At 32.4% G+C, this 72,089-nt stretch overlaps 1 long non-coding RNA gene across 1 annotated transcript; it reads left to right on the plus strand.

Moving 5' to 3' along the window:
- Positions 1-37,140: 37,140 nt before the first annotated feature.
- On the plus strand, positions 37,141-56,505 carry LOC140440935 (uncharacterized). The gene is made up of 2 exons (XR_011950955.1): positions 37,141-37,272; positions 56,220-56,505. It is a non-coding gene; the product is annotated as an uncharacterized lncRNA (long non-coding RNA).
- The last annotated feature ends 15,584 nt before the right edge of the window (positions 56,506-72,089 follow it).

Genomic DNA, 72,089 nt, shown 5'->3' on the forward strand with positions numbered 1-72,089 from the left:
GCAGATCTACAAGAGTTTTCCATTCGAGTTGGAGACTTCTTAATCGTATCCGACTACTTGGACAGCCGTCCAGGAAAATTCGATAGATTTGTAAGAGGTAGTTACGGTTGGGTGCAAGTAATGGCAATGGGTAAAAGAAGTTTATAGCAATGGCCCGAAGTCGCCGTAAGAAAATCCTACCACTCGGGTACTATTGATTTCACAGAGCCATTGGAACTTAAAGATAACTAATATTTCTTTCCAGATTAAAAAAAAGCTTGTTAATCGTTTTATTGTTTATTTTTTGTTTGGAACTTGGGGCTCTATGTTAAGTTTCTTGTAAGTTTTAGTTTTTTTTTTGTTTGAAATATAAATAAATATTTTTTATACCTAACAAAATGTTTGTTTCTGACTCAATCTTGTAGGGTGACTTTAGCCCAAACAATAATAATCACAGAGAATAAATGTAAAATGTAGCTTGATACAAAGTTACCCGACACTAGCAGGTTATAATAAAGTAAGCACTTCTTTGTGTTTTAGTGTAATTTTTGTAAAAAAGTAGTCAAAAACTCAAATACTTTATTTGTATTCTTTATTTATATAGAGAAATCTACTTTTATGTATTCAGAATACTGAAATCTTCATTTAAACCTCGAAAGTGAGTCAAAGTCAGCCGAAATTACGGTATGTAAAGAGAAGCTTCGCTCCACCTCTACTGAGGTAATAGGGTAATGTCAAAATGGCCTCAAAAAATGTATGACACATTCTGAATAATTTTGAAGACTTAATTATTTTCTAATACCTGCTTCGGCTTCCCCAAAACTTTTGTACCAATGTCACTTTTACTTTTTGGCATTCTTTTCAAAAATTTTAAATTAGCTCCACAGAATCAACTAGTTGCGATTTATTTTCTAGTAACGTAATTGATTCCAGGATAAAAATATAATTTGTTTTAATAAATATCAGACTTTTATGCACCTTCTTATTATCAAAAACTGCTTTTAATGATATAATAGCCTGTGAAGAGTCAGATATGTCGTTTATTACATCCTTTATTCTATCATAATTTTTAGTGTAAAAAATAGCTGCACTTAGCCAAGTCCCCATCGAGTTATTACAGATTGGGGAGATAGCGGTACGTCGCGAAGTCTCTCTTTGTATAATTAAACTCGCAAAGGAGCCTTAAGGAACACCTTCTTTAACACTTTTGGCTCTGATAATCTCTGCAACTCTGTTAACTCCATGAGCTAAACAATTAATGTGAAAAAGATTTTGATAAAATATTTTTAAATTTTGCCCCAACTTAACCATATATGGTGCAGCATCCGATAAGAAAATGACAAATTTATTTATAACAAGAAGTTTGTCAAAGTGTCTTGAATGCATCATGTAACGGTCAAATTATTGGCTTATTCAAGTTGTTTAGAAGATACTAGAAATGAGTTTTCTGGACCAGGTTCCTCTAGTGCGACAATTATCAAATGAACAATATATCTTTATGAATGAACAGGCGACTGTAGGTTCGTCCACAATAACATAAAAGTAATTGATTTACAACACTTGATTTAATCGACGTGGATTCATCCGGGATAATAAACTTGCAATATTTTTCCAAAAACGATCTTAGATTAACGTTATTAACGTTTAATGTTTAATTAACGTTTAATGGAATGTTAGAAGCAACCATTGCCTTGCACAGATCTTCATTAAATTTTGTTTTATCGTTGCTTAATGAGCCTGAATTAAAACAGTTTTTCTATGATTGTTGGCTTTTTTCTCCATTTCTAATTTTTTTCTATATTTGCAGTATGTTTGGCTGTTTTGACATGCTGATGCACGTGAAATTTTGTATCGACGTTAATCTGAAGCAAGGAGAAATTAAATAAATATTTAGAGTGATGTATGTTTTATAAATACGCGAATTAGGAATAAATGAAATGCAAACTTTTGTTTCAATAAAAGTTACTTACAATTTTTAAACATGCCGTGCCGAACACATTTTCACCTTCCATTTGAAGTTCTGCATACGGTTTAATCCATAGCACAATAAATTTCACTTTGAGCATTTTCTTAACAATTTATTAAACACATTTACACTCAACTAAAAGTAACCCGAACATGTTAAGTTTTGGTGGGTGTACGATCGATGACAACGATTGTCATCGGCCACAATTCGTTCCGGAAGCTATAAGTCTATTCAAATTATAAATTAAAAAGTAAATAATAGTTCATTTTTTGATTATTTCTGGTTAATGCCAGGCCCCACATCCAAGTCGGTCAACTCAATTTGCGAAGATTAAGAATTATTAAGAGCTCAGGTAAATAGTATGTAGAAATAAATGGGCAGGTCCTGAGTAAAGTGACGAAAATATGTAAATATATGTATTTATCACTTAAATACGCAATTTTTTAAAAAAATCTATAAATATGTAATATAATATATGTAAAAATATGTAACTTAAATATAATCCGCTGCCTAGTTATACTATACTGATCTATATTATATACCATCAGACATTAACTTTTATTAGTTGTATATAATATGAAGTGTTTTAAAACAGAGTTTCCCAAACTTAACTAAACCGCGACCCCTTTTTGCTAACAAAATTGTTCGCGACCCCCAATTTCCCCCCACTCATTTATTCAATATTCTTTGACAGAAATAGCGTGCCTAATTTACAATTATCTGATGGTTTCTCAAATTTAATTTTAGTTTACTGTTTAAGTTTAAATCAAAAACAATTATTTTATTTTAATACAATTATTATAATGATTGCGATATGTCCCACTAGTAATTAGTAGTAGGTACTTCTGCCAGAGTAGCATTTACAATAAAAATAAATAATAAAAAGTCGACTGCACATTGTACACCGCGACATATTAGCTTGTGTCTACATCGCAAAACTCTTCCATGGTAATCGCGAAAGCGCTCGCTACTAGATGGCACTCTGGAACGTTCTCGTAGCCTCGTTTTGGCTTTATATAAGCGGCGATGCGCAACGAAACCTCAGTTCGAATCCAAACAGCCTATGGTGACGAACGCGGTGTTGAGTAATAAGTAAATATTTTACGACTTACGTATTTACGTCTACGATAAATTATAAATTATGGATAAGTTTTTAAAAATAAGTGCAGAACCATCTACGTCTGAAAGTGGCAGTAGCAGCAATAAAAAGAAAAACAGATTCTACATTGATGAATATCTTTAATATGGTTTTACCGTTATTTCCAATAAACCACAATGTGTTATTTGTGGACAAGTCTTGTCAAAAGAAAGCATGAAGCCATCAAAGTTACTTCGACATTTAAATAGCAAACATCCAGATAAAAAAGACAAGCCCGTAGAATTCTTTGAAATAAAGCTGAACGTCCTTCACAAACAGCAAGACAGTTTTCCCTTGGCAACCACTACTAATGAAAAAGCATTATTAGCAAGTTATAAAGTTGCTTATTGTGTTGCCAAAACTAGTAATCCGCACACAATTGCTGAAAATCTGATTTTTCCAGCAGCTGTTGAAATGGTACATATAATGTGTGGGGAAAGAGAGGCGAATCCACAGATATATCTAACTGTGTCCAATTCATTACGTTTGTAAGATATGATACAAATAATGGCATTCAAGAAGATATTTTATTTTGTTCCCCATTGGAGACCAATACCACTGGAAAATGTTTACTCGACACTTGTGAAACGTACAAGTAAATATGATATTGACTGGGGTAAATATATTGCTATATGCACAGATGGCGCTAAAGCTATGACAGGACATAAATTTGGTCTTGTCGTCAAATTACAAGAAATAATGCTTAATGCCAAATGGAGACATTGTTTTTTACATCGAGAAGCTCTTGCGTCCAAAGCTTTACCTCCCGAAATGGACTGTGTTATGAAAACCATCATTAAAGTTGTAAATTCCATTAAAGGAAAAGCTTTGCAGACCCGTATTTTTAGAAAAATTTGCGAAGACATGGGTGCTTTATTTGAAAATCTTCTCTATCACACTGAAGTAAGGTGGCGTTCAAGGGGCAACGTCTTAAAAAGAGAATTTCACTTAAGAGCAGAGCTTTTCCTGTATTTGAAAGATGAGAAGTCCCCATATGAAAATCAATTTTCCGATCCTATTTGGCTTCTAAAACTAGGTTTACTTGTTGATATTTTCGAGCAATTAAATATTTTGAACAGTAATTTACAAGGTCGCGACATTAATATAATTACAGCCACATATAAAATTAAGGCGTTTCTAAGAAAAATAGATTTATGGTCGACCTCACTTAGCAAAAAACAACTCGATTTATTCCAGTGCCTTCAGGAAATTATGGAAAATGTATCCAATTACAGTGCTACAAATTTTGAACAAGTTTTTGCTGACATGCATGTTACTTTGCTCAATTTAAAACAACAGCTCTGTGATTATTTCCCCGAAGAAATTTAAAACAGTTACGACAGTTGCAGATGGATACTAAATCCGTTTTTAGCCGATTCCTTTCAGCATGTTGAAATACCAATAAACATGAAAGAAAAACTTATTGAAATATCAAGTGATGGAATGTTGAAGCTCCAATTTTTTTTCCAGAACTCGGACCAATTTTGGACCGAAAAGATGCAGGAATACCCCCAGTTGGCGAGTGAAGCTGTAAAATGTTTGGTTTCATTTGTAACATCATATTTGTGTGAGGTAAGTTTCTCGTCTATGACTGCCATTAAAACAAGAGTTAGAAATCGACTCGTACTTGAAAATGATACAATCGTGTGTGTCTCAAATACACAGCCTAGATTTGAAAGATTAGTCTCACAGAAACAGGCGCATAGCTCTCATTAAGATTATAATATTTGACTTTGTTTTACTCTTTTATTTTTACGGACTTTAATATTTAGTTTTATATTTCGTCTGATAATTAGTTGTTAATTTCTATTTACGGCGTTGTTAATATAAAAATACATGATCTAACAAAGTGGTGCTTTTGTCTTATTTTGGAAATGTTCGGCAACCCCCTAGTACCTCATGGCGACCCCCCAGGGTGTCGCGACCCCCACTTTGGGAAACACTGTTTTAAAAGATGTGATTTTTACTCGAGAGCAAAATATTTTTATTTTTGACAGAATTATAATAGGTATCATTAGAATTAAAAATAATTTAAAATGTTCAACATTGTTTATTTACAATAAAAAACGATTTTTCAACATTTTCTCTGCAATAAAGTTAAAAGTATAAGTCTGTGCATTAGTTCAATACAATTTAATAATTATAAATTTAATGAAAGCATTCTAGGTAAACTTAAGTTTTAAAATCTACTGAGAATGTTAAACAATGTTAAAATTTAATTTAGTATACTGAGTATACGAAATTCATAAAATTTTCTATATTAATTTTTATCTTAATTTTAATATATTTTAATAGTAATTTATAATAATATACAGCCGTCGAGTTAAGCCAAATGTACACAAGTTACAGTTGTTGATTCATAAAATTGTTAGATGGTGGGCGAACAGCACATACATTAGTACTCAAGTTGCCATTAGACGTTCATAACAAACCAAACGCAATATGTAACATTAAAAAAGAAGTGTAATGATTGCAGTGATGCAAACGAGTTCAGTTATTATCTAGGATAAATATACCATGGCTCATAAAGATTCACTCAAGGCATTACATGGCGATGCTGTATTACTACCATCTGGTGACTTTCGCCAGATATTACCGGATATTTCCCTCTTTTTATATGTGGATGAGATTAATGCATGTTTAACACAAATGTTTTTATGGCGCAATGTCGAAACAGCTCGATTGAACATTAAGATAAGAGTAAAAGTGCAAACTGATTTATCCGCGCAAATATTTTCCAAGCATTTGCTAAATATTGGAAACGGTAAAATAAAACTGCATCCAAATACATAAGTCATCAAACTTCTAGATAATTTCTGCACTTTTGTTGAGACCAAACATGAATTAATAGTAAGTGTCTTTCCAGCTATACTTACTGAGTAATTACTTGAATCATATTTGGCTTATTGAGCACGCAATTTTGGTGGCAAAAAATGATTATATTGACGAAATTAAGTTTCAGATTCAACAGTTGTTTCGAGGTGATCTAAAATCTTTTAAATCAGCCGACAGTATTGTTAATAAAGACGAAGCCGTAAATTATCCAAAAGAGATTTTAATATCTCTGGATATACCGGAGATGCCATTACGGATTTCATGATATTTACACATTTACTTAACTCATTTAGTTAAATAAATTAGTCATATAATAACCAAGCCACAGCAAAGCGTGATCAGGTCAGCCAGTATGTATATATTTTTTAAACTCCGTCACTTGTTCTATTATTTGACCATTCAGCTCCAATTTACATCTTAGTAAATTTGCTGGTGTAATCATGCATTTTGTCTTTTTTGGGGAAATTAATATATTAAATTTTCTGGCGGTTACATTAAATTGGTGCAGCATACAGTGTAAATCATCTTCACTTTGAGAGAGTAGTATTGCGTCGTCTGCACAGCAGATTATTTTAAGTTGGTTTTTTTCCTTATGGTATCCTGTTTTAGTTCTTACTTTTTTTATTATTTCATCCATAATCACGTTGAACAATAGCGGACTCAGGGAATCTCCTTGTCTTATCCCATTGCCAGCTTCAATAGGGTTGGTTAGTTCTTCTTCTACTTTCACTTTTATTGTGTTGTTTTGTAGATATTTTCAATCGTTTTGATTATTCTTTGCGTACAGTAAGTGGATAACGTCTTTTAATTTGACCCGGTCAAATGTCTTCTTACGGTCCACGAAACATAGACAAGCCGGTTTGTTGTATTCTAATGATTTCTCTTGCACTTGCCCCATTGTAAATATAACGTCGGTGCATGATCTTCCCGACCTAAAACCTTGTTGTTCTTCTGCTACTGTTATATTTTTATTCAGTTTATTGTTATCACTTTGGTTGTTAATTTTAGTGTTGTGTATAATAAATTAATTTCTCTGTTTTTTCCGGGTCCGATTATATATAAATATAAATAATAAAAAATGCAAATGCTTGGCGGAATACAAAAAGCAAGTCTGTACTAGTCTAACCGTCCTGCTGCGGCATGCATATTATCTATACACAGGCGTTAGTGTTACATATTTTTATCAGGCGCCGCGTGTATAGATTACATTCACACGTTGAATTGTCCTAATCGTAATGAATATTGATTTTTTTACTATTAACATGTTCCACAAATATATTCTTAATACATTTTTACGGCGTCATGGACCCAATCGCAAAATATCGTTCTGCGCTTAATGTGTTAATACCCACCAAATTTATTACAGCTATACCTTTTGCTTATAACAATGTAAAGTTAAAAAAATTTATTTTTAGAATGGTGTGTAGGTAAAAATAATTATTTTTTTATTAAGTTGGATTTTAATTTCTTGATAGTGTGGGCACGGGAATAATAATTGTTTTTGTAATACATAAAAGCAGCCTGACTGATTTATATATTTGTACTATGTGTTACAAAAGTTATTAACGTCAGCAGTATGAAATCAATCGTAATATTTCCTTTTCTAATTTTCGTCACTGTACAGATCCAGTGTGCACCGGATTTACCTAATTATTTTCCTGGTAAGTAACCTCTGTATATTTGGTTTTTGTTATTTCTGTATTGTGTAATCATAACACATTGTTACTATTTTTATTGGGAATAAATAGGAAATTTGGTATCATTTACAAACAAGAAATCTGTTGTCGTTTAAAATTAAAGAATATTTAAGAATGGACCGAATGGAACAGAACAACATAGAATAAGATCCTATAACATTCTTAAGAAATAATACGAGGAAAACAAAAGTACCATACATAAACCCAGACCAATCAAGATAAATAAACAATAGAAAATTTTAAATATAGTCCTGAAAGAAACAAATGGTAAAAAGAGAAAATGGAAAAAAAGCCAAATAAGCGGCGTTAATTATATTAAATAAAACTACTTGAGTCCCAAATTCATCGAAGTCAATAACATATCAAGGATACATAAGTTATGTTTTAGTATCATGGGATTTTTTCCTGGTATTTTCTTCATAATTTACTATCGGATCACGAACAGGAGAATTTTACTATCATCATGGCATGTGGTTGTCTTTTTAAAGGCAAATCATATGCTGTGATTTTTCTGACGGGACAAATAGTTTTTCCGCAGGCAAAACTATTTTTAAAATATAATTGCTTTATTATACAATTACAAAAAATCGAAAAAGATCAGACAATTTTCATATAAAGCTATAATGCTCCTTCCTTTAAGTTTACGAACAGACTGAAAAATATCTAGTTAAAAATGCAATGGTAATAAATAAAAATAATTTCTCCTTCCTCTCCCACCTGAATGGAATACATCCCAGCATTCAATTCACGATGGAAGTTGATTCTGAAGCGTCTTTGCCATTCCTTGATGTTCTTATTCAGAAAAATCCACCTCACAGTTTTTCCTATTCCGTGTACCGGAAACCCACTCATACAAACCGCTATCTCAATACGCAGTCACATCATCACCCCGCCCAACTTAATTCAGTCATCAACACTCTTATTTCCCGTTCCATAAGACTTAGCGACAATAATCACAGGTCATCCGAAATCAATTCAATAAGACAAACACTCCTACAAAACGGCTACCACAAAACCCAAATCAATAGAAGCATTCAAAAACTTCTAAACCCCATTCCATCCAAAAAAGAAACCTTGCCGCCGGATCAACCCAAAATCTTTCTACCTTTCATTAAAGGTGTCACTGACAAGATCAGTAGAACTCTTATCCCTCTTAATATCAAAACCATCCTCACCACTCACTCCAAATTATCCAATCTCGTCAGATCCGTAAAAGACCAAATCCCCAATGAAGACCATGGTGTCTACGAGATACCTTGTTCCAGTTGCCCACGTACATACGTAGGACAGACAAACCGACGAATCCATAACCGTATTAACGAACATTCTCTATCAGTCACACATTCCGATACCACTTCAGCCCTGGCCCAACATCATATTCAGACAGGCCACAAAATGGATTTCGAAAAAGCAAAAACCATCGCTCCCATCCGCTCATTAAAAGCGAGAATCATTCGTGAAGCTATCGAAATCGAAAAACGGCCTAACAGCTTGAACACGCGCGATGACGCGAAACGATTGCCGGCAACATGGCGACTCCTGCTTCATCGACCTCCCGCCCACACCGCTCAGGCCACGTCAGTTCAGACCACGTCAGCGCATACCGTTCCCGCGCATACAGCGAGTATAAAAGCAGCCACACAGGGTAAGACCGGTTGTCACTCGACACTGAGGAGTAGGCAGATTGAGACCTCAGTGCCGAGAGACAGTTCTTGCAATATAGAACACGATACTGGTACGTCTCGAGTGAGGGGAGTAGGCAGATTGAGACCCCGAACTCGAACCAAACCGTATCACTCTTGATAATGGCTCCAAAATGGGTGCCGAAACGTCGAGTTTTAAATTCTCAACGCGGTTCTCCCCGAGAACTCAGTAATTTTCATTTATCTGACCGCGGAAACTTATCCGAACATATATATATATATATATATATATATATATATATATATATATATATATATATATATATATATATATATATATATATATATTATGATAAAATGTAAAATAAGAATCTGTCTGTCTTAAGGCAATAAATTATATTTAATAGTCTCTTGACGTATGAGAGGCCGAATATAAACACGTGCGTTTGTTGACAGTTGGAAATTTACTGAACGAATGTACTTTAGCTATATTTTTTATAATACTTCGGCTAGATTTCTCCAGATATCATTAGGATTTAATTTCATATACTAGATAATTTTTATTTCAAAGTACCTTAATTTTTTATTCGAGTATAAGAGAACATAAATTTTAAAATATAATTACCCAGTTTAAATTGAAAGGGTTCAAATTAAAATAATATTTACGCTTAGCTAACTAGCCTACTAGGTACATACCACGATGAAGATAATAAGAGTATAACTTGTTTTAGGTATAGGAAATTGTGGTGAACACACAGAATTGCGTGAATGTGAACGGTGTTGTGATGAACCAACGTGCGAAATAAGGGAACCACCTTCATGTGGTTGTCCTAAAATATGTTTCAGGCGTTGTTTTTGTGAAGAAGGATATATAAGAGAGTCAAAAAATGGGAGCTGTATACCGACAGAAAGTTGTTGAAAACTATATATTAAATATTTACTGCAATTAAACTTTAAAACACATGTTAATTTGTTTCAATGATACCAGTTGGTTAAAATAAATTTTTATTTTTATCTTAAATCACCGATCAGAAAGTATGTTGTTGAATGACTAGTGACTTTGTCTTTGCAACACTACAAATACCAAGTATACGTTTGTTAAATTAAAACTCTTTTGTCAAGTTAGCCTTGGAAAGACTGAAATCACTCAACTGGCATTCTGCAATGTTAGTTATGTTTGTAGACGTCACAGTGATCAGTTCCTATTATTTGTGTTTGATTGCGATTTTATATATATAGTGACTTAAAAATACTAGAGAGGGATACTAGAGATTAGAAGATGGCAACACGTTGCCAGAAACCGAACAGAATGGTGACTAATCTTAGAGCCTTAGATCCACAAACGATTGCTGAGCCATAAATGATGATGATGATGACGTTAACAAGCACTGTGGGCGTTTGTTGTTAACAAGCAATCCAAATAAATTTCATGGTGTGGAAAAACAAACAGGAAGTTTTTCTTAACCACTAAGGATACTTGATAATAGTTATACAAATATTATACTGACGTCTTTTAGTAACTTTAAATACCTAAATGATAGCAGCCTACTAGATTCATATGAATTGTTTATTTGGCTTTTTGACTAATATTTTATTATCTTTAAAGGTTTTTCCCTAATGTTTAGCAGAACAGATTCGAAAATACCTGATTATTATAAAAAGTATATTTTAATAGACCCGACAATATTGCTGATTTAAAAGTTAGGATAATGATAGAAACTAACAAAATAACCTTCGAGGTCATACAAAATTTTGTACGAGAATTCCAAAATCGCCTCGGTGAAGAAGTGAATAATGGTGGTCAAGTTAAACATTTAATTTAATTGTAAAAATCAATTTTCTTAGTTATGATTGCACAAACTCAAAAAAGTTTATATTGCTAAACAGAGAACTAAAATCCCTTTTTAACAAGGTGCCACACGACCCCCTTTGTTATTTAAAATTTTTGAGGGGGTGCTTATAATTTAAAGGGGGTGCTAGAAGGAGATATTTTTATACGGTAAATTGTTAATTTAAAAATAAAAATCGACCTCTTTAAGGTTTCTTTCAGATAGTACATAATAACGCTAAAACTTAATTTATTCCATACATATGGACCGCATGGTATAAACTTTTCACGTCAAAGCGATATATATATATATATATATATATATATATATATATATATATATATATATATATATATATATATATATATATATATATATTGATATTGAATAGACGTGTTTATCGATAAAATCATTTTTTGCGACAATTAGAATATTTTAATTTCGTCTTGTTTAACAATATTTACATATTGTAGTTGAATGTAGTTAAGTTCTATAAGAGAAGCACTCACTCATAATTGTTTATTTAGGTGCTGGCTTAATTTTAATATGAAAATAAGTTATAGGTAAATTTATTAATTAATATAAATACTATGTGTGTATGCAATCAAATTACGGTACCTGTGATGTTGATGTATACTTCTTCTTCTTCCTCAGTGCACTGGGCTGGTTCGGGAACAAGATCTTCTCACAAGGTCACGTGTCAGGTTACACAAAATACTGGAGTGTTTAGCGCGCCGATTTATACAGGACTATCTCTAAACTAAGATTGCAATGCGTGTCGTCCAGTAGCTTGCTCCCTTAAGACTAGGGGGGGGGGACTGTACAGGTCCGTATTAATTTACGATGACAAGACATACACACACGTTAAGTAAAGAATTAAATATAAAAAATAAAATAATAAAAATTCTTAATAAAAACTGAGAATATATGTGGAGGGACGTAACATTCCCACCCACCAAAATGCATATTTGCATTTTTAGTCAATATAAGGCAAAGGGCATAGGTTAACCAAAGGTCGCCTAAGTTCACCTTTCGCGGTTTGTACGATAGCTACGCGAGCAATATCATCTTGACCAAAAATTAAAGTTTTAATTCGACCTTTTTGCCATTGTAAGGGAGGCTTGGTCTCATTACGTATTAGTACGAGTGTACCTATATTAGGATTACCCTCATTTTTATGCCACTTCGAGCGTTGATGAAGAGTATGTAAATATTATCTGCTCCATCTTTGCCAAAAGTCTGCATGTAATCGTTGCAGCAATTGCCAACGACTTAGTCTATTTAAATGAACATCACTGTAATCCCGATCGGGAATTATCTTTAAAGGCTCTAGTGTAAGAAAATGACCAGGTGTTAACACTGAAAAATCATTTGGATCATTACTGACAGGACATAAGGGACGACTATTTAAGATAGCCTCTATTTGTATGAGTAATGTATTGAATTCTTCATAGGTTAAAACCTGTTCGCCTATGACTCTAGACACATGTGTTTTCACGCTTTTTATACCCGCTTCAAACAATCCACCCAAATGGGAAGCTGCCGGAGGATTTAAATGCCATGTAATGACGTCGTTTTTATCAAAATGTGACTTAATGTCTTCTAAATAGGATTTTGCTCCTACAAAATTTGTTCCGCAATCAGAATAGACAACAGAGCAACGTCCTCGGCGTGCTATAAAACGTCTGAATGAGGCTAAAAATGCCTCGGTACTAAGTTCAGATACCAATTCTAAGTGCAAAGCCTTAGTGGCAAAGCATACAAATAGGCAAATATAGGCTTTCGTTCGTTTAGCATTTTTAAGCTTATTGGCTTGTATCAGAAAAGGACCGCCAAAGTCGACGCCAACGCAAGAAAATGGTTTGGCCTTGGATATCCGTAGGTCGGGAAGAGCCCCCATAGGTGGCTGATAATTTTGAGGTTTCAGTCTCCAACAGGAAAGACACTTTGAAAGAACACTACGAATAACACGTTTGGATGAAATTATCCAAAAGTTTTGTGACAAGGCGAAGTGCGTACCTTGAATGCCTGCATGTAGATGTACAATATGAATTTCCGAAATAAGTAATTTGATAAAATTACCTTTAGAAGGTAAAAGAAGAGGAAAGCGCTTGTCATACGCTAATTCTGACTGGCTAAGTCTTCCGCCCACTCTTAGGAGATCATGTGAATCAAAGAAGGGATTTAATTTTTTCAAATATTTGAATTTTATAGAATTACCTTTAACCTGTTCTATTTCCTCCTTCAAATATCTTTGTTGCACTAATCTAATTAGTTGATTAGTGGCGTTACTTTGTTCCTGAATAGAAAGCTTTCCAACTGTTCGTTGATTGGCTGATTTTAGGTTACCAACAAATCTAAGAACATAGGAAAAGATACGTTTTAATTTTGAAAAGGAAGAGAATCGATTACAGAGATTATCGACAAATTCATCAGATGGAAAAGACAAAAGACAACTTTTCTGTTTCAATTCTAAGTTATGTTCGATAGAATCGGTCAAAGAGAATGACCAGTTATCTTCAGTAGTGCGAAGAAACTCCGGACCCACCCACCAAGCAGGAGTATTTAAGAAATCCTCAGGGAAAAGTCCACGAGATCCGTGATCCGCACTATTTAATGAAGAAGGAATATATCGCCAGTGTTTTGAAGCTATCCTGTCTTGAATATAAGAAATTCTGTTACTGACGAAGGTTTTCCATTTATATGGCTGTGAACTAATCCAATGAAGAACAACAGTCGAATCTGACCATGCATAAATTCTACTAAACTGTATAGTGAGAGTCTGCAGTATATAAGATAATAATTTACTAAGAATTACTGCTGCATTGAGCTCGAGATGAGGAATAGTTAACTTAGATAGTATAGGCAGTTCAATTTTAAATTGTTCCCACCTTGAAGTAATTTCCAAAGGTGGAGTTGCATCCCAATCTAAATTAAGTAGCCAAAGACGTTGAATAATAGTCTTCACTATCAAAGTGACAGGATTAAGAATACCGTAAGGATCGAATATGCGAGCTATTTGGGATAAGAGATTTCGCTTTGTGCAGGAAGCTTGAAGAGGTAAAATTTTGTAAAAGAAATCATCAGATGATGGATTCCATCCAAGTCCTAATACCTTTAACGAAGATTGATCTAAGTCAAATGGAAAAGACTGTTGCAGAATATGATCCAAAGGAATATTAGCGAGAGAGAATAACTGAGGGGCATTACTTGCCCATTTTCGTAACTCAAATCCACCACGTTTCAATAAAGATATTAATTCTTTTATAGCAAGAACACTATTTTCTAAAGAATCCTTTCCTGTCACCACATCGTCTACGTAAGTATCTTTTAGGAGTATAGATGAGGCTACAGGTAAGTCCGGTTTGTCGAGTGCTAGCTGCTGTAGAGTAAGAATTGCAAGATATGGTGAGCTAGACACACCGAAAGTAACCCGAGTAAGTTCGTATTCAGCAATAGATTCCTGTTCCGAAAAACGCCAAAGCACTCTTTGAAATCTTTGTTGCTCAGGAGCGATAAGAATCTGAGTAAACATGGATTTAATATCTGCAGTAAAGACATATTTATGAAACCTGAATTTAAGCAATAAATTTACAAGATCATTTTGTAATTTTGGACCTGAATATAACGTATCGTTTAAAGACGGAAAGTTAGGGGCGTGTGCAGAAGCATCAAACACAACGCGCAATGGAGTAGTACTGGACTCCTTGTAAATACAATGGTGTGGTAGATAATAAGCATTATTTATTGCCGTACTTGGCTGAATAGGATTTAAATAATGATTATCTATGAAACTTTTGATAAAGCTTGAATATTGAATCTTAAGTGATTCAATTTTGGCAAATCTGCGCTCTAAAGAACTAAATCTTTGTAAGGCTAAACGTTTTGTGTCGCCAAAGGAAGGTATTTCGTTTTTGAAAGGCAGCTTTACTACAAATCTGCCCTCGGAATTTCTATAAGTGGTATGAGTATACAGCTTCTCACAGAATGAGTCTTCCGGAGAATAAGATTTAACTTCTGGTACTTCCTCAATGGCCCAGAATTGTTTTAATGTCGCATCTAATTGCTCAGAATCATTAGCAGAAAATGACGTGAAAAAGGAATGAATATTTGTTATATTTGTAGGTGGAATATTTCCCATCAAAACATAACCGAAACTTGTTTCAAGAGCTGAAAGCTGATCATTACGGGTTTTAATAATTCCTCCTGTTAAGATGTAAGGAAAGATATTTGCTCCTAATAGAACATCAACTTTACCTGGAATATTTGCCATTTTATCAGCCAACCGTAAATGTTGAAGATACGGCAAGTTGTCTAAAGAAATTGGAACAGTTGGCATGTTTTGACAGATTTGAGGAAGAATTATTGCATCTATCTCGCAATGAAAGTTTATGTCATAAGACGAAGAAATGTTCAATTTTACGCCTGATTTGGCTGGGGTGCACATTCTATCAAGACCTTGTATCGATAAAGCCGCATTGAATTTAGGGAGACTTAATTTGTCTGCACATTTTTTACTAATGAAGTTAGCTTGAGACGCACTGTCTAATAAGGCTCTAACTTCCAAGGCTTTACCAAAACGATCGAGAACATAGATTGTAGCTGTAGCTAGCAAGACATTATTTGTCAAAGTATTTGATAAGGCGGATACAGAAGGCATAGGATCGTTAGATGAACTAGCAACCTCGTTGTGAGAAGAAGAAGAAGAATGATCATTCGCATTAAGATTATCAAAATGAAGAGCAGTATGATGTTTTTTATTACAATGTGTACATCTTTTGGATGAAAGGCATTTGATCGTAAGATGAGTTTTAGACAAGCAGTTTATACAACATTTATTCTGTTTAGCAAAGTCAAAACGTTTTTGAGGTGATTCAGCAAGAAATTGATTGCATTTAAATAAAGCATGATCCGAACCACAAAATAGACACTTATTTTTGACAGAACTGGTCAAAAATGTAGAAGTTTGACGAGATGAATACCTTACGTTATTAGAAGTATCGGAATTAGTAGATTTAACATTTTTGCTGACTTGTCTTTTATATGACTCCAATGAAGTGCAACGCTGTAATGCGAACTTATAAACTTCCTCATAGGAAGGTACATTTTTTGAAGCAAAGTATAATTCGAAAGCTCTAACTGTTTCTACATTAAATTTGTCCATCAGTAAATTCATTAGAATAAAGTCCCATTGAGAGGGAGAAAAAAGTAATTTTTCTAAAGAGGCTAAATTTTCATTGAAAATATCTAATAATTTTCCAAGTGAAACAGGATCATCAGTTTTAACCACACTGGCATTTTGAATATTTTTCCATAATGCTCTAGATAAGTCTCGTTTACCTTCATAGCGATCAATTAAGGTGTTGTAAGCAATTATATAATTAGAATCTTGCAGCTTAATGCTTTTAACTAAATTGTAAGGTACTCCCTTAAGTGATTGCAGAAGATAACTAAACTTTTCTATATTAGAAAGATCAGAATTATTATGTACAAGAGCATTATATAAATCTATAAATGTGGGGAAATCTGTAATCTCGCCCGCAAATATACTTAAATTTAGTTTAGGAAGATTTACGTTAGGTTTTGATTTGATTTGTGGATCAGAGGACACATTTTGAGTTCCACTAGTAGTATTATTTAATAAAGAATTATGTTTAAAATAAAGAGAAGCTATTTTATTAATACTATTGGCAAATTCAAACCTAATTATTTCTTCCGTATCCAAATTTGCGTCTTCCTCGACAGCAATTAAATTAATTAATTCAGTATGCTGATTATTGAAGCTAGTATTGATAGTTTCATAATCTTTTGCAGCAAAGAGAAACCCTGAAATTAATGAAGCATCAACCAACACTTCATCTGCCAGCTTTTCCATTTGTTTAATCTTACAAATGTCAACGTTTCTCAATGCACGCAAACGAACAATTTTATTTGAATTTCTGCAAGACATTATTGTATATATAGAAAAAGAAATTTATGTAACACAAATAACCTTTAAAGAATGATCTCAATAAATTCAGTATGTGCTCGTATATGTAATATATGTAATACTTTTAAAGTTATGAAACTCAATAAGTATCAGTAAGAATAAATATTTATTATATGTGAGTATGTATAATCGAGCAAACAAAAAAAACACTCCAAGTATTATTTAAACAAAATCCAAATATATTTATTTAATTGTAACTAGAAATATACGCATAAAATATTTTTAAAAAACCAGTGTTCAATTAATATTGCGTTTTTTACAATTTCCTAAGTTATTTAAAATAAAATATATAATCATATAAACCCCTTGTATTTAAAGAATTCTAAATTGTAGATTGTAACAGAAATTGTACGTGATTTTTGAGAGTTTTGAAGGCTGTACCTAGATTTAACAATAGTTCAGGTAGAGACCTCGCTTGGGATTATCGCATCCGTTGCCAGATGTGTACCGATAGTGGAATTTTTTCAATGATTTTAAACGAATTTTGAGAAAAGCTATGCAGTATATATTTAAAATTTTATATAATTTGATCACGTTTTTAATTGAATAAATTACTTTAAACTCATTTTAATGCGGATCTGAAGGACCAAATGAATGAAGTTAAGTTCTATAAGAGAAGCACTCACTCATAATTGTTTATTTAGGTGCTGGCTTAATTTTAATATGAAAATAAGTTATAGGTAAATTTATCAATTAATATAAATACTATGTGTGTATGCAATCAAATTACGGTACCTGTGATGTTGATGTATACTTCTTCTTCTTCCTCAGTGCACTGGGCTGGTTCGGGAACAAGATCTTCTCACAAGGTCACGTGTCAGGTTACACAAAATACTGGAGTGTTTAGCGCGCCGATTTATACAGGACTATCTCTAAACTAAGATTGCAATGCGTGTCGTCCCGTAGCTTGCTCCCTTAAGACTAGGGGGGCGACTGTACAGGTCCATATTAATTTACGATGACAAGACATACACACACGTTAAGTAAAGAATTAAATATAAAAAATAAAATAATAAAAATTAATAATAAAAACTGAGAATATATGTGGAGGGACGTAACAGTAGTAAAATAGTGATAAAAAAGTGAAATATTCTCCCCTGATGGGGGAAAATATCAATAAGACGCCAATGCGCAGACTAAATACTTCTGAAGTTGTTAGTGTTAGTAAACAAGATATGGATACAGGAATTAACACCACCTTTTCTCCTTCTACAAGGAAAGTAAAACTTTTTAATATTAATTCTAGTAATTATGACTTTCAAAATTGTGGTTTATATGTTAAAAAGACCAATGTCAGAATATAGGCTAATTGAACCCGATGGTTGTGGGGGATATTTTACATCAAAAATTTAAGATCAACAATATTAGGGAAATTAAAAGTATAGGAGAAAAACAGTGTTAAAGTAATCCTCCAATCTATTTTGGATGCAAATAAATTAGTCAGTAATAGTCATTTAAAAGACGATAATTTAAAGGCGTACATTCCCAATCATCTCTAAGAAATCAAAGGGCTGATACGTGATGTCGATACCAAATATAAAATTGAATATTTTAAAAAATATATCACCTCTATTCACAAATTATTGATATTAAAAGAATGCACATAAAAATAGAAACGGATTGAAATGCAGAATATGTACCTGGAGGTAATGTTATAATTACATTTGAAGGCAATTTTTTGCCAAATTTTGTTGTAATTAATTATGTATATTTTCAAGTTACACAATGTTATAAATTCCTCAAAATTGGACACATTTCTAGACAATGTAAAGGTACACAGAAATACTGCATACGATGTGGAGAAATTAAAACTGATACACATACATGTGATGAAAAAAAAAATTATTGCATACACTGTAAAAGTGATAAGCATATATCGATCTCTAAAAACTGTCCTTTTTTCGAACTAAAAAAAAAAAAAATATCATGATTGAACATAAAATTTCATATGTGGAGGCCAAAAATTTGAGCGATTCTTCTTTTTCTGGTCTTATTTGTAATAATACATTTGAAATATTGTCAAATTCAAATAAAGAATTTCCAAAATTAACTAACACATCTGAAGTTAATATACCTGCTTATTCCAACCTATTGAGGCTTCATTTACAGAAAACCAAAAATATTAGTCAACCAAGTTGTAGTAAATCAAGCACTGATTATAAGGTAAATTAAAAAAGAAAAATATTATCTCCAACTTACGAATATCCTACATCTTCCCACACCCCTTTTAGATTTGGACCAACTCAACCTTTACCACCCTTAAACAAGGAAAGTTTTTCAAATGTAGACAATGATAAAAATAAATTAGTAGATTCTTCAGTAATTATTTTCTCAGATTTTATTTAAAATATTAATTGTTTAGAAGAGGCAAAATCACTTGATATCAATATTTTAGTCAAAGGTATTAATAATGTTTTAGATAATATTTAAAAAAAATAACTAATCTAATTACTTTCAAAGCTAAACTCAAAATAATACAATGGAATGCTCGATCAGCTGTTGCTAACAAAAACGGCATTCTTAACTTTTTAATAACCGAAGATATTGATATTACTTTAATAAGTGAAACCTGGTTTAAACGGGATGCAGTTTATAGTTATAGAGGTTATAATCGAAGTGATATCGAAGTGATAGTGATATTCGAAGATCGGGATGACGGCTATTAAGATTAAAAAAAATTATATTAAAGAATTGCTTGCTTGTGGTATTAAAATCAACTATAACAAAAGTCATTTAATTTTACTCTCTTATTGGAGGAGATATGAACACACATAATTCTCTGTGGGGCTCATCTAAAAATGATAAAAGAGGCCATTAAATTCTGGAGATAATTCAGAATATAGATTATGTGGTAATGAATAATGGACAACCAACTTCATAAACGAAACCAGGAAACACAGATTCCATCATTGATGTCACATTTTGCTCACCTTCTCTCTTTGATAAAATTGAAAATCTTGAACCAATGTGAATATCATTTATCTTTGTAGTAAGCGGAACAATAAAAAACCAATTGGTCATTATACTCTCAGTTTACTGATACCTTATTAACTAACTACCCTTACGCGTCCTCAGACGCCCAAGAAAAATATAATTTTGTTATTGACTGTATTAATAAGGCTTCTGAATTCTATTCTAGCTTCTATTTTCCAATATAAATATCATTTAAATGTAAACGTACTACCCCTCCGTGGTGGGATTCGGAATGTGATCCATCCGTTGCGGAAAGAAAGAAAGCATCAGTAAACTACAAAAAAATCCTTCTCCTGAAAATTTTTGTAAATGCAAAGAAGTGAATGCTCGTGTCAAAAAATTCCTGAAATTAAAGGCCAAACAAAGTTGGATTAAATTGTGTTCAAAATTAAATAAATAAACTCCATCTAATCTTATTTGGAACCAAGTAAGGAAAATGAATAGGAAAAAAGTTAACTATCTACTGCCTCTAAGTAACTCGTGGGTAGACGACTTTTTTGATAAAATAGCTCCACCTTACGTAAATAACCAGGTAGATGTAATGATATCTGAAACGCTCCCATCTTATCAGAATAATTTTCTCTTAACCCCTATTTCAAGAGCTGAATTGGAGTTTGCCCTTGATAATCGCGTTAATACCTCACCAGATGCAGTCGAATATCCTATGATACAAAATTTGCCAAATAACGCAAAAGAATTACTTTCAAATATATTTAACCAGATAATTCTTGAGGGTAACGGCATAATAACGGCGAATGCAGCATACAAAATAATGTCCAATGTCATTTATGAAAGACTTAGACCACACGCTGAAAAAATAGTTGGCAAATACCAAAGTGGCTTCTGTAGACAGAAGTCAACAATAGACCAGATATTTGTTCTGCGACAGATCCTCGAAAAAACAAGTGAATATAACATCGACACCCATCATCTCTTCATAGACTTTGAAAGCGCATATGACAACATAAACCGAGAATTCTTAATAAAAGCAATGAAAGAATTTAATATACCAACACAACTAATAGAACTGATAAAAGAATCTCTAAAAGTAGAAAGTAGAATCCGGATACAAAATGAATTAACGGAAACAATAGATGTGAAAAAGGGACTACGCCAGGGAGACGCTCTATCATGCATCTTGTTCAACATCGTGCTCGAGAAAATACTGAGGGACACAACAGTCAATACACGAGGAACAATTATTAATAAAAGCGTGCAAATACTAGCATTTGCAGATGATGTTGACATAATCGCAAGATCAAGAAGAGAAATGATAGAGGCATACAACCAAATAGAACGAGCTGCACAAAATAGTGGTCTTAAAATCAATCAGACCAAAACAAAATATATGCAGGTAAGAAAAAACGCAGAAATAAGGCAGCCACAAAATATAACAATAGGAGAATACAACATAAAGGAGGTAAAAAACTTTATATACTTGGGATCCCTAGTCACGTCTGATAATAACGTTACGGAGGAAGTAAAGAGGCGAATATTTATTGCAAATAAATGTTACCATGGCTTAATTAGACACCTAAGATCAGATAACGTCGCAAGAAAGACAAAATGCCAAATATATAAAACCCTAATAAGACCGGTACTCACATATGGCTCAGAAACCTGGACACTTACTAAAAGAGAGGAAACGTTGTTAGCCACCTTCGAAAGAAAAATCTTGCGACACATATATAAGGGCACAAAAGAAAACGGAATATGGCGAAGACGATACAACTCTGAACTATACAAAATATACCAGGATCCGGATATTATAACATTCATCAAAATAGGACGGCTGCGTTGGATAGGACATGTAGAAAGAATGGAAGAAGGCGAAATACCAAACAAAATATTCAAACAGATGCCAGTAGGAAAAAGAACAAGAGGAAGACCGAAACTGAGATACTTAGAACAAATAGAAAATGATATAACAACCTTAAAAATAAAAAACTGGAGAAAAAAAGCACGAAACAGATCGGAATGGAGAAGAATCCTAGAACAGGCCAAGACCCAAAAAGGGTTGTCGAGCCAGTGATGATGATGAACGGCATAATCGATTTTAAGCGTAGTATAGTCGTCCCTATTTCCAAACCGGGAAAAAACCCTAAATAAGCTGAAGCCTACCGACCTTTATCATTATTATCATGTATATGGGACTCTCGAACGGATGATTAAAATTAGGTTAGATTGGTGGCTAAGAAATCAAAGTACCTTACCCGCTAACCAACATCAAGAATTTTTCCAGGAATAGTTATGTACCTGCTTTATTTTTAGACATCGAAGGTGCTTACGACTCGGTATCTCTTACAATTCTCCAAGAAAAAATGATTAAATTTTTTTATATTTTAGCACAGTTTGCTTCTAACGTTGTGAACCTGTACACAAATAGGATAATTTATTTAAAAGACAATCATACTGTTATAGGACCTAGACTTAATAAGAAGGGATTACCTCAGGGCTCTGTTTTGAGTCCTATTTTGTTTAACATTTACACAGCAGATCTACACAACATCACTATTGCTAATATTGCATTTAATATTGTACAATATGCTGACGATTTCTGTTTATATACAGAACACAAAACATATCAGCAATCCATTGAAAACCTGAATAAAATGTATGGATTCCATCAAAAATGGTTTATAGCAAATGGTTTTAAATTATCTTGCAGTAAATCACAAGTTTGTTTATTTACCAGACATAACTTTCCTAATGCCAGTACAATCAATTTAGGTGGGCACCAATTTTTCTGTAAAAACACACTTAAATATCTGGGAATGATTCTCGACCAGAAATTGACCTGGAAGGTACATATTGATCACATGTTGAACAGATGCAATAAGGGATTAAACTTTCTTAAATCAATTAATAAAACTTGGTGGGAATCGGATGTTAAAGTAAGTTTATTATTTCACAAAGCTTACATACAATCTATTTTGGATTACCGAAGTGTTTTGTATGGATCAGCAAGTAATGTACTACTAAACAAAATCAACGTTTTACAGAACTCAGCCTTACGAATATGTTTAGGAGCCATGAGATCCACTCTAGTACAAGCTTTATATTTGGAAGCCTTGGGACCTTTAATGAAAACTCAGAAAAATCAGTATACTCACTGAACTCATCTCTATACGAAAAGATAGTGACTTTGAATTGCCATGACCTGACAAATAAATATTGGCAAAAAAAGAAATCTCCCTTACTTTGAGAAGCGTATAATCAAAATATAGCAGTTTTAAAAAATATAGATAGAACGAACTACATATTCAAAAACTACTCTTCTTTTTTTTACATACAGATATTATTGTACCAAATTATAGTGAAAACATATATTTAAATAAAAATACTGTTCTTTCTATAACGAGCAATTACAAAGAGGCAATAGATCTATATACAGATGCATCTAAATCTCCAGATGGAACCGGATGCGCTTTTTTTATACCATCGGAACATATAGAAAAGAAATTGAAACTGAACCCGGAGACTTCGATTTATACAGCAGAGGTTATTGCAATATATAAACATATTATTATTATTTAGCTGAAGTTGACTTTGCCCATATTATATTTTGTCTGACTCCTTAGCAGTGTTAAAATCTATTGGTAAATATGGACCACCAAACTTCCAAGACTACCCACACATTTATAGAATTAAACATATTAATCAAACTCTTTTAACCAAAGGAATCAATGTACATTTTCTTTGGATTAAAGTACATGAATGATTTGAACATAATGAATATGTCGACTTATTAGCCAAAGAAAGTATTTCAACCGATACTGGTATTCTACATAAACTAACGCTTTCTAATAGTATTATTTTTTGAAAGTCAACATTGCTTCTAGAGTGGAGCTACCAGTGGAAGGAATACTCTTTTGTGAATCAAAATAGATACTCGTTAATTCAGCCAGATATTCCCAAATTTCCTTGATACAAGTCTTGTAGAGCTTCCAGAAGGCACATAACTTCCATTATTAGAAAACGATTCGGGTATGCATGTTATCCAAAACATTTATTTAAAATACAGGTTTTGGACAATGACAAAATATGAGTATTGTGGAGAGGAAAGTGATTTAAAACATATATTTTATAAAAAAAAAAAAAAAAACCCTTAAAAGGGCAACATTAAAAGCACGAACGTTTTCGGAACAACTTCAGCTGAAGTCCGTTTGAAGAGGTTTACTCTCCGGACACTGGAACTCACTTAAGCATGGGTGTATGTTACCTGAAGTAAAATTTAATGTAATAATATCAACATCATGTACAATCTTTGGTAACACATTACATTTTAAAGGGTTTTTACCCAAATATTTTGGTGGCTCAGGCATGGTAACCTGTATTTTAACCTGATGATGGAACAGTTGTTCCGAAAACGTTCGTGCTTTTAATGTTGCCCTTTTAAGGGTTTTTATAAAATAAAATATACCCACATACAAAGACTAACCTCTTTTTGTTATACGTGGTATACAGCCAGCTACAGGAATTATTTTCCTTGTGGATTTTATATATTTTATGGTTGTTCTAAAAATGCATCCAAACTTATAAATGATTTATTAAAATATAAAATAGCAGCTCCTTGGAACATACTATATTTATTATCACTTAGCTCTGTAGATTTTTACAACTATTTAATTAAATTTTTAAAAGACAGCAAATTATCATTATAATTCTCTAAAAATTATTTAGTTAATCTTATTACCTTTGTTTTAAACCATCTGTATAACTTCCTCCTCTTCGTGACCTAGTGTTGTTGTGTCTTATATAAATCAATGCCTTGATACGTCTCTAGGCGAGAAGAGTGTGTCTCATTCTCCTAATATCGATGTAATCTTTTATTTTGATTGGTCATTTAGGTAAATTACAATGATGGATACTGTCTTATTCCTTTTGTGTCTGGCTGTATGAAGATTAGTCTAAACCAAAAAAAAATTAACTTTTCACAAAAATTATCAAAAAAGACTGGACGCTAAATTAGACTTCTATCTTGTCGACTACCAGAAATCATTCGATACCATAAGTCATTAGAAAATGTTAAAATCATTGACAGAATGCCGACTAGACCATCGCTACACTAACATCAAATAACTTTTGCCAAAATGCTACAGCTAGCATAACACTTTCTCAACAAGAAACAAATGAATTCTGTATACAGCCAGGAGTACGACAAGGCGACACCGTCTCTTCAAAGCTATTCACCACGCTTTTAGAACATACTTGTAAGAAGGCGTATTACGCTTTCTTGACTAAAGATTAATTTGAAAAAGATACAAATAATGACTAATCTGGTGCTAAATCGAAATACTGCTGTCGATGGAAGGTATATTGTGCAGACCAGTGAATAAGATTTGCGTGACTCGGAGGGCTATGGAGAGCCAGATGTTGGGTGTCTCTCTGAGATACCGAATCAGAAATATTCATAGAAAAACTAAAATTATTATATATAAAACACTGCTGACGCCGGTTCTCCGCCGGATGAAAGATTTTTGGGAATTCGTGCGTAAGATACTCAGCAGGTATTTGGAGCTATAAACTAAGGGCAGTGGGGCAAAAGATATACTTTTGAATTTCTCCTGTTTTTAGATTGACATTTATCACTTGTTTAGGCTAGCTTTTTCGATTTTTTCTAATTGTTCCTACTAAATGCGTATTGAAATCTAGCATTTTTTCCGCCAACTTGTATATCAATTGTCGGTGTAAGCGTCCTTCCTTGATGTAGCAAGTCTTCAAGAAGATAAAGTACAATACGTTCTGAAGTGACCCTCTGATTATTTATTATGTTTGAAGTGATCTTCCGAGAAACCGGCGTACGAAATACTGTTTGTTGTACTAACCCGAAGAGATCGTTTCCTTCAAAGACAGTAAACTGTTATTTCTTTCTGAGAGGTTTATACAGAGCTGGAGAGTCTTGTAGATTCCGCCATCCTGGGCCTTTATATAAAGTTGCTGATGGGACGTTTAAATCTAAGAGGGGAGCGGTGTAACGAAATAGTTCACCTCCGATGCGTGGTATTGTCACAATTCTTAAAAGGATGAATCTAGAATATTCAATCGTTAGCGTTCTCAATAGCGCCTATTTTCGATGCGGACAGGAAGAATAGAGATGGACTACTCCAGACGATTCTGGAATAATGCTTTTGATATATATGTATATATATATATATATATATATATATATATATAGATATATAAATAATAAAGGTAAAAGGTATCGGCATAGCTCGCAACAAAGGAAAACAAAATATAATAAAATATGTGTATAAGATGGAAGGCAACCGTATATACGTATTTCTGACTATTGGTCGTCTTCAGTACGGTGCAGCAAAGTTAGAAAAGGAGCATATTAACTTGAGAAAGGATCACTACAGGAGCAATGCGACCAATTTGTGGCAAGAATGTTAGTAGACTGTGAGGTTTCCAGAGCAACGACTAACATATCCACGGAGAAAGCTAAGCTACCTGAGAAAATTAATGCCAAATGAGCTAAAGAAATAATGCAGATCTACAAGAGTTTTCCATTCGAGTTGGAGACTTCTTAATCGTATCCGACTACTTGGACAGCCCTCCAGGAAAATTCGATAGATTTGTAAGAGGTAGTTACGGTTGGGTGCAAGTAATGGCACTGGGTAAAAGAAGTTTATGGCAATGGCCCGAAGTCGCCGTAAGAAAATCCTACCACTTGGGTAATATTGATTTCACAGAGCCATTGGAACTTGAAGATAACTAATATTTCTTTCCAGATTAAAAAAAAAGCTTGTTAATCGTTTTATTGTTTATTTTTTGTTAGGAAATTATGTTTTTTGTGAACTTAGGGCCCTATGTTAAGTTTCATGTAAGTTTTAGTTTTTTTTTGTTTGAAATATAAATAAATATTTTTTATACCTAACAAAATGTTTGTTTCTGACTCAATCTTGTAGGGTGACTTTAGCCCAAACAATAATAATCACAGAGAATAAATGTAAAATGTAGCTTGATACAAAGTTACCCGACACTAGCAGGTTATAATAAAGTAAGCAGTTCTTTGTGTTTTAGTGTAATTTTTGTAAAAAAGTAGTCAAAAACTCAAATACCTTATTTGTATTCTTTATTTATATAAAGAAATCTACTTTTATGTATTCAGAATACTGAAATCTTCATTTAAACTTCGAAAGTGAGTCAAAGTCAGCCGAAATTACGGTATATAAAGAGAAGCTTCGCTCCACCTCTACTGAGGTAATAGGGTAATGTAAAAATGGCCTCAAAAAATGTATGACACATTCTGAATAATTTTGAAGACTTAATTATTTTTTAATACCTGCTTCAGCTTTCCCAAAACTTTTGTACCAATGTCACTTTTACTTTTTGGCATTCTTTTCAAAGGCAGGATAAAAATATAATTTGTTTTAATAAATATCAAACTTTTATGCACCTCCTTATTATCGAAAACTGCTTTTGATGATATAATAGCCTGTGAAGAGTCAGATATGTCGTTTATTACATTCTTTATTCTATCATAATTTTTAGTGTAAAAAATAGCTGCACTTAGCCAAGTCCCTATCGAGTTATTACAGGATGGGGAGATAGCGGTACGTCGCGAAGTCTCTCTTTGTATAACTAAACTCGCAAAGGAGCCTTAAGAAACACCTTCTTTAACACTTCTGGCTCTGATAATCTCTGCAACTCTGTTAACTCCATGAGCTAAACAATTAATGTGAAAAAGATTCTGATAAAATATTTTTAAATTTTGCCCCAACTTAACCATATATGGTGCAGCATCCGATAAGAAAATGACAAATTTATTTAATAGAATGGCATCTGACAACAAAAAGTTGTTAAAGTGTCTTGAATGCATCATGTAACGGTCAAATTGTTGGCTTATTCAAGTTGTTTTGAAGACATTAGAAATGAGTTTTCTGGACCAGGTTCCTCTAGTGCGACAATTATCAAATGAACAATATATCTTCAACAGGGGACTGTAGTTTTGTCCACAATAACATAAAAGTAATTATCACGTATGACTTTCCGTATTTGGATCATTGTTGATTTATATATAGAGTCAACACTTGATTTAATCAACGTGGATTAGTCCGGGATATTAAACTTGCAAGATTTTTCCAAAAACGATCTTAGATTAACGTTATTAACGTTTAATGTTTAATTAACGTTTAATGGAATTTCAGAAGCAACCATTGCCTTGTACAGATCTTCATTAAATTTTGTTTTGTCGTTGCTTAATGAACCCTAATTAAAACAGTTTTTCTATGACTTTTTTCTCCATTCCTAATTTTTTTTTATATTTGCAGTATGTTTGACTGTTTTGACATGCTGATGCACGTGAAATTTTGTATCGATGTTAATCTGAAGCAAGGAGAAATTAAATAAATATTTAAAGTGATGTATGTTTTATAAATACGCGAATTAGGAATAAATGAAATGCAAACTTTTTTTTCATTAAACGTTACTTACAATTTTTGAAACATGCCGTACCGAACACATTTTCACCTTCCATTTGAAGTTCTGCATACGGTTTAATCCATAGCACATTAAATTTCACTTTGAGCATTTTCTTAACAATTTATTAAACACGTTTACACTCAACTAAAAGTAACCCTGAACATGTTAAGTTTTGGTGGGTGTACGATCGACGACAACGTTTGTCATCGGCCACAATTCGTTCCGGAAGCTGTAAGTCTATTCAAATTATAAATTAAAAAGTAAATAATAGTTCATTTTATGATTATTTCTGGTTAATGCTAGGCCCCACATCTAAGTCGGTCAACTCAATTTGCGAAGATTAAGAATTATTAAGAGTTCAAGTAAATAGTATGTAGAAATAAATGGGCAGGTCCTGCATAATTACATCTTAATGATTTTCGGGTTTTTTATTGCAGAGTAAAGTGACGAAAATATGTAAATATATGTATTTATCACTTAAATACGCACTTTTTTCCAAAAATCTATAAATATGTAATAATTATAATATATGTAAAAATATGTAACTTAAATATAATCCGCTGCCTAGTTGTACTATACTGATCTATACCATATACTATCAGACATCAACTTTTATTAGTTGTATATAATATGAAGTGTTTTAAAAGATGTGATTTTTACTCGAGAGCAAAATATTTTTATTTGTGACAGAATTAGGTATCATTAGAATTAAAAATAATTTTAAATGTTCAACATTGTTTGTTTACAATAAAAAACGATTTTTCAACATTTTCTCTGCAATAAAGTTAAAAATATAAGTCTGTGCATTAATTCAATACAATTTAATAATTATAAATTTAATGAAAGAATTCTAGGTAAACTTAAATTTTAAAATCTACTGAGAATGTTAACCAATGTTAAAATTTAATTGAGTATACTGAGTATACGAAATTCATAAAAAATTTTATATTAATTTTTATCTTAATTTTAATATATTTTAATCGTAATTTATAATATTCTACAGCCGTCGAGTTGCGCCAAATGTAGACAACTTACAGTTGTTGATTCAGAAAATTGTTAGATGGTGGGCGAAAAGCACATTCAGTACTCAAGTTGCCATTAGACGTTCATAACAAACCTAACGCAATATGTAACAAAAAAAAAGAAGTGTAATGATTGCAGTGACGCAAACGAATTCAGTTATTATCTAGGATAAATATACCATGGCTCATAAAGATTCACTCAAAGCATTACATGGCGATGCTGTATTACTACCGTCTGGTGACTTCCGACAGATATTACCGGATATTTTCCTCTTTTTATATGCGGATGAGATTAATGCAGGTTTAACACAATTGTTTTTATAGTGCAATGTCGAAACAGCTCGATTGAACATTAAGATAGGAGTACAACTGCAAAATGATCTATCGGCGCAAATATTTTCCAAACATTTGCTAAATATTGGAAACGGTAAAATAAAACTGCATCCAAATACATAAGTCATCAAACTTCTAGATAATTTCTACACTTTTGTTGAGACCAAACATGAATTAATGGTAAGTGTCTTTCCAGCTATACTGAATAATTACTTCAATCATAATTGGCTTATTGAGCGCGCAATTTTGGCGGCGAAAAATGTTGATGTTATTTAAATTAACTTCCAGATTCAACAGTTGTTTCCAGGTGATATGATATCTTTTAAATCAGCTGACAGTATTGTTAATGAAGACGAAGCCGTAAATTATCCAAAAGAATTTTTAAATTTTCTGGATATACCAGAGATGCCATCATGGATTTCATGATATTTACTTAACTCTGTTAAATAAATTTAACATAATATTAGTCATATAATAACCAAGCCACAGCAAAGCGTGATCGGGTCAGCTAATATATATATATATATATATATATATATATATATATATATATATATATATATATATATATATATATATATATATATATATATATATATATATATATATATATATACTGAAAAAGCGATAAACGCTTGTCATCAACGCTGATCAAATAGAATACAAAACTCAAATATTTGGGTGTGCAGCGGAAGATAGGACAAAGAAGTACTCTTTTTAGTAAACCAAGCTTTCGCAAATCTTTATTTGCATCATCAGGGTGCTACAATAAACAAAATTAGTACAAAATACAGAAAAATAATTATTTTGCATCTTACACTAATTGAGGTTAGTTGTCGTGATGTTTATTAAATAAAATACTATTACCTTTACATTGTTATCATTGATGAAAGTATGTTGGAAGTGGTGTCTATGATATATCTAGGGATCTTTTTAGTTCTCCTACACTCAAGAAGGAAGGTTTTTCTTGCTTTTTATCATATTTTCATATTAAATAATTTCAAATAAAATAGTTTCTTACTTAACTTAGATTTATTCAACTTACATTTTATTGATTATTTTGTCAATGTTACTTTTACATATTTAATAATAATTTAATAAAATTTTATAATAAAATAGATTCATAGAATCTATATTATTCTCAGTTCCAAATGTATGAACCTTGGACTGATGGAGGTTGAATCAATCTTCACCTGTTGCTGGCTATTCTGCCACAACATTAACCTTTAAAAAATGCCTTGCTGTTCTGTCACATTTTTGGCCTCAACGCCGCTGTCTTTTCTCGTTCGGCGTGGTACCTAAATTTCTGGTCGCATTTCACCGACAGCGACTGAGAAGCTTAAGAGTGGTAACTTCATTATATATATTTTTTAAATATCTACAATTCAATTTTAATAATGTTATCTAAAATTAAAATCAAATTTAAATAATTATATACTGTTGGAAGTGCATCATATGATCTTTTTGGTTCTCTATAAATTAATGTTTTTTACTTAAGTTTTTTCACATATATTTTTTATATACATGTACCATTACCACATGTTTTTTGCTGTGCTAAGTTGAGTTAATTTGTAAACTGTATTCAGTTCAAATAATTGTCTATACAACATAATATTTAATGTCCATTATCATAAGCTTCTTTACACATTTTATATCTTTGACTGCTACATATCTTTTTAAGGTAACCCACTTATAATAACTTTTCCATGGATGTTTGGTTTTTAATATTGTTCTTTTTAGATGATCTGATGATGCTTCTTGATTAAGAAGCGAAACGTCTTCAATAAATAGATGAAGTAGCCACCTTCTTTGTCTTTTATTTCTCCACTTTGACCGAAAAACCCACCACTCTTCGAGTGTTCCTTAGTATATATATATATATATATATATATATATATATATATATATATATATATATATATATATATATATATATATATATTTTTTTTAAAATTTAGTTCGAGTAGAATGCAGTCAGTGTTTGAGCAGTAAAGATCTTTTCTTCTCTATCTGCTGGTTATTTTCTTGTATAATATAACTTTCTGGGATGTTGTTTATAAAAATTTTCAGCTATTAAAATAATGATGTTTACAAAAAATTGTAGGAGTGTGCTGAGATCGTATTGATATGTTTATATTTTGTAAATTATCGTAATAATCTTAACAATAACTTACACCTTATTTACTCATTGATATCTTTCTTCAGCTATGATACGATCGATATCATATACGATACCATATTTTAATTATTTTTGTTGTTTTTAGAAAAATGTGGCCCCTACGAAACATTTACAAAATGCGGATTTGCTTGTTCAGAAAAAATTTGTGAAGAGGTTCCCAGCACTTCATTTAAACGAAATTGTTTGCAAGCATGTAGTATTGGTTGCTTTTGTAATCCGGGATACATCAGAAATACATCAAGTGGGAAATGTGTAGAAAGGTGTTAAAGCATGTATATATATATATATATATACATATATATATATATATATATATATATATATATATATATATATATATATATATATATATATATATAATTTATTGCTATATGTATCTAACAAAGGTGGCAAAATAAATGTGAAGTTTAAATAACTTTTTTTTAATTGACCATTGTTGAGGTTAATGGATGAATGTACTATAAATCATTACCTCTCAACCGATTTATAAACCGAATCGCTTTACAAATTTTAATTCAACGGTAAAGATCCATTTTGTAATATTTGTATGGCCTCTTATTAATTTTTATATTTCTTAACACCTTTGTCTTGAACCATAACCTCACTAAACTACTCATATTCCAGTCGTCAGAGACGAAAGTTCCACTCAACCTCTAAATTTCATACGAACAAGCTAATTTTGCTGAGAATATTAATTTAGGGACCCCAAAAAAGATGCCACAAAGTTTACCACTTTTACCCCCGGGCTTCCCTCTATAACCCCCCTCGCAGGGGGCTAAAAAGGCAAAAAAATCGATTTACCGAGAATCTGTATGCCGCAGAAAAAAATGTTTCAAATAAAAAATGTAGCTGACGTAATATCACTTTTTGTGTAAAATGAACCATTCTCTCAGAAACAACACTTGAAGCGACCGTTGATTTTGAATGTCATTTACGTGCGTGAAATCAATGTATTTGTATCAGCTCAATGGTAAAAACTCGATATCTTTTGATCCGAGTGTCCTATCGACAAAAATCAAGTTGCGTTTCCAAGGTAAAGAGTTCGGATTTCGGATGCAATTTTTGTATTTTGCCGCAACTAAACTTGGATTTTATAAAAGTGTTAAATAAATAAACGACCCTCGATTTTTACCACTTTGTATGATTTTCATCAGCTCAATACAATCTACCCCTTTTATTGAGTAGCCACTATAAAGTTTCGATAACTGGAGCATAACTTTTAAAACATGTAGCACGAAATTTTAATTTTGAGTATTGACAACAAATGTGACGCATTTGAAATACGCTTAAAAAGCGCTGGATTTAAACTTTCACATAACAAACAATCTAAAATGTTTAAAACTTTTTGTTAAATTAAACTAGTAAGTTTTTCAAAAGAACCAAACTTTTGCTATAAACTACTCCCAAAACCGTCTTTTTGGAGGCATTTCTCGTGACGAACGACTGTTGATCTGAGACTGTATGCCATTTTGTTGGTTTTACTTTGTCTGCTTTAATCAATTTATTTCATATTAATAATTACAGACATATAATATTGGCATAATTGCTGTATTTTTCTTTACTAGACAGCACCCTAATGTGGGTTTTTGTACATAATTTGAGCATTTAATTTACCAGGTACCGTAAGACCTGAAGATGCATAGCAAATTGTAGTATGCGAAACCGGTCGTTGGTGGTATAATTAAATTGATTATGAGTAAGTCTTATTTTATTTCTTTTTACCTATTTGAAATGAACTCACACAGGCAACACATTCATGATTTTTGTTTAGAATTATCTCAGCTACATTTTTTAATTGAAATATATTTTTTTCTACGACATACTGATTCTTTTTAAATAGATTTTTGTGTTTTTACTCCCTTACGAGTGGGTTTTACGGGGGAAGTACGGGGGTAAAAGTGGTAGACTGTTTTGCATCTTTTTTGAGGTTCCAAAATTAATATTCTTGGCAAAATTCAGCTTGTTCGTATGATTTTTAGGGGTCAACGCTCTGACGACTGGACTACTGGGTTTCATGCACATTTTAAAATTTTTATTTAGGATATCAAGTAGAGTTTGAACGTTATATAGCCTACTTTCTAGAGGACACTCATTATTGGAGAAATGCCACATTTGTAGTAGTAATTCAAAACGATTTCTGCTAATAATACTAAAATTTTATTTTTGTAGAGCAGCGATAATTTCCAACAATCTTTTCTAGTTAGTTTTCGAATTCCATCCAGAGGATGACTCCTAAAAATTTTTTCATTTCTGCTGTATCTGCTGTACCATTTATTCCTAATTTTGGACCTATGGTTTCATTCGTCATTTTTTCTACAATTTTTGATCAGCATAAATATTTGTCTGTGAAACGATTAGTTCAAATATTTCATCAGTTACGAATTGTTGAAATGAGTCCAATTCACTTTTACCTTGAAGTTAAATGGTTATTTCATCAGGAACTCCTACACGTTTATTGAAAACAAAATTTTTAAAATTTTTAATGAATGATCCCTACACTTGTGGTACATTTTCAGGAACATTGACATCTGAATTCGAGGAATATGCATAATTTCTACTTGATGCAACTTTCCGTTTTTTCACTTGAAGAACTTTTTTCTCTGATTGAGTCTGTCTGTTTTTCAATGTGCCTCCAGTAAGTTGTCGTTCCATCGTTTTCGTGGTCTTCCTACTGATTGTCTTTATATTAGGGAACCGTCTCTTGCTGTCTTTACTACTATATTTGTTGTCATTCGGCTTATATGATCGTTCCATTCTACTCTTCTATTTTATACCCAGTTCTTGATGTTCCCCACCTTGCATCTACGTCGTATACTTGTACTTCCAGCGCTGTCCCATAGTGTTTTACCATCAATTTTTTCAAGTGTTTTCACCTCTGCTGTTTCTAACATCCTTTTTGTCGTTTCTGTGTCAGGTCTTGTTTCTGCCTCGTATGTCATTATTGGTCTGATGACTGTTTTGTAAATTCTGCCTTTCGTTTCTTTCCCGATTTTTTATATTTCTCCATATTGTTTCGTTTAGGCAGCCTGCGGCTCTGTTTGCTCTATTTCCTTGATCTTTCACTTTAGTTTCGAGCTTTTCGTAGCTAGATAATGTGATGCCTAGATATTTAAACTCCGTCACTTATTCTATTATCTGACCATCCAGCTCCAATTTACATCTTAGTAAATTTGCTGGTGTAACCATGCATTTTGTCTTTTTTCGGGAAATTAACATATTCAATTTTCTGGCGGTTATATTAAATTGTTGCAGCATACAGTGTAAATAATCTTCACTTTGAGACAGTAGTATTACGTCGTCTGCACAGCAGATTATTTTAAGATGGTTTTTTTCCTTTTGGTATCCTGTTTTAGTTCTTACTTTTTTTATTATTTCATCCATAATCAGGTAGAACAATAGGGGACTTAGGGAATCTTATCCCATTACCAGCTTCAATAGAGTTGGTTAATTCTTCTTCTACTTTTACTTTTATTGTGTTGTTTTTGTAGATATTTTCGATCGTTTTGATTATTCCTTGCGTACAGTAAGTGGATAACGTCTTTTAATTTTACCCGGTCAAATGCCTTCTTAAGGTCCACGAAACATAGATATGCCGGTTTGTTGTATTCTAATGCTTTCTCTTGCACTTGCCCGATTGTAAATATAGCGTCGGTGCATGATCTTCCCGACCTAAAACCTTGTTGTTCTTCTGCTACTGTTATATTTTTATTCAGTTTATTTGTTATCACTTTGGTTGTTAATTTTAGTGTTGTGTATAATAAATTAATTCCTCTGTAATTTTCCGGGTCCGATTATATATAAATATAAATAATAAAAAATGCAAATGCTTGGCGGAATACAAAAAGCAAGTCTGTACTAGTCTAAAGGCCCGTTTTCACGCTACGTCTTATTGTACGTTTTGTTGGATATGACAAATCCTATGCAAACGTGGCATGTAAACAGCAAAACGTACGTCTTGTCGAATCGAAATGAAATCCAAGGTCAGATCGTAGAAATGATGGGAGAAGCATAGTTTTGCGAGAACTGACAGCATAAAACGTTACGTGAAAATACATATTCAGACAAGTCGTCCGATCTTGACTTATTTGATGACTAGTTCCACTGCAGTTCGTTTTATTTTCCCCAAAAAAAAGCCTAATAATGTCAGATTTGCGGCAATGCACCCACGATTTTCTCGGGGAATTTATTGAATTGTATAAAAGTTTTTAAGTAGTTATGTTTTAAAATCAAGTAGATTGCATTACAGGTTTCAGGAATTATTTGGCTTAACGGTTTGGATATTATGATTGTGAACTCCAAGTCCATGACGCTGCGGCCTGTTGTAAGATATCTGAGAGTTGCTGTGAGTCTTTCATGGGGTGTAATGGCTTTTCTCATGAGGTGTCTTATTTCAATATGTATGGTGTTACCAACTCTAGCAATTGACAATAGGCTGAGGTGTCCATTCGCAAATAATTGCGCCAGTCATCTGGTTCGCCTCTTTTAGTAACGAGACGTGGGAATACTGGCTTCTTTTTAGAAGCCCACTCTCTTGGCCATCTTGTCTTTTCCCTCTTCATCCCCTTTTTCCTCAGTCGTAGTATATTTATAGTTGAAAATAAAAAGAAAGGAGCCGTGTTTCCTCCATAATAAAAAAAAACACTGAAAAAACTTCACACAACTCAAGACTCTGAATTAGAAATGAGGTAGAAAACGGAAGGAAAAACGTAGTGTGTATACACTGGACAAAACGTACATTTTGTCGTACGTTTTATATGACCGTCCTGCTGCGGCATGCATATTATCTATACACAGGCGTAGTGTTACATATTTTAATCAGGCGCCGCGTGTATAGATTGCATTCACACGTTCAATTGGCCTAATCTTAATGAATATTTATTTTTTTACTATTAATATGTTCCACCAATATATTCTTAATACATTTTTACGGCGCCATGGACCCAATCACAAAATATCGTTCGGCGCTTAAGGTGTTAATACCCACCAAATTTATTACAGCTATACCTTTTGCTTATAACAATGTAAAGTTAAAAATTTTTATTTTTAGAATGATAAGAAGAATAATTAGAATTTAATTTACAGATAGTATTGTTTTTGTAATTGTTTTTGTAATACATAAAAGCAGCCTGACTGATTTATATATTTGTACTAGTGTAACAAAAGTTATTAACGTCAGTAATATGAAATCAATCGTAATATTTCCTTTTCTAATTTTCGCCATTGTACAGATACAGTGTGAACCGAAAATATCTCCTTACCCTGGTAAGTAATCTCTGTATCTTTGGTTTTTGTTATTTCTAAGGAATTTTCTGTCATTTATAAATAAGAAATCTGTCGTTTATAATTAAGGATTTTTTAAGAATGGACCGAATGGAACAGAACAATTTAGAATAAGATCCTATAACATTCTCAAAAAATAATACGAGGAAAACAAAAGTACCATACATAAACCCAGACCAATTCTCTTCTTCTTATGGTGCTCTATCCAATTAGTGGAAGTTTGCGACAATTTTGGCATACTCCTCTCGATCTTATGTGGCTCTAAAGAGTGCATGGGCATTGAGGTTTGTCCAATCCCTTATGTTTTTAAGCCATGAGTATTTCTTTCGTCCGATGCCCCGTTTTCTTCTTCTATCTTTTCTTCGATAATAAGGGTTAAGAACTGGTACTTGGAATTTCGAAATATATGACCCAGATAAGCAGTTTTTCTTCTTTTTATTATTGGCAGCAATTCTTCGACACTTGTGTGATCTGTCCAGGGAGTTTTAAGTGGTCTTCTAAATACCTACATTTCGAAGGCCTCCAGTCGGTTCATCACATTGGCCTTTATGGTCCAGGTTTCTAAACCATATAGCAGTATGGAGTAAATGTAACATTTTACAAAGCGATATCGAAGTGTTAAGTTAAGGATGCTGTTGCTTAGCAATGTTCTCATATTAGTAAATGCTGTTCTGGCTTGCTCAATCCTGCTACCTATCTCTATGTCTGGATCTAGATCTTCAGTTATCCAGACCAATCAAGACCATTTAATGTTACAATAAATAAACAATGGAAAATTTTAAGTATGGTCCTGAAGAAAACAAATGGTAAAAAGAGAAAAAGGGAAAAAAGCCAAATAGGCAGCATTAATTATGTTAAATAAAACTACTTGACTTCCCAATTCATCGAAGTCAATATCATATAGAGGATACATAAGTTATGTTTTAGTATCATGAGATTTTTTCCTGGATTTTTCTTCATAACTTACTATGGGATCACGAACAGGAGAATTCTACTGTCATCATGGCATGCGGTTGTCTTTTTAAAGGCAAATTATATGCTGTGATTTTTCTGACAGGTCAAAGTTTATTCTTAAGTTGAAGTTGATTTCATATAATCAAATGAACTATTCAAAAATAAAATTGTCCCAGGAGCGCAAATCAAAATTATTGACAATATTATTTGAAAGTCATCTACTTTAATAATAATAATCTTAATAATGTCTATATAGTGGTTAGCGAAGTTTGAGTTACAAGTGAAATTGAAGATTCTGAAATTGCTTTGTGTGGGTATAAGGTGATACGTTGCAATTCATCTAAACGATCTACTAAAGGTATTACTATATGTTCAGGATAACCTTAAGTGTACGGCCACTAAAACTTTTTATAAAGAATATAATTATTGGTGTAAATTTTTTAAACTAGAGATTGGTTCTTACAAGATCTTTCTGGGCGGCATGTATCATTCATCTTCTAGTTGTGATGCAGTATTTAAGTATTGCAGTATTAAAGAACTTGGAGCATATTTTTAATGAATTTAAAAGTAATTGTATTTTACTTGGTGATTTTAATTTGGATTTTTTAAGTGCTATCTTCTATACCCAGAAAATTAAAGCAATGTTTTTACAATGTGGCATTATGCTATTAGTAAGTGAACCTACTAGTATTACGAATGTTAGTAAAACCTTAATTGATTTAAAATTGTAATAATTTGGAGTTTATTACTTTAACATTTGATCCATGATCATAAATTCCAGTAACCTTTAGTTTGATATTCAGCAATACATCCATTTTGATAAATGGTGGGAAATTTAGTTATTTTGATCTTCTGTGTTTAATTCAACTTCTAAAATTGAATTTGTAGACATATTTTTATTTCTGATTTGTACCAGCATATATTTTCTGGGTGAAAGCGGTTACTCTTAACTTTTTCAATAAATGCAGAACATATTGCAATTTTCTTCACAAATTTTGCAAGGTTTTTTAAAAGTTTTCTTTGTTTCTAGTTTTGTACTTTTTTTAACATCACCTATCTCCTCTATAAACTTCTTATTCATTATTATTTCGTATCTTCGTAATTCATTAAGTATTGTCTTGTATATTGTTTAAATTTTATGTATCTATTTCCCTTCTTAAAAATTTTGGTAATCCTACTGCAATAAGATTTATTAAAGTTATGGTATCTATATTTTTGTTAGTTTCTAGTAGTAGACATTCTTTCTTTAAGGCATAAACTAAGAGTGAACCATTCAAAAATTTGTAATTTACAGCATATATCACTGGAGACCATCCTTTATCTGCAAATGATTTCAAGAAATTTTCTCTCCAAATCCTCCATTCTGAATCTAGTGTATTTTTATCAGCATTGAGGTGTACCAGTCTTTAGCAGTATTTTGTAAAAACAATCTTAAAATTTCAATTTTTTTAACATACTTTGTGATATTAAATCTGTTACATTCACTCTCATATGTTGATAGCCACTGATTTACGTTAACATTATTACCACTTAAATCTATCAACTATGAATTTTTCAGAAATTTTATTTATGTTCAGATTTTGTTTGCAGTTGATTTTCTTTTTTATTTTCGGATAATTTTTACAAAATCTGGATTAAATCTTCATGAGAAGTGTGAAAACTTGTGTTGAACTTCTTCTAAAAGATAATCTTCTATTGCCATATTTCCACTCTCATCTTTGTAAATGTTTAATGTGCTTTGATTTAAATTGGGGTTTTAATGGAGTAGTGATGCGCATCATAAGGCGTTGCTTCCATATAACGCCTCTAGCCTCTCCTACTCAATTCCTATTCTCACCTCCGAGAAGTGTGTTCCGGATCACACGGGTGAACCCCGGTAAACCTGAGCAACCCTACTGGAGACTGGGTAACCAACCCCAGTGGAAGGTGGGGTCAAGGCTGACGAGGAAGGGAGAAATGGTCCTCCGAAAAGGGGTTTGGGCATGAGGCTAACTCCCTCATCCTATAAAAACCTATTGTTACGAAATCTCGAGATAGAAAAGCCGGACTGAATTCAAGACGACGACCCACGCACCGAACTAAGGACAATGATTTAAAGATCAGTACTTGGAATGTAAGAACGCTGTATAGGACAGCGGGACTGAAGCTGCTCCAAGATAAACTCCTAAAATATAGAATAGACATTGCAGCCATTCAAGAGATGAGATGCATAGGAACCGGCATTATGCAGAAAAAAGAACATGATATATATTACAGCTGCAACCCGAACCGACATGAGTTCGGAACCGCATTCCTAGTATCAAAGAAAATCAAAAATTTTATTATTGGTTTTAAAGCCATAAATGATCGGTTATGCATCCTTCGAATAAAAGGAAAATTTTTCAACATATGCCTGATCAACGTGCACGCGCCAACCGAGGAAAAAGACGAAGAAATTAAAGATCTATTCTACGAAGATCTCGAAAGAGCAAATGATAACTGTGCCAAAAACGATATTAAAATAATCATTGGAGACATGAACGCCCAGATAGGAAAAGAGATATGCTACCAAGATTATATTGGTAAACACAGCCTTCACGACATTACTGATGACAATGGTTTAAGGCTTATTAGTATGGCAGCTTCCAAAGATTTAATTGTGGGAAGTACATGTTTTAATCATAAGAATATTCATAAAGCAACTTAGATATCACCAAATGGACACACCACAAATCAAATTGACCATGTTATAATTGACAGAAAGTACTTTACAAACCTAATGGACGTAAGAAGTTACAGGCGCAAATATTGACTCAGACCATTTCATGGTAAGGGCCAAGTTACGACAAAGAATTTCCAATGCCAAGAAAGAAAGGGGCACTAGACAAGTAAAATATAATTTACATATGCTAAAAAATAAAAACAAAGAGAAACAGTTCCAGTCACATATAAAAGAAACCCTAGAACACACCTGGGCAGTCGACCAGTCAAGCACGGAAATGTGGAACAACTGCAAGAAGGCTCTGAAATTAGCAGCCAAAAGCACATTGGGAATATCCCGAACCCAAGAAAGAAACGACTGGTTCGACCAAGACTGCAAAAAAATAACAGATGAGAAGAACGAGGCATTTAGGACCATGCATCAACGAAAAACTAGAACAACAATAGATAGATACAAAAACTTAAGGAGAGAGGAAAAACGCATACACCGAAAAAAGAGACTCGGAAAATGACAATTAGAACGGCTCGAAAGCCATATGAGTCACGTAGAAACAAGAAAGTTCTATCATCAAATGAATATTATTAGAAAAGAATTCAAACCAAGAATTAACTATTGTAATGATAAGGAAGGTAACTTACTACCACTTAGGTACCAACAAAGAGCATCCTACCCATTACCAACATCCTTTTACGATGGGTAGAGCACTTTCGAGAGTTGTTGGAAGGGGAACCTACTAACAATATAGAGCTGGAATACCGAAATGAGGAACTCGTGGAACCCCCCTCGGTAGATGAAGTGAAAATATCTATAGAAAAACTAAGGAACCATAGGTCCCCAGGTAGCGATGGCATCCCAGCAGAGTTATTTAAGCATGGTGAAGAGCAGCTCACCAAGGTGATGCGAGAAATTGTTTGTAGAATTTGGTATGAGGAGCAAATGCCTAAAGAATGGAGCTTAGGCTTAATTTGCCCCTTACACAAAAAGGGAAACCAACTGGAATGCAATAATTAGCGCGGAATAACTCTCCTAAATTCAGCATACAAGATATTGTCAAATATTTTGCACGAGAGATTAAAGCCTTATACTGAAATGTTTCTAGGAGAATATCAGGCAGGATTCAGGCGTGGACGTTCAACCATTAACCAGATCTTTACACTACGACAGATCCTCGGAAAAGCGCAAGAGTTTAACATAGATATGTATCATATTTTTGTCGATTTTAAAGCGGCATATGACAGTGTCTTAAGACCAAGTCTTTACAACGCTATGCATGAGTTAGGAATTCCAAAAAAACTCATATGTTTGATAAAAATGACAATGGCGAAGATGCTATCAGCAGTAAAAATTTAAAACGACTCGTCAACCCCATTTCAAATACATAGGGGGTTAAGGCAGGGAGTTGCGCTGGCGTGTCAGCTTTTTAATGTCGCCCTAGAAAAAGTTGTACGAGGCGCTAATTTAGATAGCAGGGGAACAATATTTAATAGATCAGTCCAAATTCTAGCATATGCAGACGACGTGGACATTATAACAAGAACTATGGCGAGAACTGCGGAAATCCTAACCGAGCTAGTAGCCGCAGCAGAACGAATGGGGTTACAGATAAATCAAAATAAAACCAAATTCATGGCGACTAACACAAACACAAGAGCTGGAAATGTTGACACAAATTTAATCATCAATGACCAAAACTTAGAAGCAGTCAAAGAGTTCATATATCTAGGGACATCGGTTAACCCCAATAATAACACATCTGAGGAAATAAAAAGGCGAATAATAATTGCAAACAGGTGTTATCATGGTCTATCAAAGTACTTAGCTAACAAACATCTGTCACAAAAAACTCGTATAAGGCTGTATAGTACACTGATAGTCCCCGTTCTCACATATGGATCAGAGACATGGACGCTAACGAAAACAGATGAATCCGCTCTATCCATTTTTGAAAGAAAGAAAACTCCACAATAAAGGTTAATAACGTTAGAGTCCATCGAGGAGCAGAATGTGGATCTGATCACCATTTGCTTAAAGCGTCACTACTATTTACATTTAAAGGAAGCCAACGACAAAATGAAAACGAAAGTTTAATGATACTGCAAGACATTTCAACAAAGAGATATAATCTACAAGGTTTTGAAAATGAGTCTACCCAGTTTCTGTATCGAATGAGGTTGAATCTGAAATTGCACGATGTTTTTGTTACTCCTCACCAATTAATACATACAACGAAATTATGAAAGCTCTTGACGAAGCTGCAATGGAAGCTATTGGAGAAGTGGATAGCATAAAAAATAGAAATGAATGGTGGAATAAAGAAATAGAAGATCTTGTGGAGAAGAAGAAGAATATGTATAACAAATGGCTAGCAACAAAGGACCCTTACTATCGACAACAGTACAACAGCTTAAACAAAGAAGTAAAAAAAGAGGTAAATAAAGCCAAAAATGAGATGTGGAATAAAGCCTGCGATAACGTAGAAAATTTTATGGGTACAGCAAGAAGTAAAGAAGCCTGGAAAACAATTAGAGGTAGTAGAACAGATAGAAAAGAATGCAGTAGGTTAACTCTAATAGCCCCAGAATTATGGGTCGAATATTATGAACAAATGCTGACAGAAGATCGAACAGAATTCCAAGATATTTGCTACCAAAAATATGATATTTCCTACCGCGAAGAAACTGAAATAACACCAGAAGAAATTAAAAAACACGCCAACGCTATGAAAAATGGAAATGCTCCAGGACCGCGGGGAGTTCCCATTGAACTGATTAAATATGGCCCTGACAAACTATTTCAGCTATTGGCTTATACTTTTAATTTATTCTTGAGAGGAGAAGAGCTACCCCCAGAATGGAAAACTGCATATATCAGCAATTTATACAAAAATAAAGGCGACAGAAAAGATTGTAAGAACTACCGAGGGCTTAGTGTAACTAACTCAATCTGTAGAGTCTACGGGAAGATAATTAAAAGCCGAATTGAAGATTGCTGGGAAGACGCTGAAGATCAGAGTGGCTTTCTTACTGGTCGTTCTTGTATAGACAATGTGTTCTGCCTAAAACAAACAATAGAAAAGCGTTTGGAACATAATATGTAGACACACATGGTATTTATTGATCTTCAAAAAGCGTATGACAGTGTCCCATTAGCCAAGCTATGGCAGGTGCTAGAAGACAAGAATATTCCACCGATTTACATTAATGCTGTAAGGGAGTCGTTCGATGATATGACGAGTGTAATAAAGATTGGACAAAAAGTGACAAGAAAGATAAAAGTGACCAAAGGACTTCGCCAAGGCTGCTGCATTGCCCCTACACTCTTTAAGATTTATTTGGAGGGGATTTTGGATATTTGGAAAAGAAAATGTGAACCTATGGGTGTTAAAATTGGAGAACATACACTGTACAGCTTGCATTTTGCTGATGATCAAGTAATACTTGCAAAAGATCAAGATGATATCAACTACATGTTACGAAAAATAGATGAAGAATATACTAAGTGGGGCTTATCAATTAATCCATCAAAAACAGAGTACGTGGTAGTGGGAGGTGAAGGAAAGCACTTAGAACTAGGAAGCAAACAAATTCAAAATACTGGTAGCTATAAATATCTCGGTGTAAACATTACAAACAATGGTCGGAATACAAAAGAAATAGCTACTAGAATTGGTCAAGGAAATTCAGCAATACGTCAACTGAATAGTATACTTTGAAATAACCACATCACCCGAAACACAAAAATTAGGATATACAAAAGTATCATAGAAAGCATTACTACATATGGTTCAGAGCTTTGTGTAATAAATAAAAATGACGCATCCAAAATAAAAGCAATGGAAATGAATTATTGGAGAAGATGTTGCCAACTCACTAGAAGAGATAGAGTAAGGAATACTGAAATCAGAGAGCGTATGGGCATAGACATTGACGTCCTGGAAACTATAGAATGCAAAAGGCTGAAATGGTATGGCCATGTAGAAAGGATGAATGATCAACGATGGCCAAAGAGAATGTTACAGTGGATCCATACCAACCGCAGGAAAAAGGGAAGACCAAGAAGATCGTGGAGACAAGAAGTAAAAGGTGCAATGGAAGATAGGGATCTACAAGTAGATGACTGGAACGATCGCAAGCGTTGGAAGCTAGGTTGCAAGAAACGGCGGCAGCTGTAATAAACTCGTTATATATATAGGTGCTACGCAGGATATTTGGAGCGGTCTGTGAGAACGGAATATGGAGGCGTAGATACAACTTTGAACTGCAGAATATCTACAAGCATACTTTTGGTGGTAAAGATATTACCACTATAATTAAGCGAAACCGCCTGCAGTGGGCAGGACATGTAGCCCGGGCCCCTGAGTCAAACATGATAAAAAAGATTCTAACAGCGCAACCCGTGGGAATGAGAAGACGGGGTAGATCAAAGCTGAGGTGGATGGACGGGGTAACACAAGATGCCGAGAAGATCGGAGTCGGCAACTGGAAAATGCAAGCGAGGGACAGAATAGAATGGCGTAGAAAGCTTAAAAAGGTCGAGGCCCTCTAAGGGCTGTAGCACCAAGATGATGATCATGATGATTTAAATTAAACCATACATTTTGTGTTTGACCACGTTTCTTTAGTGTTGTTGAAACTTTTTTATACTCAGGTAGATTCGCAAGTTGTTCATGAGATTTTATTGACCATCGATTATTTGGAATGTAAAATTTTCCTTTTTGTTTATTTTTTATTGATTTAACTGCTATTATATTGTATTTTGGATCTTCTGCTGCAATAACTTAATCTCTCCATAGCAATTAATAATAAATAGATAAATGGACTAATTTTTTTAAAAATTAACTTTTCTAATTATTCACTGTTATTGCTAGTAGATTATGTTTTTCAAACACCACACTCATTTTTTTAACCATAAGTATGCTGTTACCTATAAGATCGAGGCCAAGTAATTCATTCATTAATTTTGCAAAATATAAGCTACTAACAATAACAACTTGTTGTTTATACATTTTTGCAGAATTTTTAAAATAATCTTTTTTGAGAACGATTGTCGGACTGGAAATTGAAACAAAACATTAATTAGTTAAAAATATAATTTTCATTAGAATTAATAATTGTGGATTAAACCCATATACACATATAAAAATTTTCCACCGATTTTCTAAAAAGCATGACTTTACGTGATGACATTCGACAAGGCTTGTAATAGCAAAAATTCTATGATCCATGAACTTTTCTTTATTATTGCCAAGTTTTCTTACTCTCAAATTTCTTTCCCGAGGTTTTTTCGTTTAAATTTTTCTTTGATAATACTAGAGCTATATTTTTTTTCTTTCTAATATTACTTCAGTTACATTTTTCCAGATATCATTAGGATTTAATTTCATATACTAGTAGTCTAGGCGGGATCTGTTTTGGATTGGACATTTTCCATAGGAAGCTATTTTTTTGCTGGAATCCCTTCAGGATGTGCTTAATATCGATAATCACGACATGCGCCAGTCGCAAACCCTGTGCTAAATTTTTTATTTAACAAAATATGAAAACAATTGAAAATTTCTCATTTTTTTGCTCCTATTTTCGTTTATAATTCGGAAAATATTGATCCTAGAGAAAAAATTATAACAAGTTAAAAGTTTCTTTATTCAATTTTACATAATATTTTGTTAGCTAGAAATTAAAAATTTAATGTTTATTGTTGAAAAAATAGCAATAATTGGAAAAAAAGTACAAACAAATGAAATTAATCCTTAAAATGTTTTCGACTTTCTAAACTTGACCTACAGGCTCCATATTCCGCCTAGAAAAACCTTTTGATATGTTTAAAACGTGTGCTAAATTTTGTTAAGATCGGTCGGATTGGTTTTGCATAATAATTTTGCAACCCAACCTACTGGAAAAAAATCGCAAATTTTCAAATTTATAGTAGGCCCTAAATAAGGCCCTCAGATAGTTGCAAATGTCTTTACACATAAAAGAAGGCTCAAACTTTCAAACGCTTTTTGTAAAATTCAAATCGGTTCACTAGGAGAGTCTAGAAATTTTTTTAAAGTTTTAAACATTTTTTATATATATTAGGCTTATATTGAATAACTTTACGAGCTTTAAACATATCAATTTCAAAATTTATACACTTAAAGAATATTAAAAGTCGCTTCTTAAAAAAAAAAAGATACATTCGGCTTACTGGTTGCCGAGATATTAAAAGTCAAAGTTGGCATACATTTGCCGTGTAACCATAAGTGATAGAGGACTCGTTTTTAAGCAAATACCCTCGTCTTGTCAAGTACTTTTTATATGAAAAGTTTTACGTAATGCGATTTATGGCAACATCCATAAAAAAGACAAATAAAAAACCGTTTTCGCGTAAAATGTCGCTCGGAATGCATGAGAGGTGGTGGTGGGGGACATTCACTCGAAATGTGAATCAGCGAGTTCAAAATTATAGCGCGCGCTAAAAATTGCATTATCTCGGCTTCTTGTTAACCAATTTTGCTCTTTTTTTGAGTCGATGTTTCGGACGACAAGAATTTCAAATATCATATTTTCAAATACCATTTTTAATTGCAAAATTGGGAAATTTGCAATAAACAATTGTATGTTAAACAAGTAATTGCATTTTTTCTTCATGCATTTTTATGAGCTTGCAATTTATACATTGAAGTAAATTGTTACTTTTAGTAAACAAATATGTATTTATAAATTGTTAGTAAATAATTTAAATTGTTAAAACAGAGGCGAACGAAAAAAAAATTTTTTCATAAATAAACTTTATTTTGACTCAATCTTCAATAATTTTTTTTAAAGTCTTTTCTTTTTTTATAAGGACAAGAATCTTCAGGTCTGACCTTGACCTTCAATATCTCGGCAACCAGTAAGCCGAATGTATCGTTTCTTTTTTTAAAGAAGCGTCTTTTAATGTTCTTTAAGTGTATAAATTTTAAAATTGATATGTTTAAAGTATTTAAGTAAAGTAAAGTATTAAAGTAAGTAAAGTAAAGTTATTCAATTTGTTTATAAGCCTAAAAAATGTTTAAAACTTTCTAAAATTTTCTAGGCTCTCCTAGTAAACCGATTTGAATTTTACAAAAAGCGTTTGAAAGTTTGAGCCTTCCTTTATATGTAAAAAAAATTGCAACTATCTGAGAGCCTTATTTAGGACCTACTATAAAGTTGAAAATTAGCGATTTTTTTCCAATAGGCTGGATTGCAAAATTATTATGCAAAACCTATACGACCGATCTTAACAAAATTTAGCACACGTTTTAAACATATTAAAAAGTTTTTCTAGGCGTAATATGGAGCTTGTAAGTCAAGTTTAGAAAGTCGAAAACATTTAAAGGATTAACTTCATTTTTTGTACTTTTTTTTCAATTATTGATATTTTTGCAACAATAAACATTAAATTTTCAATTACTAGCTAACGAAATGTTGTGTAAAATTGAATAACGAAACTTTTAACTTCTTATAATTTTTTCTCTAGGATCAATATTTTCCGAATTATAAACGAAAATAGGAGCAAAAAAATGAGAAATTTTCAATTGTTTTCAGGTTTTGTTAAATAAAAAATTTAGCACAGGGTTTGCGACTAGCTCATATTGTGATTATCGATATTGGGCACATCCTGAAGTGATTCAAACAAAAAAATAGCTTCCTATGGAAAATGTCCATTATGGTCCGAATTTCTACAGATCCCGCCTAGTCTATAGATAATTTTTATTTCAAAGTACCTTAATTTTTTATTCGCCAGAGTATGAGAGAACCTAATTTTTAAAAATAATTTTGAAATATAATTAGGGTAAAAGCACCAATAAATGAACATGTAAGGATAAGCTAGACAACTTTTGTATTTTTATAATAACATACAAATATTTCAGTGGTCTTTGTGGTAGTTTCTAACACATAAATAATGAAATTATTATACAGTATGATGCAAATGTATGGAATAAATTCATTATTTCAGAAACAAACGACTTAAAAAAAAATTTTAAAACACGTCAATTTTAATTTTTGAGTGAACATCAACTAATATAAATGTGTTGGACATTACGTCATCAGTGTCGGCGTAATGACGTAATCGACGATTTTTTTAAATACAAACCGAGGTCACGCGATAGCTCATTTAAAAGGTCTCCTTATCGTCTTTGCAACGATGTAATCACCTGAATATTTATTTCTACAGGGTTCACCAAAATTATGAACTTTGTTAAGTAACATTGAATTACAATAAATATTCATTTACTGAACTAAAATACACTAAGGAACGCCACTGGGAATAAAACAAAATAGTGGTTTTTGCTGGTTCCGATAAAAAAATACATTGATAACAAACAATGCTACATTTTAATCTGAAAGTGATTATTGTAGTAAGTATTCCAAGTTATTTTTCAAAAATATTTAAATCAATATTGTCATTGACTCGTCTTTATATGTTAATGTTTTGTGAATCTGTCAAATAATAGACGTCAAATTTTTACTCTTCGAGTCTTTTGCCGACATTAATAACAGCATTTACAAAAATGAAAGTAACAGAAACAGAACGAATCGAGATTTTACTCATGATTGGTTATGGAAGTAGAGTGAGGACTCGAGCAGAAGTAAGTAAGCAAATCAAGAGTAAGTAAAATTGAAAAAAAAAAATTAAAAACACGATCCATGTTAAAAATCTTCCCAGAAATGGTAGAAAATCAATATCCGAAGCCAAGAAACTGAACGTTGTACTGGCGTTACAAGAAAATCCCCCTATTGGTTCTAGGCAGGTCGCACTAGATAATAATGTTCACCAATCAACTGTGGTAAAAGTGCTAAAAAAAGAGAAGTGGCATCCATACAAGGTCCATCTGTTAAAGGAGCTATTAGAAGATAACTTTGATAGAAGAATCGAATTCTGCGAAACCGTTATGGAAAAATGTAACAGAGATCAGGGCTTCACATAAAAGGTACTTTTTTCTGATGAAGCGTCTTTTATGCTGAACGGTCACGGAAATCGTCAGACATATCGATATTGGGCAAGTAAAAATCCACATTGGATGGAAGAGTATAGGACACAATATCCCGAGAAGGTGAATGTTTGAGCCGGCATTATAAACAATGAAATTGTAGGGCCATGTTTTTTGAGGAAAACTTAACTGCTTCTCGTTATCTAGAATTTCTTCAGGATTATCTGTTGCCACAGCTGAATCAGCTATTTCCAAATAGAAATGACTTGTGGTACCAACATGATGGGGCTCCCCCACACTACGGCGTTGAGGTACGAAATTACCTTAATAATGTTTTTCCAGGTAGGTGGATAGGTATAAGGGGCCAATCAAATGGCCACTAAGGTCTCCAGATTTGACTCCGTTAGACTTTTTTTTGTGGTGTGTAGTTAAAGAGCAGAGTGTATCAAAATCGACCGAATAATATAGAAGAGTTAAAGGAATTATTAAGGAAATTGTAGAAATAACACCTGAAGTCATCGAAAACGTTATAAAAATATTTATTGCCCATATTTCACATTGTATTATTGCTGAAGGTCGTCAATTTGAACATTTATTGTAATTTAATTGTATTTAAGTAAACATTTATTGTAAGTTAATTGTATTAATAAATCAACAGTTTTGGTGAACCCTGTAGAAATAAATATTCAAGTGATTACATCGTTGCAAAGGCGATAAGGAGACCTTTCAAATGAGCTGACGCGTGACCTCGGTTTGTATTAAAAAAAACGGGTGTGGCAGTCCAGTGGGACTGCCGGTGGAAGTTACACTTCTATACACGCATTCGCCGTTACAAATTTATTTGGGAGTCAATCTGCACAATCATTACATATGTAATGCTATAGGTAAAACATAGCAGAAAGAGAAACAGAATTAATAACAACTTACTAACAATTAATAAACAACTTTTGACCTGTAATAAGTAAATGAAGGATTGAATCAATATTTTGATGAAAATGTATATTTTTATTTTCATATATGTATGAAAGGAGTTGATGCAAAAAATTTTTTACATATACTCTGCAGTAAAATTCATTGTTTATTTTGTTATTAATATAATAATACAATACAAATTAAAATTCAATATTCATAAGTATTTAAAAATGACAATAATATACATAACTTTTCTACTGACGCATATATGTTTTATCATTATACATTTACCATGTAATAATATTAATAAAAAAGTCCTCCCCGACTGGGAATCGAACCCCGGTCTTCCGCGTGACAGGCTGGGATGCTGACTACTATACTACCGAGGACATGACACAAACGTGTTTCAAAATTGACAGTTCTGAATTATACAGTGATTTATTGAGATTATTATTTTGAAATACAAAAGACTAATATAATTATGAACATTTAATAAATAATACAAAACATATCACATAAATAATAATATTAATAAATATTTTATTATATATATATATATATATATATATATATATATATATATATATATATATATATATATATAATATTATAGGTATATATATCTTTATACAATATATATATTATTAAATTATATATACAAAAGGAACATTTTTATATTCGAGAGAGAAAGAGAGAGAAAATATATCTTCTGTCTCTCTCTTACTCATTATCTTACATATGTAATGATTTCACAGATTCACTCCCATACAAATTTCTAACATGGAGCGCGCGTATAGAAGTATAACTTCAAAAATTATCTATTACGTCATACGCCGACACTGATGACGTGATGTCCAACATATATATAGCAGTTGATGGACATTCAAAAATTAAAATTGACGTGTTTTAAGATTTTTTTAAAAGTCGCCTGTTTCTTAAATAATGAATTTATTCCATACATTTGCATCATACTGTATACTAATTGCCAAATATGTTTTTACTATACTCATTTTAAGTTATTGTACAAAAAATTAAAAAACTTTCAAAACACCAGTAAATGAACAGCAGATTCTAATAAATAAACAACACATATCCAGTAAATTAACACAACTTGTAGACACATATTGTGGGTATTATAATTATGTATTCATCACAAATATAGAAATAAATATGTATACCATTTGTATTTTACATTGGTATTAATTTTTTCCCTTACATTGTACGGGAGTTATATTATAAAACCCTCTAGCATTAACTTTTTTAGGTTCTGAAATTTTGAACAAAATGTTTTCTGAGAAAAACCATATTTGATCTGCGGTTTAAGGCCATTTTCACACTTTTCCACTGGAAGTTAGGACCATTGTTGTTACTTCATAGTCACTACTATCTTTATTGGTAATTTTCCTGGAAAATGTTGACCATCATATTTTACCATAACAAAATCACCTATTTTAAACATCACTGGTTTGTTATCAGGCACATAATGGTTCTCTACATCAGGCAGAATTATTTCTTCTTTACTTACTAATTTTTGTATGGATATTTTGTTTGTTTAATACCCTTTTCTTATTAACGCGATCAAGCTTGTTGTTTTTCTTGCTTCCCATTTTTGTTTTCGTTCTTTTTTTCTCGCCTGTATTTTTTGTAATTTACCCGTTTTGTCCCCCTCTTTGTTATCATAATAGTTTTTTCATTCCTTAGATATCAGTGCGAAAGGCATTGCTGCTTTTGGTTTGATTTTATGTATGGGCTCGTTTCTTTCACAGACTGTATATCAGACATAAACTTTATATCAGATACAATATTTATGCGTGTGTCTGTAATATTCTTTTCATCTTTTTGGCTATCAGTATTGTTATTAACTTCATTAGTATCATCGCCAGTCTTTTTGTTCTCGTCATTTCTCCTACTTTTACCAACCATATTTTCATAAGTTCTAAGTTCTGCACTTTTATTTGAAACTAATCTTATATCTTCTTTTCCATCTTCAGTCGAATTAGTCCAGCTTTCTGAATTGCTTCATACAAAGTTTCTGTAAATTCTTAAGACTGACCATTTTTAAATTCGGTAGTTTCCTCACCTAGAGCTATTTTGCTAAATTCAGATTCATTAATTTGAACTTCTTTATCTTCTATTTCACTCTCCAGTGCTTGAATTATGCTAGAATAAATTCTGTTACTTCTTTCATTCCTATATCATTGTTTGTACCAAAATAGGTAATGCCATCAAACTGGATAGGCAACTGGTCCATAACTGATTCCGTTAAATTGAGTTCAGTAGGGTTCAGTATCATTTAGGTTCAGACACTCTTTCCTATTTTATTTGTACACAATTTGTATACAGTGCGAATGTAACTTGTTTCATCGTTACATTGATCATTAAAAAAGAATTTTAAAACTTTATGGGTGCTAATGAAATCCTTATTGGATGGTTCCTCGGTTGGTTCTAATTCATTAGTGTTTATGTTTACCTCTTTTCCAAAGATTTCACTTCTTCTGAATGATATAAGCGTATAATGCGTTGAGGTATACCGGATATAAACCGAAGCGTCTGAAGCCATTCCTTATTATTTCTATATTTATTGATTGTTCAAATGCTCTTTGAAATAATGGGACAAATGTGACTTTTGCAACATAATTGTTAGTGGCTTGCTTATGGTCTTGTATAATTCTTTTCCAAGCAATTTTACGTGGCTTGAACATAGTGACGTCGCAAGGTTACAATACGTGAGTTGTATTCGTTGGTAGACAATATACGAGTAGTTGCTTTTTCCTACAAAATTCGTATAATTCGACATTAATGTGAGATTTATGGCCATCTAGGAATAATATCACTGGCAACTGTATTTTGTTTTCAATTATCCAGGGATAAAAACAATTTGCGATGTATTCATAAAATGTCTCTGACACCATTCAGTCAGAATCAGATTTACCTATGAAGAAATTACTAGGCATATATACATTGCCACATCTCTCGGAAGTCGTTTATATGGTATAATTACTCGTGGAAGGACAGAAACTCTATATGCTGACAAATTGCAGAGCACAGTAATACTCTTCTTTTTAGGGCCACTACTTATGTTGTAGAAATCTTTGAAACCCGTTGGTCCTAAGAGTTTGCCTGTCTTAGGACAAAACTGTACACCGGTTTTGTCAGCATTGTAAATTCTTGCTGGTTCTGAAGTAATGTCTTCACAAGGTAATCTTTGAGACCGTCAAACCAATTTCTCTTCAGTAACTGAAGCCCGCGCTTTAGAAATAATTTCAGTATTTCGTTTCGCAATAGCTTGCCTTCTCAGCAAAAAAAGCGGCAACCACTTTTTTCCTGGTTTCCCGTCAGTAAAACTAGTGATTCTATTACAGTCTCTTAAAATGAACTTGACTGCATTTTGTACCTCTTCTGAATGCATGGGAAAACCAAGTTTCGCTTTTGCAATTATTCATTCCTCTAGTTTTTTTCCTCGTCTTATGTAAGTGTAGCTTTGAGTCCCATTTTACGAATTAGTGGAGTAATATCTCTTATTTTGTTATTCAAAGTTGCTTTTGGTATTCCAGTTTTCGCACAGTTATCGTTTTGGTATTCGTAGTTTACTATGTAGGGTAGCTGAATAACTGTTCATTTACTGAAATTCATAAAAATATTAAGCTCCAGTGAATGAACACATAAAAATACGTTAAACTAACCTACAAAAAGTAGCTTAAAAATTGCAAATTTACACTACTTACAACTACTACACACTATAATAGACGCGACTTTAACAATAGCAATAACTAAAATCTAGAAAATTTTACAGTGGTTTGTAGTACGTACCTTATTAGCCAGTGTTCATACCACGGCGTTCAGTATGCACAGTAACAATCGGCCATTATAGTTTCTAATAATCAAGTGCCAGGTTTAAGCCAATCAATGTACGTCATATCAAAACACTCATATATACAGTATCCATAAAGCTTATTTTAACATATATATTCCGAATTTTAAGAATTTGATATTTCTGTTTCATGTTTATTCATTGGTGCGTGTCTATTTACTGGTAACTTTACGTTCTTCTTCTTCGTGTGCCATATCAGAATTATCCGACGTTTGCGATCACCATTGCGAAGCCTTCTCGATCTTCTGCAATATGGAATAATTGTCCTGCATTTAGTATCTGAGTCCATTCACGAATGTTTTGTAACCAAGAAACTTGTTTTCTTCCTACACCTCTACGGCCCTCTATTTTGCCTTTAAGGATCAGTTGTAATATTTTATATCGACTTCCCCTTACTATATGTCCCAGATAAGACATTTTTCGATGTTTAACAGTCTTTAGCAGTTCTCTATCTTTGTTGACGCTCCTTAGTACTTCTTCATTAGTTTTCCTAGGTGTTCAAGGTATCTTCAGCATTCGTCTATAAACCCACATTTCCAATGCTTCAATTTTGGTCATGATGGATACTTTTAGCGTCCACACTTCTGCACTATACAAAAGTACGGACCAAATATAGCACTTAACCATTCTTTGCCTTAGTTCTAAACTGAGATGGTTATTGCAAAGAAATGACTTAATTTTCATAAAAGTAGTTTTAGTCGTTGCTATTCTAAGTTTTATTCCTATGACTGGATCTAGTTGGTCCGTTATCACAGTTCCCAAATATGTCATTTTGTAAACTTTCTCAACTTGGACTCCGTTTAATTAAAGCTTTGCATCGGGATGTGTGTCACGACTAAACAGTAAAAATTTGGTTTTGTTTAAATTTATTTTAATGCCCATTTCCTCTTCTACCTCGTGAATACGATTAAGCAGAATTTAAAGACCTTCAATATTATCTGATAGAATTATTGTGTTGTCTGCATATCTAATCACATTAAGTAGTTCCCCGTTGATTTTTATTCCATATGGTTGTCTCTCAAGTGCCTTCTTAAATAACTGGTTTGAGTAAACATTGAACAATGTTGGCGACAAAATGCAACCTTGTCTGACTCCTCGTTGTATAGAGATTTCATTGGTGTAGTTATCTCCAATTTTATCACGAATATCATTGTCATCTATTCCGATATTTTTCAGTATTTGCATTAATTTTACATGCTGTACTTTATCGAATGCCTTTTCGAAGTCCACGAAACATGCAAATACATCTTTTCTTTGGTCACGGCATTTTTGTACTAGGATGTTAAGCGCAAAAAGTTTTTCCTTGGTTCCCATAGCATTTCTAAAACCAAATTGGGTATCTTCAAGATCTTCGCATTTGCGTCTAATTCTGTTGTGAATTATTGTGAAGAAAAATTTTAAGAGTGTGGCTCATTAGGCTCCTTACATTACATTAGGTACCTTTACCTATCTAGTTTAAAATAAAAGTGTTCAAATTAAAATAATATTTACGCTTAGCTAACGAACCTACTAGGTACATACCACGATAAAGATAATAAGAGTATAACTTGTTTTAGATATAGGAAATTGTGGTGAACACACAGAATTGCATGAATGTGCACGGTGTTGTGATGAACCAACGTGCGAAATAAGGGAACCAGATCCATGTATTTGTCCTAAAATATGCTTCAAGCGTTGTTTTTGTCAAAAAGGATACATAAGAGAGTCGAAAAATGGGAGCTGTATACCGATAGAAAGTTGTTGAAAAACTATATAATAAATATTTACTGCAATTAAACTATATAACACATGTTAATTTGTTTCATTGATATGTATTTTTAATAAAGAACCAGTTGGTTAAAATGAATTTTTATTTTTATCCGTAAATGAATGCAATAAAATGAAAAATATATGGTACTGAGTGGTGTTTTTAACTTAGTAATTGCCGACTTAAATCATCGATCAGAAAGTAAGTTATGGAATGACTAGTGACTGGGTCTTGGCAACACTAATAATGCCAAGTATACGCTTGTTCAATTAAAACTCATCTTTGGTCAAATTAGCCTTGGAAACACTGAAATCACTCAACTGGCATTTTGGAATGTTAGTTAGAACTGATCAGTTCCTGTTATTTATATTTGATTACGATTTTATATGTAGTGACTTAAAAATACTAGAGAGGGATACTAGAGATTAGAAGATGGTAACACGTTACAAGAAACCGAACAGAATTGGCGACTAATCTTAGAGCAGGCCAGGATCCACAAAGGATTGCTGAGCCATAGATGATGATAATGGTGACATTAACAAGCACTTTGGGCGTTTGTTGTGAACAAGCAATTCAAATATAATCATCGTGTGGTAAAAAAACAATTTTTTTTAACCACGTAGGATACTTGCTTATAAAGTTTACATAACCTAGAGATCGTACCAACGAAAACCTGTATAATGATACCAGTGGCGTAGCTAGGGGCCCCGTATCAAAGTTTGTCGCGGAGCCCCTTTCCACGACTGATATATGATGGTGCTAAAAAAATATTTAACAAAAGAAGCAAAAACACTTCTTGTATTGAATAAAATATTTATTAAATATATTTATAAAATATACAAATATAATTACAAATACAAATGCTCCTGTGAGCCAATAATATCTTACCCAAACAATTTAAAAATTAACTTTTTTTAAAAATGAAACTTTATTATTTATTAAAGCGCCCATAGCTGAAGAAGATTTAAATTTCTCTAGATTTTCGGTTTCTATAGACAATAACGACAAGTCTGATAGTCTTTCCTATTCCATAAAAGTTCTGAGGTAGTTTTTAATTAACTTTAATTTTAAAAAACGTATTTCAGTTTTGGCAGTACTTACCGAAAAGGTTAAAAACAAAAAATAGTTATTTATTGTACAAGACGATAAAATTGTACTTTATCTTCGAGAGCGTTTTTTAGCGTCGAGACGTCAGTCGAGACGCTAATTATGCTCGAGAATATAATATGATTTTATCGTCGTGTGCAATACAACATTTTTGTCAATAGCAAGACTTCAAGTTCAGGTGAAAAATAGAATTTCAAAGAAAATTGTAATTTTTAGCACAAAAATCGCAATTGTGTTGCTCCGTTGCTAGGGATATGAATTACTCTGTCAACACATGTCCAACAAATGTTACGTTTTGGTTTTTGCGGAGAATATTGTTGCGTTTTGTGTACAAAGTGAATACATACGAAATGGACGGAAAAGAATTGACACAAGAAAAGGAAAACCTGCCATCAGATGTAGAAAATGCAGCGTTGGAAGCAGAAAGTTTATTGTTGCCACAAAAATCTAGGATGATGTATGAGAAAGAATACCAGTCTTTTAAAAAGTGAAAAAGCATTAAGAACATCAATGGCGTGAGTGAAAAAATACTTCTGGAGCATTTTTCTGAAAAGTCGAAGAAAGCGATACCATCGTCATTATGGTCGTATTATTCAATGCTGAAGCGTACGTTGTTGGTGAATGAAAATTGTGACATTTCTAAATTCAGCAAAATAACCACCTTACTAAAAAACCTGAGTGAAGGATACAAAGCTAAAAAGTCCAAAATCTTGGAGTCAGATGACATTATTAAATTTCTGACAGAAGCTCCTGATGACGTCTATTTGTTGATGAAGGTTATTGCTATTTTTGGTGTGCATGGAGCGACTAGGTCCGATGAATTGTCCGATGAAGTTAGAAGTGTTTAACGTGGACGACAGAAAATCGGTGATAATCGTTTCATTATCTGATACTAAAACCAAGCAGGAAAGGTCGTTTTGTATTACTGACAAGAAAGTGGACTGAGTTTCTTGGAAATTGTGAGAAAGTATATTGCCTTGCGCCCTAAAAACGTACCTCACAGTAAGTTTTTTGTAAATTACCGACAGCAAAAGTGCACTACTCAACCGGTGGAGATTTACACTATATATAATATCCCCAAAATGATGGCAGATTTTTTGAAACTTGCAAATTCAGAAATGTACACGGGGCACTGTTTCCGTCGTTCTTCAGCTACTATGTTCGCAAATTCTGGAGCTGATCTAGTAAAAGTTAAACGTTTAGGTGGATGGAAATCGTCATCTGTTGCAGAATCTTACATTGAAGAGTCAATAAGCAATAAGATTGCTGTATTCAAGTGTATACTTGACGGACCAGAAAATCAATCCATTACCTCGAATCAAGTGTTTAAGCAAACGAGTACAAGTTGTGATGCTCCAAAAATAGATATTTCTAATAATGTTAATTGTAAAATTTCAGTTGTTTTTAATCCTTAATGTGTTTGAATTTGTAAATTTTATTGAATAAAAAAAAGTTAAAACATTTTATCTACTCTTGCTGTTAAAGTGTCACTTTATCTACCCTTGTGGTTAAAGTGATACTTTATCTACTCAAAACAGTTGTTATAGCAACACTTTAACATTAGCTATGGAAAAAAGTGCTTTTATTACCTCCGGAAAACTGGATGCAAGGTTATTATAGTTTATCATTGGTAATAATTCTGTAAGTTCTTATAACATATTAAATATAGATTCAACGTATTGAATTTTCTGAATTTTAGTTAGCAACCAGATTGATTTTTAAAGCAAGTATCTTCATAAAGATCAAATGAAATGTCTTAATCGTATTTAGCAATCAGTCTTTCGACTTGCTTTTTTATAATTTTATTTAGAAATGATAAAAGTTCTTGGCGTTGTAATACTTCAAATGTATTACTTCGAAACTTTTGTTTGGTTTGATTAATCCGTATATCTAAACAGCAATAATATATACCTTTTGGCCATGAAGTACAATTCCGTGTGTGAAATCCTCTCATCTTCTGATACCTAATCAAACAATCCTTTGTTGTTGTCTTTACTTACTTTGTGTCTTTTATTTTTACAAAAAGTTTTTTCTTAAAGTTTGTTTAGCAGTAAATTGTTGACTTTAATTATAGTGTATTTTTATGTATGAGAGAGTAATAAAACAATAAATTATGTATGCAAATCCCTAAACTGTTGATACGGGTGACTCAATGAAAAACAGATATTTGTCAACAAGTTTACAGAAGTATATAGGAAAACAATTTTAAATTGAGTATGACCACCAGGTATAAAGGTTGGAGCAGAATAGAATACAATAGTTGTGAGGGTTACTAATCCCTAAATAAGGTTGCCAGTGTCGGAGTGATGGAGGTTAACAGGTACTAATGAATTTGCAAGAAATGTAAGATGTTTATTTTATTGGTTATATATAACCAATAAAAGTTTAATAAGTACCTGCCTATTTGCAAAATAAAGTTTAATTCTTTAAAAAAAATAAAACGTTTTATTTTATCTGAAATGAGTGCATTCTACGAAGTAAGGGTTTCAACAATCAAACATTTAATTCTTTAATTCCAGGAATCTACGACAGTAATTGACTAGATAATTACCTTCTAAATTTATTCCACAGAAAATGTGATAGTGGGTTTTTCCATTTTGTAGGAAGGTCCAAGTGGCGTATTCAAAATTCTTAACAGTTCACTAAAAGTAGGTACTTCAGTTGCAAGGTGCAGTTTATTGTGTATACTAGTGTTATGGAAAATTTGGAAGTGACGTGTAAACGCCGAAAAATTGGTCCTCTAACAGTTAATGAAAAAACATTAATATTTAATTGTTTTAAATCATTTACAGACAAACGTTTATGTGAAAGTGTTGATGAGACCGTTGAGTTAGTTAGCAGTACACTTGGTGTTGGGAAATCTACGATTTACAGAGTTATTAAAGAAGAGAAATGTGGTAGTTTTCAAATGCCACGTAATGCTCCAGGGAAACCAAAATTTCAAATAGAATATCATTTTAAAGAAGGACTTCGACGGAAAGTGCATGAATTCTTCTTTAGACAAGAATTTCCAACATTGGATAAAGTTCTTGTCTCAGTTCGAGATGATAAGGATTACCCAGAAATGAGTCGAAGTACGTTATGGAAACTTTTAAAAGAAATAGGCTTCCGCTGGAAAAAGAATCCCAGAAAGTCTATTTTATTAGAAAGAAGCGATATTGTCATATGGAGAAGACATTTTCTAAGAACCATAAAGGAAATGAGAAACCAAAAAAGAAAAATATTTTATCTTGATGAAACATGAATCAACGAGGGTCATACACCAAATAAATTTTGGCAGGATGAAACTGTTACAAGTCAAAGGCACGCTTTTGTAAATAACTTATCTACTGGTTTAAACCCACCATCAGGAAAGGGACGCAGGCTGATAATAGTACACATTGGCAGTTCAGACGGTTTTGTTGAAGGTGGTTTATTAACTTTTGAATCAACTCGTACCGGTGACTACCATGAAGACATGAACGCTGATGTCTTTCAAGAATGGTTCGAACAAATGATAGATCTTCTTCCTAAGAACTGTGTAATAGTAATGGATAATGCAAGTTATCACTCCAGACTTATAGAAGGACTGCCCACAACCAAGTGGTTAAAAAAAGACTTGCAGAATTGGCTGAGTTCAAAAAATATTACGTACCATCCCGGATCTATAAGAAAGGAACTTTATTCGTTGTGTGCCCTTCATAAAGAAAAATTTAAAAAATACGAAATTGATGAAATTGCCAAAAATCGTGGAATGACAGTACTTAGATCCCCACCATATCATTGTGAATTAAACCCGATTGAACTGGTATGGGCACAGATAAAGAGTGAAGTTTCAAGAAAAAATACCACTTTTAAAATTCATGATGTTAAACAGTTGTTTTTGGAGGCCGTAAATAATGTAAAACCTGAAAACTGGGAAAAGGCAGTAAATCACACTATTAAAAAAGAGGAAAAAATGTGGAAGCTGGACAATATTACTGATAAAATGATCGAGCCAGTTATTATAAATCTTGGTTCTGAAAGTTCATCTTCTGAATCTGATTTGGATTTGTAACAAGTAGCTGTAAGTTTTATATTAATATTTTTATTCATCTATTTAACATACCTTAGACGGTTTTAAAAACTCTTTTTCTCTTTTGTAATTTTTAAAAATTAAAAAAAATGTGAATTTTTTAAAACCCTTTTTAATGTAGGCCAGTCAGTTCTAATATAGTGTGTGATAAAAGAGGTCACTTTTGTTTACATACACATAACACTTTATAACACTGAAATAATTCATTTATTTTTTACAATTATTCAAAGTAATTTTTCAATTAATCTTGAGCACGCCCATGGAGTGGTCGGAGCTACCAGTTAAAATTATGCTAATTACTCTCTCGTTCATAAAAATAAACTATAGTACCGACTATAAACATCCTGGGTAATCGATAATAGTATAAAAGGCCCGGTTTCAGGTAAAATTTAAATATGTTTCCTAGTAAAATTTGGCAATATTCATTTCTTGATGTTGATTTATTTGCGTAAAATCCAAACTCATTATAATTTCATTATTACAGATAAGGCTTACATTGACGAAACTGTACTGATAGGATGGTTTTTCGAATTCGATGGTAGTGCGCAAGGGGTTTGATAATCACCGTTTAAGTGGTTTTCAGGTATTTATATAATAAGTTTATGGAACTGAACACCAACCAGTATTTAAATACGCGTTCTTGATGAAATTTGTTTGTCTTTATATGTCACGGGAAGTGTTAAGTAGTATTACTCATTTTATTCATTACGTTTTCTATCATTATGTTTCGGCCGTGGGATAATAATAATGGAGCTTTTTCTAGTGTTCTGGTAAAGAAGAAACATTTATATGTAGATGCAAAGTAAATTGTAAAAACTATACAGTGATGAGTGTCTTACCACCCGGCAAAATAGCGGAAAGGATAGAAGATAGATTAAGTTGTGAGATAGTACGAGATAGACGTGGCTATTTGACTTCAGTCATAATTATACGGATGACCTCGAAAATATTTTATTTTAATAATTTCTGATGTTAAAATAAATGATTGAATACATTAAGATATATTATAGTAAAAAACATTAATTAGTAGCGATTTTAAATTATAAATCTTTAAGTTAGTTAATAATAAAAATAACTCAACTGAAATATTTGACTAAACAAAAGGTAGGTATATTCTGTCCGAAAACAATTATTGTATGTGGAATTGGTGTAATAGTTAGAGACGTGGTCTATTGACAAGAAGGTTGGGGTTCAATTCACACCAAGGATAAAATTTTTGTTTTATTCAATCCAAAAATAATAATAAATATGATACATATTAGGTAACAAGTTTTCGAAAAACTCATTATTTACAATTTATTCTTATTCCAATGTTATAAAATAGAAATACAAAATAATTCAAATTCAATTCCAGTTTTACAGTCTTCAGCTGTGAATGCAAAATAATCCGGTGAAGTCTGTTTAATGTCAAATCCATCACTAAATTCTCAGTGATAATATCAATTCCTCTGTACAGGTAATGATTTTCAAAACAATTGACAACATTGGAATGGATGCGCGCGAACAGCTGCCTGCTTTACAGCTAACCAAATCACCAAGCCTTCAGCCATCAAATAATAACATATCGAGAAGTGTTTTTGCACGGTAAACAGAAACTTTTTATTGAAAAAACAATTCGTAAAAATGGTTTTAACGGTCGAGGTAAAAGTGCAAATTGTTGTCTGGCATGTGAATGGATTATCAGACAACATGATTAGACAACAATTTGTAAATATGTTTCCAAATAGGCCGGCTCCAGCACGATCAACAATTCAGTCTATTATCCGTAATTTTTTTTACTTATGGATCAGTGTTCGCTCCAAGAGGAGTTCGTAGACGAAAGGAGGTAAATCCAGATTTGGAACTAAGGAACACTTTGATTTGTGCAAGTATTGAGCAAAATCCTACCCAATCAACATCCCGTCTCGGAGAACAATATGGAATTTCAAGATTTAGAGTAGGTAAAATTTTGAAAAGACATGGATACCGTCCCATTAAACTTCACAAATCCAACGAACAATTCCCTGGGGATTAATATAGACGTTTAGAATTTTGTCAAACTGCAATGGAAATGTCACATCAAGATGAACATTTTTTAGAGAACGTTTTGTTCACCGATGAATGTACGTTTTCATTGCATGGCCATCACAATTCAATAAATGCTCGGTATTGGTCTCGAGGAAATCCTCGTCAGATTTATGTCGCTCGTACCCAGCGTCCTCGAAAAGTAAATGTTTGGGGAGGCATAATAGGGAATCATGTCATTGGTTTATTTTTTATAGACGGTATGTTGACTGGGCGGAAATACTTGGAACTTCTGCAAAATCAAATTGTCCCAGCCCTTCCTAATTTACCAATTCCTTTCCATATGGTTTCAACACGATGGTTGTCCTGCACATAATTCTATCGTCAGTGAATATCTCAGTGCGACTTTTCCTAATCGATTGATTAGTGGTCACGGAGATATTTTTTGGCCTGCAAGATCATCTGATCTTGCACCTTGTGATTTTTTTATGTGGGGATATATCAAGTCCAAACTATATGGAATTGAAGACGATAGGCCTAATTCTCTCCAAGAATTAAGAGAAAAGATCTTTGATTCAATGAGAGGTATTGGTCCAGAAACATTAACTAATGTTAGACGAAACTTTTATAATAGATTGGGTTATTGTTCTGCTGCTAATGGAGGCTTATTCGAACATTTTTTGTAAATACATTTCATTAGAATAAAATACGTTTATTTAGAATATTTTTATAGAATTTCTACCTATTTAAACATTTTTTGTAAGTACATTTATTTAGAACGTTCTTTTATGTTTGAAGAATTTTTACTTTATTTTCGAAAGTACATTGTTTTTTCAATAATATTTTCATGTTTTACTATAAACACTTCTAATAAAGACTGAAATAAATGTTTAGTGATTTAAAGCAAAACGATATAATATCTGCATAAATTCAAATTTTAATTTTTAAAAAAGTAAAACCTCCATGTTGGATTCGAACCCTGAGCGCCTGGATGAGAACATCGTGCCTTGAACTCTGATCCACCAGACTTTTATAATTATTTAGTGACAGTTTGGGTTATTGTTCTGCTGCTGTTCAAATCATAGTAGAAATTATTCTTGGTTAATAATTTAAAACTTTAGATTACATAATCACTATTAATTAAATTACATTATTCACATTTTTGCTTTATTGTGGTCAATCAGTTTTTACTTTATGCGAAATTAAAAAATGGAAATACCTCACACATATGACGTTACACATAATAATTATGACCGAGGTGATTTAGCTCGAAGCTAACGTCTAAAGGTGTGAGACTATCGATAGTGGTAATGTAATGTAATGTAAATTATAGGTTTCTATCGATTATTTCTCACCTCTACGAGTTTCATCTCTTTTTATTTTACAAGGTAACTGTGTTTTCTATCTCTTACGTTAAAAGCCGGGTGGTAAGACACTCATCACTGTATACAGTATCTTAATTAAAAGACCACTTGACACACTTGACCACGTAAAAAGAATTACATCAAATCCCATAAAAACAGGAAAAAACGTGAAGATTCCAGTTTCACCAAATGTATGGACGAAGCCGATAAGGACTTGATACGTCGAAAAGTCTATACCATATACGAAAAACAACGCATACCTATATTAAGAGCTTTGAAGCAACTAAAAAATAACACTAGCAACTTTTTCACACTATTAAATACAAAATTTCCAACTTTTATTTTTTCGATGCACCCTACTGTAGAGCTACAAATGGTGGTCCGTCAAAGCCAAACGAAGAAACACCGGTTCATTGCATTATAAATGATATATTGGGCGAAAGAAGAAGCAATGGCATTAAAGTCTGCGTCAGATTTTATTTAAACAGGCAAGTTTTATATGACGTTCAAAATTTATTGAGTTTAAAAATTTTTTTTTAGAAATTCCTGCAGCAGAAGAATTATTAAATAAAAATAATGAGAATAGGCCATTAGAAATTATTTAAATAGAAATGCAAGAGGAAGAACTTACCGAAAATGAGGCAAAAATGAATGCATCGCCTTTAAGTTTATTAAATCCTGATGGAGGTGAATATTTTAATGTATATATTAAAATGTGTTTCATATATTTTCATTTTGTAGATTGTTCTCATTATACACCAATTAAAATAAAAGCCAACAGCAAAGGAATTAAAAAGAAAATGTGAGTTTTGTAGCAGAAATTATATTATGAATTTAATAAAATCAATAATTGTAGAAAAGGTCAGTGGGCATATGGCAAATGAAAAACGGTGCAAGGTGACTGATGCAAAGTTAGAAATGTAGGAGTTAAATAAGAAACGACTGATGGCAAGTGTAGACAGTAAGAGGAAATTGGCAATCTTGCCAAGGGAAATTCATGTACGAGGAGTACTCAAACTGAAGATGCTAAAGGAGGAGCATGACTTAAAATGTTTACAAATAAATAAATAGAACATCTGTGTTGTTATTTGTTACAAACTTGTTTTACAATTCAGTTAAATTAATTTATGGATTTGAATATCAGATGTCGCTATTTGCGTCCATTCGAAGCCATGTTAGAGTTGCTTCCTAAGACAGAAGAGATTTATTTTCACGTTCAGAGCGACTATGAATTGCCGTTCTGAAGAGGCCTATTAGGCCGAAATAAGTATAAGCGGATATACAGACGCATTATACGTGAAATCAAATCTTAACTGTCTTTTCCTTTTTTTTCAGTTAAATTACTTTTGTTTCATATTTAGTATTGAGCCAAAAAGCCAAGAAAATTTCAACAATAAAAACAATCATATTTTTTTTGCCAAACCCTTTATAAGTTACTAAAAATTGCAATGATTTGCAGTAAAATTAATTAAAAAAGTTAATGTCTTCAAAAATTTATTTATAAAGAAAAGAATATTAAAGTTAGTCACACAAGTATGTAATAAAATATTTTATTACATAAAATTTATAGGTGAAATAAAACCTCACCTATACTATTTATAGGTGAAATAAAAAAAATTCTAAAAGGTATCAAATCTGTTAAAAGAATATTTATTTACAAATGAATCGCATATTCTATAAAGGGAATAAGTCCACATCAGTACGAATTTAAAGTGAGATATACATTTTGTTAAACCAAAGTTGACGGACCAATGAGTCTATAAGGAAAATTTGTATCTTTCACCACACGCGAAATATCACACGATGAAAGTATTGTTGAGCGTATAAAGGAAACTAGTCCGGGACTGGTTACCTTTATACAATAATTCTTGTTGCGCCACCATCGTTTCTGTCATTTCGTCTACAGAGTCGTTTATTTTATTATTTCGGTTAGCTCTAACACGTGTTTGCATTGGTAGTTTTGCTGATAAACATTAATATTTTTTTTATTTTAAACAAAATATTATTCGTTAGAATCATGTCTGATATTTCTGATGCAAGTAGTGAAAGTATTAAATTGGGAAGAGAAGGTAAACGAAAAAGGGCGAGCGAAACCCTGAAAAATATAAGAATAATATACGATATTGTTCTGAAGCTATTTTCTTGTGGCATTTTAAAGTAATTACTATTTAAATGGGAATAAGCCACAATTAAAGGTTAAAGTTAGTTTATTGACGTTTCAATTTCCGCTTCGGAAATCGTCTTCAAAATAAAAACATTAGTAAATTAAACAATTTTTTTTTATAAATAAATTTATAATAAACTAACTTTAACCTTTAATTGTGGCTTATTCCCATTTAAATAGTAATTACTTTAATAATATACGAATTAAAGCTCGATTACTTGGAAGAGGTTATGTTAATCAAAGAGGAATTACAAAACCTAATCGACAAACAAGACAGGACTGCAGGTATGTATACTGTATCCAGAAATTTAGTGTCTCATTATAAAATTTATTTTATACATCGAATACATTTATCTACTGATGCAAAACAAATTATTGCTTATGTTTTTCTAACTCTTGTCGAAAAAAACATGGACAGTAACGAAGCCTTACATGAAACGGCAAATTTGACTAAAAAACCATTATCCACACTCAGAAAAATTGTAAGTAATCCTATTATACCAAGATTAATAGGACGGGATAATAATATTTCTCGGAAGCTCGATAGTGCAGATGGAGATCTTATTCGGCGCAAAGTGTATGCCTTGTATGAAGAACAAATTGTACAACACACTAGATATATTAGTTGACATGCTTCACGTCGACAACACTGAAATTAAGAGCGGTAGAACAACTGTTTGGAAATGTTTGCAACGTATAGGGTTTAAATACAAAAAAGTAGATAAAAGACAGGTACTTATGGAATCCAATCGTTTACGGATATGGCGAATGGAATATTTAAACAAAATTAAACAGTATCATCGAGAAACTCGACCTATTATTTATTTAGATGAAACGTGGTTTGATACTCACGATACGCCATCTAAAGGTTCGGTAGATAATAGTCAATCTTGTTCAACTCAAGCGCCTTCTAATAGAGGATAACAATATTGCATTCTGGATCAGTCTATGGATAGGTTCCAAGTGCCTTATCTCTATTAGCTAAAAACATCAGTGATTTATTTTTCGATTCCCATGACAACACAACTTCAGATATGTTTGAAGACTGGTTCAAAAATAAGTCGTGTGTGTGTGTGTGTGTGTGTGTGTGTGTATTTGTGCATTATTGGCTTCGGATTCTCTGTCCATTCGCTATCTTACAAACATAAGTTAATACCCAACATACCCCCTAATAGTATTGTAGTTATGGACAATGCAACATATCATAGTAGGCAATTAAATAAAATTCCCAGTTCAAGCGATACGAAAATAACAATACAGAATTACTTGTATGACAAAGATATTTATTTTTACAGATAATACTAAAGAGGATTTATTGGACATTTTAAAAAGTTTCGCATTGAAAAAAAAAACACATTTTTCTGATAATTATGCCGAAAATATGGTTCATACGATTTTAAGACTTCCACAATATTACTGAGTATTTAACAAAATCGAACATATGTGGCATCAACTTAAGTCAAGAGTTCGAAGAAATAATACTTCGCCACATTTAAATGCATCTGTCCTGCATTTAACTGAAAAGGAAGTACTCGAAATTAATGCGAATGTTGGAGAAATGCAGTCTCGCATATCATGAAAGCTGAGAATTCATATTTTCCTACATATAATATACAAAATGTTATCATCAATTTAAAAGACGACAGTTATAGTGACACGGATATAACATAATATCTATGTGATGTAATATTTATACTCGTTTTGTGTGTGTGTGTTTTGTGTTTTATTGGCACTGGTTTTCACAACCAACTCGCCAGTCAATTTCATAATGATTTTTTTAAACTATAACTTATTACTAACTCAGGGGAGTAATGTGTAGTGTCTGTGTTAAGTAAATGTCTTGTTACTTTAGTAAAGTCGACGTCATTGTCTTTACAAAGAGACGCTAATTGTATCCAAACGTCTGCGGTCCCTCAGGTGAGTACCGATTTACTCGTTTTAAAAGGTTCATATTTATTCATGTTGACTTGTTATGTTTAACTTTTCCGTTTCATGTCTGAAAAGTTGGCAAAAAATGATAAATTTCTTTATTAATAATTTCACGAAAAAAAAATCGGTTGCCTGTAAAGTCGGTTTTACGGGCGAAGATTTTACGTGACAACGTCTTTTTCTCGGTAGAATATTTATTGATATGAATATTATTAAATTGCACAATAGGAACAAGGAATTGAATGAAAATAAGAATTGCATTACCGATTTATTAGGTATTTTATATATTATTTATATTTTATATATTATATTTTTATATATTATTTTATATATTATTTATTTTATATTATATTATTGATCTTATTATTTTCTACAAAATTTATTTGAAAATTTTTTCGATATATCAATTAGTTGCGGAGATATCGATCATTGAAGTTATTGTTTGCTACCAGTATTTTATATATTTATTTTTTTCAGTTATAAAAAATTACTATTTCCAATTGTGTCTACCAAGTATGGTCACATGTATTTGCCTACATATTAAATAATAATAAGTACAGATAATGTTATGTGACGTTCACTTCTGATTATATATATTTTAATATTTTTAATTTTAAAGAATCAATTTGAAAATCAAAACACTTATTCAGATCGAAGGTTCAAATTTTTGCTAAATAAATTTGAAATTAATTAAAATTTGTAAATGTAAATGGTAAAGTTGAAAATTAAAACATTTACTAAAATTGGAATTTGAAATTCTTGCTAAACACAGTTAAATTCTAACTCCGCGCGTGGTGATTGGTCGGTTTAGTTCGTTTGTTTGGTCGCCCTGTTTTGACAGGTTAGAAGTTATAATTTGTTATTTTAAATGTTTGACTAGCAATACGCGCTGTTTCTTCTCAATCGACTGAATTACGATTGATTGCAGAGTGATTTAAACTAATAATTTACTTAACACTATCAACATTTGTCAATAGTATGACATAACCTATAAACTCAGTTTCTCAACTTTTGTGTCAATCTAACAATTAATCAATCAATCATAGTTTACGATAATGAAATATTAGTGTACAATTATTTACCTTTATTGTTGTAGTTGTTGTAAATGACGAATCTAAGCACTCCACATTTTCACTACAGACACAGCTGACGATACTTTCAACGATTTTCAACTTTAGCGATTCAACGCGCCTAATTCTCTAGTGCCGCGCGCAGCGGACCGATCATGTTTGAGTGGGAGAGAGACGCAAGTCATTCGCCGGTCCGGCGGGCCTCTCTCTCGTTCGGCGACTCACTGTAACAGACGTGAGCGGGCGTTACACTTTTTCTTAAATGACTCCGAGCCACAACCTAATTTAAGACGTTGTCACGTCAAAATTATTCTTTACTAAAGGTTGTGCATTGTTGCCGAGACAATTTGGGCCTGTAGGACCCATCGCCGGCTCTTCGGGCTTCTTCCTATCCCCGGAATTGGATCGGGTATTCACCATCTTTGGTTTGTCGCTGGTAGAAAGGTTAAATACCACCGCTGTTATAAATAACAGTTCCAGTGACAAATATTTGTTATAGGTAACAGTTCCAAGGAACAGTTACAAAGTAACAGAGCAAAAATGGAAAACAGATAGGTAAAAATGATCTAAGTATTCCTTGACTTACGGAAAGTATAACTTAGTAAACAAGTAAATTAAATGGTATAAAAATATAATGCAAAGAAAAATGTTTTTAAGTGTTTCTTGACTTACGGAAGAAACAACTTAGCATAAAATAGAAAATGAAAGAGACAAATGTATTAAGTATTTTCTTAACTTAAGGAAGAAAATATCTTAGATAAAATATCGGAAATAATAATGCAACAATGATTATGAAAATATTTCTAAGTATTCTTTTGACTTACCGGAAAAGAATGGCTTAGACGCACAATTAAAAGAACAAGTCAAATATTTAAAGAAATATTTCTAAGAGTTCTTTGACTTACCGGAAAGAACTACTTAGACAAAATACAAATCAAAATATAAAATAGAAAAAGCAAGATAAATATTTCTAAGTGTTCTTAACTTACGGAAGAACAACTTAGAGACAAAATACAAGAAAAATAAACAACCAAAACAATCAAATAAAATATCAAACAATCAGTACATGAACAAATATACATCAATGTAATATTCTAACCTGAAAAGGTCTGAATATACAATAATGCTAAAATAAAAAGGTATACAGGAAATCAGAAATAAAACAATAACTTAGTTGGAACAATAATAGCACCGACTAGGTCTACAGTAGAAGAGGCAAGCTCGACTGATGAGAGAAAATCTACCTGCTTTTATGTAAAACAAATCCTTTGTTTTACGTAGCAAAAGTGAAATTTCCCTGCATCGAATCAATTAGAAATTTGGATTTGGCCAAACTTGGAATTCCCAAGTATTTTGACCGATATCCAAATTCCTTGATGCGTCCGGCACGGCTGTCAGCTCCCGGCTGACACGCCTCCGGAGGACAGCATCACATAAAATTATTAATCAATAATCTTCCTTTTCTTCTTAGCCTTCTGTCGTCCATGTTTGGACATAGGCCTCTCCCAACTCCTTCCATCGGTCTCTATCCTGAGCAACATATTTCTAATTTGTTCCGGCTATTCTTTTAATATCATCAACACATCTCATTTGTGGTCTTCCTTTTGGTCGTTTACTTTCGTAAGGTCTCCAATGTTGTATTGTAGTATTCCAACGTTGGTGATCAATAATCTTATAAAATATTAAGTGGTAGATAGGGAAAATCATAATTATTAATTAATACTGAACAAAAAAGTTATCTTAAATTTAGATATACAAGAAAATGTTATTTTAAAATGTTGGTAGGCATTAAAAATTATGTCCAAGTTTAGATTCATGGCCTTCTAATAATTAAATAATACATTTAAAGTAAAAAGTAAATAAAAAAATACTTTTGCATTAGTTGATTTTGTATATTAGTTATCAGTTTATGTATTTTTTCCCTTAATTATCTAAATATTTATTTAAATTAAAAATGTAATGTAAATGCCAAATAAAGTATTAAATT

The sequence above is a fragment of the Diabrotica undecimpunctata genome, chromosome 1 (genome assembly GCF_040954645.1).
Source record: "Diabrotica undecimpunctata isolate CICGRU chromosome 1, icDiaUnde3, whole genome shotgun sequence".
In the NCBI taxonomy this organism is placed as follows: domain Eukaryota; kingdom Metazoa; phylum Arthropoda; class Insecta; order Coleoptera; family Chrysomelidae; genus Diabrotica; species Diabrotica undecimpunctata.